At 51.0% G+C, this 67,190-nt stretch overlaps 2 protein-coding genes across 2 annotated transcripts; one reads left to right on the top strand and one right to left on the bottom strand.

Annotated features, from left to right (window-relative positions):
- The first annotated feature begins 13,660 nt into the window (after positions 1–13,660).
- On the top strand, positions 13,661–25,963 carry Igfbp4 (insulin like growth factor binding protein 4). The gene is made up of 4 exons (XM_076870855.2): positions 13,661–14,634; positions 21,509–21,666; positions 22,606–22,740; positions 24,738–25,963. Exons 1-4 carry the CDS (start codon positions 14,286–14,288, stop codon positions 24,870–24,872), a joined length of 777 nt encoding a protein of 258 aa, XP_076726970.1. The 5' UTR covers positions 13,661–14,285; the 3' UTR covers positions 24,873–25,963.
- A 13,013-nt stretch (positions 25,964–38,976) lies between these two features.
- On the bottom strand, positions 38,977–55,316 carry Tns4 (tensin 4). The gene is made up of 12 exons (XM_076870889.2): positions 54,878–55,316; positions 49,272–49,632; positions 47,879–48,303; positions 45,445–45,531; positions 45,029–45,154; positions 43,476–43,568; positions 43,279–43,356; positions 42,304–42,378; positions 41,274–41,442; positions 40,527–40,595; positions 40,030–40,056; positions 38,977–39,572 (listed from the first exon to the last, which is right to left on the bottom strand). Exons 1-12 carry the CDS (start codon positions 55,314–55,316, stop codon positions 39,431–39,433), a joined length of 2,091 nt encoding a protein of 696 aa, XP_076727004.2. The 3' UTR covers positions 38,977–39,430.
- Between the last annotated feature and the right edge of the window lie 11,874 nt (positions 55,317–67,190).

Genomic DNA, 67,190 nt, shown 5'->3' with positions numbered 1-67,190 from the left:
TGGGAGGGGAGGGGAGGGGTTGGGGAGATAGGAAGGATAGTAGAATGAAGCAGACATTATTATTACTGTGTTATATATGTGAATACATGACCAGTGTGATTCTGCAACCTGTATACTCAGAAAAATGAGGTATTATATCCCATCTGATTCAAATGTATGATATGTCAAGGTCATTGCACCGCCATGTATAACTAATTAAAAAAAAAAAAAAAAAAAGGATGACTGGAAAAGCTAAAGGAAAAGAGCTTAGGCATCGGTCTGGTTCCTGTCCTCTGGTTCCTGTTACCCAGCAGTCCCTAAGTGTTGTTTTTTTTTTTTTTCTAGTTTTTTAGTTGTAGATGGACATGATACTTTATTTATTTTTATGTGGTGCTGAGGATTGAACCCAGAGCTTCACACATGCAAGGGGAGCGCTCTACCACGGAGCCACAACCCCAGCCCCTAAGCAGGTTTTTTTTTTTTTTTTTTTTTTAGCTCCACTGTGCTGACTACATGTATTGAATAAAAAAAGGCAACCTCAGTGTACATGACCACTAGAATCTCAGAGCAGTTATGACTTGCCCAGCAGGGAAGTCTATCTGGTTGCTTCTGCCCAGTCAGAAGGCTGACCAGGTCCTGGGCTCCAAGGCCAGTGCATCACTCTTCTGTAATTTGCCTAGGATAAGCCTGACAGTCAGAAATTAGTCACTGCCTTCTCCCTCCTGGGGCACAGTCCCCAAGGTGGTAGGGGTGTGTGGGCATGTTTCCCCAAGAATGGCAGTCCAGCCTTTGCAGCACTGAGCCTGTAACCTGTAGCTCATTCAGGTTGCAATACCCTGCAAGACCCATCTGGAAGTGAGACAATAGGAATTTAAGAAGTTGCTCCCTTTGGATTTTCTGGGACCCAGTTTTAAATCTCCCCTTAAGTTTAGCATGATCCTGATTGTATGCATGTCTGTTCCAAAATCCCAGAAGTAGAACTGTGGAGTGAAAAGGACTTTGGAATTAAACACACCTGAATAAGAATAATACTGAGCCTCAGTTTTTCTCCCCATGTAATTTTCCTTTGTCAAAGATATAGAGGGCTGAATGAAATACGGAAGCACGTAGGATGACTATTCTGCCCTCTTGTTTCCTTTTCTTCTGGGCACAAGTTCTTTCTCTGTCAGACTACTGAAGGACAAAGTAGGTGGGGGGTCCTGTACAGGTGGGTCTGGGAATTCCCACCTGGAATTCCAGGTGTGTGGCTGACTCTAGTCCTGGGAGGAAAGAAGGGGTTGGGACTCAGTTCTAGGGCCTGTGGTGGCGGGGAGGGGGAAATTGTTGTCTTCATTATCTCCAATCTCCCCTCCCTACTCAGCAGGGGCTCAGCCTTTAGCCCCACCTGGCCTTCACCTGTGGGGAAGATTGAGTATATGATCTTGGGTATATGATCTTGGGCAAGTCACTCAGCCTTGCTGTGCCTCCATTTCTTCACTAAAATAGGGATAGCTGGGTGTGATGATGCATGCTTGTAATCCCAGCAATTTAGGAGGCTGAAGCAAGAGGATCACAAATTGGAGGCCAGCTTGGGCAATTTAACAAGACACTGTCTCAAAAAAAAAAGGGGGGGGGGGTGCTGGGGATGTAGCTCAGTGGTAGGAAGTCCCTGGGTTTAATCCCCAGAACCAAGGGATGGGGTGAGTTGGGACAATGAAAGTAACTCCTCATCTGAGGGTGAATCAACACAGGTAAAGTGCTCAGTGCATTGCCTGGCAAATAGCAAGTGCTAAAAACACTTTTGCAATTATTCCCTCTGCTGCTTTCCAGAACTTTCTTTCTCAGTCAGTCTCATAAGTCCCTTCCTCCAAAACCAGTCCAAAATTCTCCTCTCTAGGGAGTCTTCTCAGTCAATCTCTTTAGTTGAAGCTCATTCAAGTCTTCTGAAGTAAATTTGCCTATGTGCATGAGTTTCTTTCAAAATTATTCTTTGGTTGTTTTCTCTTGAATATGGTGTTTTTCTGGTCTCCCAGCTCAGTGGCAGGGGGAGAAGTACTGAGGTAACTGAGTTTCCACCATTAATCTGGGAGATCTAGATGAAGCCTTGTCCCCTTTCTCCTGTGGGCTGACTGAGCAGAAGGGGCTGGACTGAAAGTGTGGCTCTGGATTTGGGGTTTGGACATGGATAAGCTAGAGCTCTCTGGGAATTCCTGGAACTTGACCTATGCCTGCTGGAGGCTTGGTCAGTAAGACCTGGGCAAACAATAGCAAGCCCCTCACTGCTCCCTTATTCTGATTCTCTAGCCCTTAACGTTCTTCCTCTATACCCCACTAGAATGGAAGTGGCAAAGAGGGTGGGTCAGGAGACTGTGGTCCTTCCTTCTCACATCAAAGGCCAGGGAGGAACTTCTCTAGTCTCTCAACTTCTCACACCAAGATGAGGCAGAACTGGATTGTGATCTTGATGGCCCTCAGGCTACTTGAATGCACACCCCCATTACAGTTTACCTGGTCACTGTGGCACATGGAAGATCATCACTGAAGAACTCTGTCCAAGTCCTCCACCTAGACAGAACAACAAAAAAGGACATCTTTCTGGGCATGGTGATGCAAGCCTTAATCTCAGCAGCTGGGGAGATTGAGACAGGAGGACCACAAGTTCAAAGCCAGCCTCAGTAATGGCATGGTGCAAAACAACTCAGTAAGGCCCTGTCTCTAAATAAAATACAAATTAGGGCTGGGAATGTGGCTCAGTGATTCAGTGCCCTGGAGGTCAATCCCTGGTACAAAAAAAAAAAAAAAAAAAAAGGAGGCGGGGAGCATCTTGAGGTGTCTTCCCTCTGATGCTAATCTGACAGCCTTCCTTTCTGCTGATACTGCTGTAGCCATCATGGCCCATTTAGGTCTACAGGGCCCCCTTTGCAGATGATATGTGGTACCAGGCAGATTAGAAAGGGACGGAGTAAAGTGAGGAGCAAATCTTTCATCTGAAGAAAAATAGAAAGCTATCTCTTGTTTAGGATGAAAGAAAATCATGGTGTTCCCAAGGGCCTGCTTTTTTTTTTTTTTTTGCAGTATTGGGCAAGCCCTCATGTATGCTTGGCCAGAGTTCTACCTCTTAACTACATCTCCAGCTCTCTCTTCATCTTCTTGCTAATGAAAGAAGCTATGGGAACAGAAAGGTGGGGATTGTTCAGAGAACAGAGATGACTGTCAGTTGGTGCAAGCCGTTAGTAGTCTTCTCATTAGAGGAGGAAGCCCACAGACTCCTTTGAAATCAAGCTGTCTTTTTTTTTTTTTTTTTGTTCTGGGGATTGAACTCAGGGCCACTAAACCACCGAGCCATGTCTCCAGTTCTATTTTGTGTTTAAGAGACAAGGTCTTGTTGAATTGCTTAGCGCCTTACTTTTGCAAGGCTGGCTTTGAACTTGTGATCCTCCTACCTCAGCCTCCTGAGCCACTGGGTCAAGCTGTCTTAAATTCTGGCCATCTCTCTTTTGGGGGCCCTAGACCCTTCTCTTTTCCAAGGCCACATTTGCTCAGCAGGGGTAAATATTAATCCGGTCTGAAAAAGTGTCGGGGAGACACTCCCATTTGTTAGTGGGAATCAAGGTAGGAGTAGGAGCAGAGGACCCGCATTCCAGGTAGCTGCTCCCCCACCTCTGACTTTGGAGTCAGAATAAGTTGTCTGAATTGAGGAGGAGGATACCTGGCGCTGCAAAATTCCATCTTCCAGTCTACTTCCCCCAGAGGATTCTTGGGGGCTGCTGGGAGCAGAGTTAGTGGGTAGATGTGGCTCTGAGACCTGGTGCAGCTTGATAGCTACTATCTCCTTCTGAAAAATGAATGAATGACTCTGTGGGAAGCCATTCTTGCACGTGATTGGGCACCTCTCTGATTGGATGTGAGGCATTCTGGCTAAACTGTGTCGGAACTAATCCCCACCCTTTCTAGGTGCGAGAGCCCATCTGTGTGTGGGGGTGTGACTGACCATTGACCCTGAGACCAATCACTGACCCTGACCTTGGAATGCTATCCCCCTCGACCTTCATTGGATGGAATTTTCCCCTGAATTTCTTGTTCCCCAATAAAAGGCCACTCTCTGGCATGCCCTGCCTCTCTCTCTCCTGCTAGTCTGTGTAAACCTCGCTGCCCCACCAGGTGGCTCGAGGCAGGAGCCAGAGGGGAGAGCCTTCTCAGACCTGGTCAAAGAAAAAGGTAATTTGAGTTTGTGTGTGTTTATTTTGATCTCGTTAACTTCTATGCTTCAAACCTCTTGTATGAAGCCAGCGTGCTGTGCTGGTCGCATGGCTGATGACTCAAGTTCTGGGAATCTAGAGCCACTCTCCAGGCTTTTCCTTTTCATCACATCTATTCATTCTTCTCTTCCTTTCCAGGTCTTGGTGCTACTGTATGTTTCAGTCCTTCCATCTCTTGGCTTTTTCTTTGCTATTACTTTATACCCTGTTCTCTATGTTCTAAAGCATGACAGAATATTGGAACCAAGACACCCAAGAGGGTCATAATAGTGATGTCATCGATTTGTAATCTGCTTTCTGGCACATTTAGACTTTCACTTATGTAGATAGCTTCATTTGATGTAGCTAAACAGCCCTGCAGAGTGAAATAGGGATTGGCAACCCCATTTTACAGATAAAAAAGCTAAGGTCCATCATGTCAAGTGAAAAGCCCATAGTGCATTGCCAATAAGGGCAAAGCTGGGATTGGAACTCTTGGCTCTGATGCCAGATCAGGGCTGTCTGTCCCACAGCTTGTGCATCACCATCTGGGGTCAGAAGGCTTCTCCCTTGTGGGTTTTCTGGCATCCCACTGGTTTGGGGCCCAGTTTCTGCAGCTCTGGAGATCACCATGACTTACTAGGTGGGGTAAGGATTATATTGCTGGATTACTGGTTCCAAACATCAAGGCTTAGGAAATAGGGAGGGCTGAGGGAATAAATCTAGGTTTCAGGAGAGAAGATGAGGGCTGCGATTGGGCACTCTGGGCACTCTCTGTTTCTGGGTCCACCCATTCCTATTCTTCAGCCCTAAAGTTCCCTTCAGTCCTCTCTGGGCATCTTTAGGAGCACCCCTTTCTCTCTCAGATCAAGCACAATTCCTATTGCAGCAGAAAAGCCCCTGGCATAGGAAGCCTGGTGGGCTCTGGGGCTTTTCTCCAAGAATCCCCCTCTTCCCACAACTGGGGTTACATCTTGGGTCTGAGACTATATTCCCAGTACCCTGATTGAGGGTTTAAGAAATGTTAGGTTGGGGGTTGTAGCTCAGTGGTAGAGTGTGCCTAGCATGTGTGAGGGACTGGGTTTAATTCTCAGCACCACATAAAAAAATACATAAACAAAATAAAGGTATCATGTCCATCTACAACTAAAAATATTAAAAAACAACAACAATAGCAACAGCAACAAAAAACTGTCAGGTTGGTGCTAGAACTGAATCACAGGAAGAACACAATAGCCTCTGGGCACATGGAGCCTGACCAGCTGCAGCTGGAAGGGTAAGGGTTTCAGTGGTAGCAGGGCCACTTGGCAAGGGGAGAAAGTACTGTCTGGGTTTGGAAAACACTTTGAGGCCGTGGTGCTTTTGGAGGTAGGTGTGTGGCAGGGTGTCAGTTGAAAGCTGGGTGTGCCTGGAGCACAGGTTCTGTTGTTTCACAGCTGGGTATAAATCACATTGAATTGCATGTGGCCTTAGGCCAGTCTTTTTTTGGGGAAGTTAAGGGGTACCAGGAATTAACCCAGGAGCACTTAACCATTGAGCCACATCTCCAGCCTTTTTTAATATTTTGTTAGAGACAGGGTCTCTCTGAGTTGCTTTTAGGACCTCGCTAAGTTACTGAGGCTGGCTTTGAACTGGCCAATTCCTGCCTCAACCTTCTGAGCCTCTGGGATTACTGGCATGTACCTCTGCATCCATCCAGCTAGGCCAGTCTTTTTACTGCCCAGAAACTCATCTATAAATTGGGTTTATATGGTTACCATAGTAATCAACGATCACATGGCTAACATGTGTTGAGATTTACTCTGTGCCAGGCAGCGTTAAGTGCTTTACCCACATCATCTCGGCAAGTTTTCTCGTAGGCCTATGAGGCTGGGCTGGCATTATCTCTGTTACAACTGAGGGCATTTGAGGATAAGAGGAAAGATGCCATTTGCCAAAGTCACAGAGCTAGTTAATGGCAAATCCAGGGTTCAGTGCAGGCATTTTGGCTCCAGGCTCTTAGTCTCACTCACTTGGCTGGTCATGACTAATGACTTGCACTGACTGGGCGCCTACAATGTGACAGGTGCCATTTTAAGTGTTTTACACAGATTCATTCATCTTTTGTCTTATCGACCCTATACGATAGTCACTTAATAAGAAAGATGAGGCCACTGAGGCACAGGCTAACATCTTGAATCTATTCCAGGAATCTAGTTCAGACAGTCTGACTTGAAAGTGAGTGCTGTAAAAAATTATTTATTTATTTATTTATTTATTTTTTAGTTGTAGTTGAACACAATATCTTTATTTCATTCATTTATTTATTTATTTTTAATTTTTTAATTTAATTTTATTTTTTTGTGGTGCTGGGATTGAGCCTGGGGCTTTGTGCATGCTAGGCAAGTACTCTACCAACTGAAATACATCCCCAGCCCTCATTTATTTATTTTTATGTGATGCTGAGGATTGAACCCAGTAGCTCGCACGTATTGGGCAAGTGCTCTACTGCTGAGCCACAATCCCAACCCCTAAAAATAGTATTATTATTAATTATTTTATTTATTTTTTAATTTTTTGGTGTGTGTGCTGGGGATTGAATCTAGGGATGCTTTACCAGTGAGCTACATCCCAAGTCCTTTTTAGTTTTTATTTTAAGACAGGGTCTCACTAACTTGCTGACGCCTCACTAAGTTGCTGAGGTTGCGCTTAAACTTTCCATCCTTTTTTTTTTTTTTTTTTTAATATTTTTTAGTTTTCGGCGGATATAACATCTTTGTTTGTATGTGGTGCTGAGGATCGAACCCGGGCCACACGCATGCCAGGCGAGTGCGCTACCGCTTGAGCCACATCCCCAGCCCCAAACTTGCCATCCTTTGTCTCAGACTCCCAAGTCACTGGGATTACAGGCATGTACCACTGTGCCTAGCTAAAAAGTCATTTTTTTTTTTCCTTAAAAAAATTGAAGTAGGAGCTGGGGTTGTGGCTTAGTGGTAGCATGCTTGCCTAGCACATGTGAGGTACTGGGTTTGATCCTCAGCACCACGTAAAAATAAATAAATAAAAAATGAAGTCATCGTGTCCATCTATAAATAAAAAAAAATTTTTAAAAAGTTGAAGTATAATATACATATAGAAAAGTTAATGTTTAGCTCAATGAATGTTCACATAGTAAGTATACCATTTAACTAAGTAATAAATATTACTCATATTCCCTGAGACTGTCTCCATCCTTCTTCTTAGAGGTAAACTTTATCCTGATTTTAAGAACTGTTTTGAATTTTATATAGAGTCATATAATAGTAATTTTAAAAATATATTTATTTTTTAGGTGGACACAATATCTTTATTTTATTTTTATATGGTGCTGAGGATCAAACCCAGTGCCTCACTCATATTAGGCGAGCACTCTACCTCTGAGCCACAACCCCAGCCCTAGAATAGTAATCTTTTGATCAACATATGAGTCAAGGGGCTGAGGATGTGGCTCAAGCGGTGGCGCGCTCGCCTGGAATGCGTGTGGCCCGGGTTCGATCCTCAGCACCACATACAAACAAAGATGTTGTGTCCGCCGAAAACTAAAGAATAAAAAATATTGAAATTCTCACTCTCTCTTTTATAGACTTATTCAAATATAGATTTACTATTCTACAATTGATTCCATTTTTGGCTATTTTATAGAGCACTTCTGTGAATACTCTTGAACATATGTTTTGGAATGCGCGCACACATATTTCTATTTGGTGTATATCTAGAGGTGGAATTGTTGGTTGCTTCCAAGAGGTTGTACAAATTTGTTTTCTTTAGTAGCATTATGTAAGAATTTCCTTACTTCACATCCTGGTATTGTCAGTATTTTAATTTTTTACCAATCTGTCGGGTATGTAGTGGTATCCCTCATGGTTTTCTATGTCTATTTATTAAATAAAGCAGAACTGAAAGCAAGTAACCATAACACCTACTACATAGCTTCTCATAATAATCCCATGAGCTAGGTAGGTATTTTGCAGATGGGCAAATGGAGATACACAGTTACTCCTTCTTGCCTTCTTCTCCTCCCATCCCCTCACCTTTTGGGGGGCCCCTTTCTACTTTTCCTGGTGGTGTTAGGATGAATGTCTGGTCACACACCCTGGGAGGTCCCTCAGGCCATGATGTTCTCTTGGGTAGGGAAAAGAGGAGGAGGTTAGGGTGAAGTGGGCAAGAGTGGGAAGGATGAAGCATAAAGGCTGGTGAGGGGGCTCTGGGTGTGGAGTGATGGGGCCAGAAGAGTCTGGGAGTAATTAGAAGGCATGACTCTAGTGCTGGTGGGGACAGGGAGGCATGCAGTTGTATATATCCAGGTATTGGGGATCTCTCTGGATCCCAAGCCCTTTCTCTGGGATTTAATGATTCTGAAGACCCCTCTGTGGGATCTCTTTAAGCCTAGAGACTTTTCAAGGGTCTCTATGGGTTCAGAGGTCTCATTAAAGTTAGGTGGCACTTTGTTCCCCAGAGCTGGGAGAGCAGGAGGTCGGGCCAGAAAGCCCTCAGGGAATGTAGGGAAAAGACAGACAGTCTCCTTTGATTCTGATCTGTCAAATCAAGAGGTACATTGGTAAGAAGGCACACTTCTCTTTGACATGACAGGTCTCAGGAGAGGCAGGGCAAGAGTTTTTCCTACCCTAACATCTGGCTCTGTCTGCCCAGATTTTCTGTCTCCACTTTTGCAGGTGTCCTGCATAGATTCACCCAAGTTGTACTTTCTTCTTGCTTAAGTTCTGAGCCTGTGGCTCACTGGTGATGGCTCTGGCAACAGAGGCAGGATGGCCCAGAGGAGGTGCTAGGGTTGTTGACTCTGTGCTCTTTTTTTGAGGTGGGGTACCAGAGATTGAACTCAGGGACACTCAATCACTGAGCCACATCCCCAGCCCTTTTTTAAAATATTTTTATTTAGAGACAGGGTCTCACTGAGTTGCTGAGTGCCTCACTTTTGCTGAGGCTGGGTTTGAACTCATGATCTTCCTGCCTCAGCCTCCCGAGCCCCCTGGGACAACAGGCGTGCACCACTGTGCCCGGCTTAGCTGTGTGCTCTTGATGACCCTCATCGTCTCTCTGGGTGGTATCAGAGCTCTCATTAAGCCCAACATCATTCGTTTGGCTTAGTCTCTCGTGCAGGCCTCAGACAATGAGAAAGGGGTGCTATTGGTGCCAATAGGCCTGAAGAGACTGCATACTCTGGAGGGTTGGGAGCCCTGCCAGAGTGGGACCTTGAAACATGCAAAAGGACCTTAGAGGTTTCAGTTTCCTAGACTTTCAGAGCTGGAAGGGGCTTCACAATTCAGCAAATTCCCCGCCCTCTTTTGTACAGATGGTGGAACTGAAGCTGGGGAAAGGGAAGTGGTCACAAAGCTGGCAAGTAGCGGAGCCGGCTGGCCTGGAGATATGAAGCCAGATTCTGGCCAACGCAACTGCAGTGGACTCTGCTCTCCCCTCCCTTGCTATTCACTGCTGAAGCCACAAGTCCTGAGGGAAGCACCCGGGTTTCATGCTCTGGAGCCAGACCTCCCTCTGTGCCTTGGGGTCTCTGTGGAGATTCTGGCTCTCCTGGCAGGAAGTAGGGCAGGAAGGTGAGTGTACTGATAGACTATTGCTCAGGTCTACACCTGGGGTAACCATGGAGATGCCCTACCTGGGACCTGAATGTCAAATCACATAGAGGGGAGCTGAACCCCCTACTCAGTGTAGACATAACAGACAGTCCAGGTAGTCAGGAGGGGGCTAGGAAGCCAAAGTTACCAAGAGGACTGGGGCCTAGTCCCATACCAATGCCATCGGTGCCTGATCCCCATACCACATGCACTCTATGTCATAATCTTCTGTCCTCATTGGTGTTTCGAAGGCAGTGAGCCTAGGGGTTAATTGTGCAGTCTCTGGAGCAAGACTTCCTGGGTTCACATCCCTGTTCTTCCACCTTACTTGCTGTGTGACTTTGAATAAGTTATATACCTCTCTGTGCCTTAATTTCCCCATCTTAAAAAAAGGATGATGATAGCACCTATGTCATGACTTTGGGAAGCACACAAGGTCTGTGCGTGTTGATTGCTAACTATCATTACTGTGTTTATTTTGTACACTCCATCAGATAGGATGCTCCCTAAGGCAAGCCCATCAGATTAGGGGTTCCTGGAAGGCAGAACTGTATGTCCCCATAGTTAAGCTCTTTTTCTTCCTATTTTCTAAGAGCCCAATGTATGCTTCTCAGAGGTTTTTGAAGTTGTATCAACACTCTGAGCAACAAGTCAATGAGGGTGTGAGGTGTAGAAGAGGCCTGGAGCCTGTTGTGGGGGCTGGCGGGGGGGTTCCTTCATCTGTGAATTAGAAGTAGCTAGCATCTTCCTGGCCCTCAGGAGCCAGAGAGAGGCAAGGCTGCTGTCTATGTGTCTGTGAGTGGTGTGTTGTTGGTGGTGCTGCTTGATTTTCTGTATTAACCCTGAGCTGGGAAGGAGGGCTGGGTTTTGCCTTTCAGAAGGTCCTAGTCAGGGCTCCCAGTCCCTAAGGAGGCAGCAGTTGGGTAGAAGAAACCAATAACCGGCACCTGTACCTGTACCCAGCTCCTTGAGTTCCAGAGCCCTTGCCTCATTTTCTCTCTCAACCATCCTGTGAGAGTAAGCCTAAATATTTTCTTTTTCTATGTGGGTGTGGTACTAAGGATTGTACCCAAATCCTTGCACATGCTGGACCAGCACTCTACCCATGAGCTTCATCCCCAGCCCTAGCCCTCTTTATAAAAATATTTATTGTGAAACAGGTTATCACCAAGTTGCCCAGGAGGGCCTCAAACTTGTGAGCCTCCTGCTTCAGCCTTCCGAGTGGCTGGGAAGAAAACCCAGAGCCTCATACACACTAGAGCACTGAGCTAAACACATCCCCTCACCAGCCCTCATTTTTCTTTTAACAAAGGATGAAAATAACCCTTTATGTGGACAATACCTGTGATCCTAGTGACTCTGGAGGCTAAAGCAGGAGGTTTGCAAGTTCAAGGCCAGCCTGGGTAACTTAGCAAGAACCCTGTCTCAAAATAAAATAAAAAGGGCTAGGGATTTAACTCAATTGGAGGGCATTTGCCAAGCATGGGTTTGATCCCCAGTACTGGGGAAAAAAGAAAATAACCCCTCAAGATATTAAGAGGGAAATCGAAGATCACACAGCTAAGTGGCTATGCTGCAACTGAACCCAGGTTCCCTGATGCCAAGTCCCTTTATATACTGCCCCTCTCAGATACCACAGGCTTAGATGGGGACACTAAACCTGATCTTCTGAGAGTTTCCTTTGTTGGGCGTGTGGGGAGATAAAAGCCCTGTCACCAGGGATTTCCAGCCACTAGGGAAGTTAGTTTCCAATAGGAAGGGATGGAGGTAGAAAACATTTGGGGTCTACTATGTGCTGGGTGCTTTGAACTGTTCTTTCTCTTTCTCTTGCTGCAAAGTTCCATTTTCTAGACAAGGCCTGAAGCTCAGGAGCTTAAGTAACTCTCTAGCGTGTTCCTAGTGACAAAGCTGGGATTAGAACCCAGTGCAGTCTGGCCATGCTGACACCCATAATTTTTCCTCTAGCATGAAAGTTGTGGCCCCAGGGTCACCTCCTCAACAAAGGCTTTCCATGCTCTGAGTGTAAAATTGACCACTTACACCTGTGGGTGCCCACATTTCCCTATGTAAACATCTCTCCAGACATGTGTGCACTTCTTAGACTTATTTTATTTACACACCTGTCTTCTGTCACTAGGCAGTGAGCTCCTTTAGGCACAGAGTAGTCTTGTGCCAAGATACAGCACAAAGTCACACATAACAGGTACTCAGTAATTGTGGGTTGCATGAATGGTGGGAAGTGCTTGGAAGGCCTCCTCCTGTTATTCTCCTGCCTCTTTGGAACGACCCCATCCCAGTGATGGTGGGGTGGGGTGAGGAAGATGCTGAAGGATGGACTGGGGGCCGGGGAGGTGTTGCATCTGAGGTGTGGGCATCAGTCTCACCTGGATACCTGTCCAGGTTTTTCACCCTTGTGGGCACTCATGCTCTATCCTTGGCATGCCTCTTGGCTCCGTCCAGCCTCTTCTCATCTTGCCTCTGGCCTCAGGACCTTTACCCTTCCTGGATTCATCTAGGGGACAAGTCTAGCATTGGGATCAGAATAATCTTTCTTGGTCCATTTTATTTTCACAAGAGTTTTAAGGGGTGAGAAGGGTGGAGATGACTTACCTCATTTTTACAGAAAGGGACAGTCAAACTCCAAATCCATCCATTAAATTGTGGCAGAAGTGGGTCCAGTGATAATGGAGGGGGATGGGGCAGAGGGGAAGTTTTCTGAATCAGGTACAGTTTGGTTTCCCCCAGGAACTTGAGGAACCTGGCTCTATATGCCCTTCTCCAAGGCAGACAAGGTAGAAGGGACCCCACATTCTCTATGTGATGGGACAGAGAAAATCCTAGACTCTTGTTCCTGGCTGTGACTCCCCAGCCCTTCTGCAGTCTCCATGGCTGCCAGTAGGTGCCGTCAGTTTGCAACTTTTTGATTTGTCCTACAGGTCCATTCCCAGGCCCTCTCTTCTCCAATCACCCCAGTTGTCTGCAATTGCAGAAAGTAGGTGGCCCAACCCCTGTGAGGTGGAAAGACCCCTGCTCTGGGAGAAGCAGCAGAAAGGGGGTTCTTTGTACTTCAGCTTGGCAGTCTTGCAGGTTTCTAGGCCAAGCTAAAAATAATTGACAGTGGGCCACTAATGATGCCTGGACAGGCCCCCTTCCCCTAAAGACAACTCCAGGCTAGCAGGAGCCTTTGTGAGGGAGGAAGGGTGAGTATTAGGGCACCAGAGAAGGAAGCTAGGAAATGGGTGAGTTTCTCCTTCAAATGCTATTCCAGATCTCCTCCCAATCCTAGCATTGGGGCAAGGGTGGGAGATACTGGCACCAATAAGATTTCAAGGAAGGGTGAGCCAGCCCTGAAGAGTGGCACTAAGTGAATTATAAAAGGGCACCTCTTCCTCAAAACCTTGACTGCCATCTGCTGGGAAACCGTCATAACAGCTATACAAATAAACAATGACTACAAGGAATGGTGCCCCCTGGAGTTGTTCAATACACAGCTTGTACTTTGCAAGTGGTGATCTCCCAGGCCAGTTTCTCTCCAGAGCCCATGTGGGCAGTAGAGGCAAACATCCAGGAAGGAGGAAGAGGCTTGGCACCTCTCTCCATGATTTGGGTTGATTCCATCATGGCGAGGCAGGGTGGACCAGGGCCCAAGTGAACCCTGGGGAGACTGAAGGGGGAAGGTTCCCAGGGGGCAAGTGGGAAGAGAGCCTATTAGTGTCTTAGGGTCACCAGGCCTTTCCATGACCCTTGTTGCCCATATGCCTTGCGCCTTGCCCCACCTCACCAGTCCAGTGGTGGAGACTGGAAGTACTGGGGAAGAGTGGAAAGGACTCTGGTCTGGGAGACTGAATAAGCCGACTAGGAGGCCAGGTTCTGTTAAGGTTAGGGAGGTATCCTCCGAAATCGGGGAGGGAGCCAAACAGCAGCACCTTCGTTTCCTCTCCTCCTGCCTCCCCTCCCCAGCTCCAGTTCAGAGGCGCACTGGGCGCTTACCACCTCTTCCAAACTGCGCCGCTTCCTTCTACGGTGCAAAGGACTTTCAGATGTTGCAGCGGCGGCGACTCAGGACAGCGCCCCCTCCCCCTGACGGCCGCCTCTCCCTGCCCCCCTCGCCCGCCCCGGCTCCCCCACCTCGGGGAAGGCGCTGGGGGTGTGGCTAGGGGCCGGTATAAAGTCCGGGGAGCTGGTCCCGGGCAGCCGCTCAGCCCCCTGCCCCCAGCCGCCCGCCTTCTGCCTGGGCCGGGCCGAGGATGCGGCGCAGCGCCTCGGCTGCCAGGCTCGCTCCGCTCCGGCGCGCTTGCTAACTTCCCTCGGCTCTGTCATTGCCCGCCAGCCGGGCCGCCCCGTTTCCCCGCGCTCTCCGCGCTCTCCGGGTGGGGTCCTCCAGGCGCGCCGGGCGCTGCCGCCGGGTACCCACGCTTCCCGCCCGCGTGCCCGCGCTCCCCGCCTGCGCCCAGCGCCCGCTCCAGGTCCTCGCGCGGTCATGCTGCCCCTCTGCCTCGTGGCCGCCCTGCTGCTGGCCGCAGGGCCCGGGCCGAGCCTGGGCGACGAAGCCATCCACTGCCCGCCCTGCTCCGAGGAGAAGCTGGCGCGCTGCCGCCCCCCCGTGGGCTGTGAGGAGCTGGTGCGGGAGCCCGGCTGCGGCTGTTGCGCCACTTGCGCCCTGGGCTTAGGGATGCCTTGTGGGGTGTATACTCCCCGCTGCGGCTCGGGCCTGCGCTGCTACCCACCCCGTGGGGTAGAGAAGCCCCTGCACACGCTGATGCACGGGCAAGGCGTGTGCATGGAGCTGGCGGAGATCGAGGCCATCCAGGAAAGCCTTCAGCCCTCTGGTAAGATCCCTACCCTCCCACACCCTTTCCAGTGCACTCTTTCTCAGTAACTTATTTCCAATTCATGGCTGGCTTGGAAGGCCCTTGAAAAATCCCCTGTGAATTGAGGCGCAAGCAGGTACGTGGCAGGGCCCGACTGGCATGGGACAGGATTAGCCAAGGAAATTGCTCCTGAATTCCTAGCTGCAATTGCCACCATCAAGGGGAACTTTGTCTCATCCCTCCATCTCAAACATCCCAGGGGTGCCTATTTGTTTTTTTCTTTAATTTAATTTAATGTGTGTGTGTGTGTGTGTGTGTGTGTGTGTGGTGGGGGGCTGGGGATTGAACCCAGGGCTTTGTGCATGCATTTTATCACTGAGTTACATCCCCAGTCCACAGGGAGTGCCTATTTGGGAAGAAGGGTCTCAACGATAGGCCTGGCTGCTGATGCAAGAGTGGAAAATCAAGTGACCTCGTCCAGTCAAGTCAGCCGTCTAGGTTCAGAAAACTGGGGGATGGAATGGGGTGTCTATGGGGGTTGGGGGCAGCTTTCTGTTCCTGATCCAGAGGCCATCCCTCACTCTTGGCACAGGTAACGTCACTCCTCCCTCAGTCTGAGGAACCAGGACATGGACTTCTGTCATTCTATAGTGGGGTGGGTTGTACAAATCATAGGGACTTTGATGGTGAGGGGCATCAGACTTGCCCTTTCCCAAAACCCTGAGCTCCTTTCTCTTGTTTATTGAGTGGAAAGACAGGGGTCTTTCTGCCAGACCCTGGCAACTCTCCCTGCCCTGGTATGCAGGATCTCTTCTCTTTTCTCCTGGCAGGTGCCATCTGAGGTGGCAGAAGAGAAGTTTTGGCTCCCAGCCCAGAATTGCAGAAACCTTAGGGGAATGGGATAGGGAATAGAGGAAAGGGGGAATGAGAGAGAAAGAGAAGACAGAAGACTCTGAGAAGACCCACTGCCCCAACCTCATTCTTACACTTTCTTTTTGTCCATTTCTCCATTGGCCATTTCCAGTTTCTCCTTAGAATCCTTCTCAGTCTTTTTCCTTCCTTCTCTTGTTCTTTTGTTGTTTCCTGCCGTGCCTCTCGGCTTCTAGTTTCGCCATTACAATCTTTTTTATTTTTTTCTCTTTACACATTTCTTATTGGTGCGTTATAGTTGTACATAATGGTGGGATTTGTTGTTACATATTGGTACATGCACACAATATAATAACAGAATTGTCCAATACTGCTCCCCAGGAACTCCTCCCCCGACCCCTCACCATAGCATTCATTTTTTTTAAATATATTTTTATTTGTAGATGGACACAATACCTTTATTTTATTTCTATGTGGTGCTGAGGATTGAACCCAGTGCCTCCCACATGCCAGGCGAGCGCTCTACCACTGAGCTACAGCCCCAGCCCCTCATCATAACATTCTTAAGTTCTCTCTTCACAATGTCTTCTGGGCATTATCAGTTTCTTTCCCTTTCTCCACATTGTTCGGTTTTCCTGCTTCTCTGACTTTTGCCTCTCTGTCTCTGTGTCCCTTACCATGTCTGCCTCTGGTCTTTCTGATCTCTGCCTTTTTGCCTCTCTGCCTCTGGTTCTCCTTCCCTCTCTGATTGTTTTGCTCTCCCTGTGCCTCTTTGCGCCTGTCCCTTTTCCTGGTGCTTGAGGCTTCCATTGTTGCAGTCCGGATGCTGAGACTCTGGCCCCAAGCTTCCTGCCCTGGGTCCCAGACCGCTTCACTTCCTCAATCCTCTGTAGCTTGTTAGCTGGAGGAGAGCAGGATGCAGGGAAAACAGGAAGGAGGTGGACCCCAGGGGTCTGGGCCTCCAGTCTTTCTGCCCTTCCTGCCCCTGGGCAGGGAGAGATGGGTCAGCAGAAAACCTTCTAGGGGAAATGCCAGCCTGACACCCAGCACTCCTGGGGTGGGAAGTCCTGGGGGAGTAAATCACTGATTTGGAGGCAGAGAAGCCAGTGGCAGTGAGAGTAGGAGTGAGGGCTGAGCCCCTGGGTTCCCTGAGTACAGCAGGGCCACTTCCCTTTGAATTTCCATCCTCCACCAGCCAGTGGGTATCTGGCAGCAGATAAGGATGGCTGGTGGCTCCTTTTCTCTCATCAACTTGAACATAAAGCAGAAGAATCCTCTGAGGGTTTTCTTCTCTGACTGGGTAGGAGAATCCTAGTGGAGGAAAATCTGATTCTTCAAGGGATCGGGGAGGGCATGGCATGGACAGTTTGTGATTGACATGTGAACATAATGCAAACCAGCCTCGAGAGATGTCTAGGAATGGAATGGCTTTAGATCCCCTTTGGAAAACAGAGCCCAGGTCTCTGATGTATTCCCGCTATTTCCTGGCCTTGTCCTCTACCATGTTGTACATGCAAATACATAGAGAAGGAAACAGAATCAGAAGGACCCTGGGGAAACTAGGTACATAACAACAAGCTCTGCCCATGCCCTCTCATCCCATCATCATAGAAGTACTCCTTCTTGTGCCTTGGCCTTGGCCACATTGCACCATGGGAAGCGTACCCCCTGATTGTGCAGCATCTCTACAGGGGTTCTGGTGAGATAAAATGAGCAGGGCTTAGACCCTAAACCCACTATCCTCTTTACGCTATTAACAGACCACTGTTCCTCCTAGGTTCCCAGACTTGAGCCTTCTGGACTGGAATAGCTTGGTAGAGATGTCAGGTCATTTCTGTGCTTTCCTCTTGGGGCTGAGCTTCGGCAGGTGGTCAGGGAGGAGGGTCAGTTGGCAGGCTCCTGTCCCTGGCCTGTGATGGTTTGGGTGCCTCCTGTTAACCCCAGGGGCAGACCTCTCCTTCCATCTCCAGCCAGCCCTGCCCCGCTTTCTCAGATAGCCAGATTGTGGATTAACACCGCTGAGGTCACCAGAGGTGGGGGTGGGCATGTGCTTCAGAAGCCCACAAGTCAGCGTCCTGGTACTGATCCCTCCACTCATAGAAGCTGGGGGAGTGTTTGGTGGGGAGATCAGGCCTAGGACAGGGAGTTCCTAAACTGGGCTCTGGGTCCCTCCGGGACAGGGTTAGAGAACAGACAGACTGGGTTAATTTTTAGTCAATGCAGCAAATATTGTCCTCCCTACTTCAGTGCTGGGAATCCAGTCATGTCATGGAAACAGGGCCTTCCCAGAAATTCTGTGCCTTGGGGGAGGGGAAAGGAGGAGCATGGCTGCTTGGCATTTTTTCTTTAGTATTGGCAAAGCCCAAATTATTGGTGCCTTGGCCATCAGAAATCTTTCCATTTAAAGACATAGGGGCAGCAGAGACACGCTTTACTCCTTCCCTCCACCCATGTGACTTCAGTGTCCCCATCTGCAAAGTGGGAATGGTAGTGGGTAATAGCATTGGGGGCCTGGCAAGGAGTAAGAGCTCAGTAAATTGGAGTAGTGATGAAGATGGAGATGAAGAGCAGCTGGTGCTGGGACTGTGGGGGCCTCTAGGGCGGAGGAACCAAGGCAAAGGGACATTCAGAGGAGCTGAGAGGGGTTGGTTGCCTTTGAGGCCCTTTTCCTGCTGTATAGGGATACACCAGGCTACATACCTTACTGAGGCTTGTGGCTTGGTACAATGGTGAGGGGACACTCTTGAGCCAGACCTTAAAGAAAGGGCCTAGCACCCCACAATGCGGTCTTGCCTTCTCCAGCCAGAGTCCAGGAAAAGAAGGAATAGAATTTTTGCAGAGCAGGTGGGTGACCCTCAAGGGCAAGGCCGAAACTTCTGTGTCTGGGTGGTGGGGTCCATCCGGTTCACAGCTTGGGGATGGGACTGGAATTGGGGAGAAATCATGAGGGTGAATTCAAGCAGCAGGAACTTTGCAGCCATTGATAACAAAGCTGTGCCCCCTCTTCTGCCCCTGGACTGTGGAGCGCAGACCAAGGCTTCCCTGGCACCGCAAGGCAGTTGGTTTAGCTCTAGCTGCCTCCAAGCTGGGGCTGGAGGAGAAGACCTCCCTGACCTTGGAAGTTCCACCTCCCAAACAAGCTTTTGGGAGGGGTCTGACTCCAGCTTCTGTTCAGAGAAGAACCTGGGGGCCTTGGGACTTCTGCAGAGGGCACTATCAGGGTGAACACTGGAAGGTTAATGTTTTCGGAGACCCAGTGCTATAACCCTTATCCCCTAAACCTGTGCCTAGGGGTGGATTCCTGGGGTGGTTCCTCAGTCTGCCAGTTAAGCAAGGCTGGGCAAGGAAAAGTTACAGATTAAGTGGAAAGTCAACAAATTTATGTTACAGAGAGACTGGGAAGTCATCATGCCCTGCCTTGGGTCTACGTCTCTGACCCAGGGCAGGGTCAGAGTGCCTGAGTGCATGTGCTTGTGCGTGCGTGGATGAGTGTGTCTGGACACGTGATTGTTTGTATGTTTGTGATTCTTGAGGTCCAGCCTGTCTGAGTGTGGGGGCAGATATGGACTTATTCTGTGCACCTGTGTCCCCAGGTCGGTCAGTAAGGCGCTACTCTCCCAATCTGGTGGGTTCTGCTCTAAACTTAGATGTGATCTAGGGATCAGTGGCTGGGCCAAGGGGTGACCAACAGTGGGTAGGCCAGCAGCCTTCTGCCTCAGCCTTGCCGAGAAAATCCTCTCTGTATTACATGGGGTCATTTCAACACAAGAGCATAAGCTGTGTTTTGGGGCTTATCTTCTACCCCATGCAGCCCTCAGTTTCAGAGGGCTACCCAGTTGTCCTCTTTAGAGGTGACCATTCCAAATATCCATGGATGATTCCTTGAGGTGTAATCCTTTGTGAGCTTCCACTCTTAGACGCTCCATGCTGGAAAGCACAGAGGATCAAGCCTCTGCTCCCTCTCCCTCCGGCTTCCTAAGGCTCCCTCGCACCAAGGCTAGACCTCTCCAGGGTGAGGAGCTCTCTGTTTTCTGAGACAGCCCCTTTCTTCAGAAAATGTACTCCTTGAACTCCCTGAGGCTAGGAACATTCTGTCCACGTACTAAGAGGGACAAGAGTCCCCGTGCAAAGTCATGCTTTCCTTCATGGTTGTGAAAAGAAGGCACACTCCACACTCAGGAAGAATGAAGGCCTTCTGGGTTGGAAAGGTGTCCCTAGAGTCAGTGTCCCGGGCTGTGGCTAAGTACCAGTGATCCACTCCAGCCTTTCACAGGTGGAATGATGAGGTTTCTGCTGGCACCTCAGCTCGGCCTCTGTCTCTCTGAGATGGGGTGCTAATTCTTTTATGTCTTCTATTCCCTCTTTCTCTCCACTCCCCAGCTCTATCCTGTACTCCTGAAACTTTGTGACAGGTCTTGCTGCAGTGTCTTCTCTTTGGCTGGCTCTCAGGAGCTGGATGTGGAACTGGAGCCCCCTTTCGCATCTTTCTGGGGATGTCACTCGGGCAGAAGGGTGGCTTGTATGTATCCGCTCCATTCCCTCCTTCCTTTCAACTCCTCTTTCTAAGCCAGCTCTCCACTCAATCTTCCATCCTTGGTAACTCAATTTTATGAATAACCTTCACAAAGACTTTCTGGTGGTCTAAAGTCTTCCTCCTCACGTTTCCCTTTATCTATGTGCTTCCCTCCTCTAACCCCAAACTAGAAGAAAAAGAGAAGCACCCCCCACGCCACTCCACCAGTGTTGGCTAGGCAGAAAAATACCATTTGACCCTGAGGCAGCTCTGGGACTGCTGCCATGCATGGAGGAACCTGCTAACTCCTCAGGAAAAAAATCCTGACGCAAACCAGATGTAACCTCCTGTCCGGCTGCCAACATCTGGAATGCTGGCAGGGGCTCTGCACTCAGGCCTTGAGCGAGCTGCCAAGCCCGAGCATTTCAGAGGTGGCTCTGATGTGCGGAAAGGCCTTCCAGTCCCAGCCTCCTTCTCCAGCTCTGCCCTGCATTCCAGTTTTGGCCGCCTGGAGCACATTATCATGGGGGGACTTCTGGATAGGGTTTCTCTGGAGCTCAGATGACGCCTTCAGGAGATCCAATGGAGGGATCTCCTGATCCAGATGTCCACTGCCTTGGCTCTGAGTGACATGACACCTAGGGTCTAGGGATGGGACAGTGAGAGATGGAGGGCTGGAGGAACATGTGCAGCTGTCCTCTTGTCCCTGGGGCCACACAGGTTGTCACTCATACACACCCCCCCACCCGCACACTCACTTTCGCATGCAGGCACTGGGGAGAGCCTTTGGGGTCACATTTCTCCTCACTCATGGAAAGTCTGATTATGGCCCTCAGGATCCCTCATAGGCCCTGCCAGACATTTGGAAAGAGCAAGAATGGAGACAGGAAGAGCCAGCTGACTGAGAGGGGGATGTTGGGAGGAGCTGAATGAGGGAGACAAGATCCGGTAGGGGGCCCCCTGCTTGCCTCAGACCTCCCTGCAGGGCCCAGGGGACCCTCCTGCCATCTGGGCAGCTGCAGCTGGTGACTCATCTGTGGACTGGACTGGGTGGGGTGAGGGACAAGTCAAGGACTTCAAGAGGAATATTCTCCGAGGAGGTCCAGGGGAGTGGGGTGGGCTGGGGGGCTGCTTTCATTTCTTCCTGTCTCCCAGGCTCCCTGCTTTTCTCCAGCACCAGGCTGATGAACTCTGTGGAGGGGAGAAAGCAGGTGGGAGGTGGGGCTGGTGTGAAGCCCTGTTCTCTTTTTTGGGGGGGGATGTACTGGAGATTGAACTCGGGGGCACTCAACCACTGAGCCACATCCCCAGCCCTATTTTGTATTTTATTTAGAGACAGGGTCTCCCTGAGTTGCTAAGTGTCTCACTGGGTTGCTGAGGCTAGCTTTGAACTTGTGATCCTCTTGTCCCGGCATTCTGAGCTGCTGGGTTTGCAGGTGTGCGCCACTACACCTGGCAAGCCCTGCTCTGTTCTGGTGCTGACTTCTGCCCTTCTTGCCTTGACTGCAGACAAAGATGAAGGTGACCATCCTAACAACAGCTTCAGCCCTTGCAGTGCTCATGACCGCAGGTGCCTGCAGAAGCACTTCGCCAAAATGCGGGACCGGAGTACCAGTGGGGGCAAGATGAAAGTCATCGGGACACCTCGGGAGGAAGTCCGGCCTGTGGTGAGGACCTCTGCCCCACAGATATGCATGTGCATGGACACCACCACCATCACCACCAGATCTGGACTCTGTTCACCCAGAAGGCATTGATATCTACTGTGTGCAAGATGCACTTCAAGTGTGCATCCGGACCCAGGGAGAATCCTTATTCCTTTCTTTGCATTTCCTTCCTACTCCTCAGTTATAAACATTGGTGTAGCTGAAGCTGAAGTGATAGTTCAATACTGGTATACTTCCTTGTTCTGATTGGTAAGAAGCAGGGTTCCAACCCCCCTGGTGCTTCTTGGACCTTCTTTGGGATTCCCCACCCCAGACTTCAGTAACTAAAGGGGAATGCTGGCCAAAGCAGGGGTCCTTGGGACCCTGCTCCAGGGTCTGGCTAATGTCCTTTATGATACATGGTACTGATGAACCTGAACTGGGTCTTACAAGTTATTTATTTATTTAGTTTTTGGGTGCGGGGTATTGAACTCAGGGACACTCAACCACTGAGCCCTATTTTGTATTTTATTTAGAGATAGGGTCTCACTGAGTTGCTTAGCACCTCGCTTTTGCTGAGGCTGGCTTTGAGCTCTGGATCCTCCTGCCTCAGCCTCCCGAACCGCTGGGATTAGCCCCCGTACCAGGCCACAAGTTTTTAATTCTGTGATTTTTGTCTGTCCTTCCTGCGTAGACATCCCCCTGTTCTGACCTCCATAGGTCTCCACAGCTCCTTTCCACACCAGGTCCCTCCCTCAATTCACACTCCTCCTTTATAGAAACTCTTTGGCTCGAGAACCTCTCCTCAGTGTCCCTCTCTTCCCCCCCACTAATGTCCCCTGAGCCTGAGACCTTGCCTCCACCTCTTCAGGTCCCTCCTAGCTTCCAGGCATTCCAGGCCTTCGCCCCTGTTTAGTTCTGAGTTCCAGAGCTCTCACTCCTCTCTCCTCTCCTCCCCAGCCCCAGGGCTCCTGCCAGAGCGAGCTGCACAGGGCCCTGGAGCGCCTGGCTGCCTCACAGAGTCGCACCCACGAGGACCTCTTCATCATCCCCATCCCCAACTGCGACCGCAATGGCAACTTCCACCCCAAGCAGGTGGGTCTTGGTTTCCTGGCTCAGCCCTGCCTGAGTTCCAGGGGCATCCTTGGACTCTCTGCAGGATGGTCCTGGGTGGAAATCTTTGGAAGGGGGTCCTCCTTAACCCAAACCCAATCCCTCAGCCTTCCTGAAGCCCTATCCCAACCCTGGAGCCTCAGTTCGCTCTTCCCAACCCAGATGAAGAGACCGAGACCCAGAGAGGTGTAAAGGGTCCTGGTTGGCCCAAAATCATTGCATTGAGTTCACAGCACAGATTCTCCCCACTTCCAGGGATGCTTCTGTCATCTCTGGATTATCTGTCTATGGGGTAGATGTCCTGCCAACCTCTGCTCCAGCCCTCACCCTGCTCTAGTCCTAGGAAGAGGTCTCCCTTGTCACTAATGTCTGATGTTTCACCTGGGCCCAGAAGGGTCCAAATCATAAGGAGTCAGGGAGGACTCCCAGCCCACCCAGCTGAGCGGCAGAACCAGCTGGTGCAGCAAGGATGGAGGTGGAGCCAGGGTTAGCAGCCCCCGACAGGCATTTTGGTTGGAAGCAGAGGAGGGAGGGGCAAGAGAGAAGTTGTAAAGGCAGCAGCCTCCATATTCCCTCCTACCCTTGCAGTGTGGGGTCTCTGATGGCTCTCTGGAGGCTAGGATGTCCCTCAGGGTTGCCCTTCTCCAGCCCATCTCTGGCCCATCAACAGGGTAGCACATCTGGACAGAGCGCTGGGGGGTCTTGTGCTGGGGGTGGCCAGGCAGCCCTGACCTGGGTCTCCTCCAGCATTTGTGGACATAGACACACATGCCTTTGTGTGTGCTGTGGGCACACATGCCCTCCCACGTACTGTGGACACATCTACAACCTGGGTTGCCATGTGACCAGCAGAGGACTTGCTAGGAGGGCAAAGGCTGCTTCTGGGTCTGTAAATCCCAGCATGGCATGAGAAGGGCCTTACGTAGTACTACGTAGTGAGTGGTGGACTAGAGGGAGCTCCCCAGAACCAGTGCCTGGCCCATCTCCAGCCTTCACCCCAACACAAATTCTACCCTTGCCCTTGTTCTGTAAGTTCCTCCACAATTAAAAGGCAAAAACCTAATAAAACTAATAAACTACATCCCTGCCCACCCCCCTTTTTAAATTTTTAAGACAGGGTCTTGCTAAGTTACTTAAGGCCTTGCTATATTATTGAGGCTGGCCTTGAACTTGCAATCTTCCTGCCTCAGCCTTCCAATACCCTGAGACTCTAGGTGTGCACAACCATGCCTGGACAAGATTTTTTTGTTGTTGTTATTTTTAGCAGTTTTAGGGTTGCAAAAAATTGAGTAGAAAGTAGAGTTCCCATATCTTGCCTCCTCCTCACCCCAGTCTTGCCTGTTATTAACATCTTACATTAGTGTGGTCCATTTGATGCAGTTGGTGAGCCAATGTTGATGTATTATTATTAACTGAAGTTCAGAGTTTACATCAGCCTTCACTTTTTGTGTTGTACAATTTTATGTCTTTTTCCTTCCTCCAATTTTTATTGCAGTGAAAGTTGTGACTCTTGACCCTTTATCCCAGGTCAATTCTGAGTCAACCTTCATTTGAACTCTAATTCTGACTCTGGACTATACTTTTATCTCCACCAGTGTCTTTTTTTTTTTTTTTTTTTGGTAGTACTAGGGATTGAACCCAGGGGTGCTTAACCACTGAGCCACATCCCCAGTCCTTTTTGTTTTTTATTTTGAGACAGGGTCTCACTAAATTGCTTAGAGCCTTGATAAGTTGCTGAGGCTGGCCTTGGACTTGTGATCCTCCTGCTGAGCCACCAGGATTACAGGCATGTGCCACTGTGCCTGGCTGGACCCTTCCTTCTTGACCAAGTTCTCCCAGTGAGCTCATAGAACCTGTACTTAGAAAGAGCCTTCACCTTCCGATGCCATCTTGGAGTGGCAACTGTCCGACTTGGGCTGGACTGGAATAGGGGCAGGCTGCCTGGAATCTTCTGACCCCTCATGCCCTTGTCTTGGCAGTGTCACCCAGCTCTGGATGGGCAGCGCGGCAAGTGCTGGTGTGTGGACCGGAAGACAGGCGTGAAGCTTCCAGGAGGCCTGGAGCCCAAAGGGGAGCTGGACTGCCACCAACTGGCTGACAGCTTCCGAGAGTGACACCTGCTAGCAGGCAGGGGGCTCGGTGCCCCCTACTACCCCCATGCTTGGGGGCTGCAGAGTTGACCTGGAGTGGAGTCTGGGTCTGGGTCCAAGCTTTGCCTTTGACCCAGAAGTTTCCCTTGGCGTGTGTGCGTGTGTGCGTGTGTATGTTTATGGGCACGAGTGTGCCCTTGGGGTAAGCCAGAGCCTGGAGTGTCCTCTTTGAGCTTAGATAGCCCAAGAGGTCTGAGAGTGGCAATGGGGAGCCCTGTTGTGTTTCCAGATCAGTCCTGGATTCATTCATGCATTCAGTCATCTAAAAACATTTATTGACCACATATTATGTGCCAGCTGTAGTTTCCAGCCCTGGGTGCCCTTGTTCTGATTCCTCTAATTGTGGCATATGAGCCATTCCTGTAAAGTGAGTGTAGGCCTGTGGGAGAAGAGAAACCTCTTTCCTAGAGTCAGAGAGAAAGAGAGACCTGCATATTGTCTCTTCCCTTATCTAGTTACAGGGTGGGAGCCAGTTCAAGGACCATGAGACCTAGATCCACACCCAAGGCTTAGGCTTGTGGGGCTCCCCTGCTCTTCTTCCCCACCCGCCACTCCCCATTGTGGGGAAAAGGACCTGGGAGACAAACCTGCTTTTGGGCCTGGGTGTTGTGCCATCTGCTTGATTGCTTGGCAGCTGAGACCCTGTTTTGAGGGAGGGAGAGGGGACAGAGGAAGGCATGCAGGACAGAGGGTTCAGGTCAGGCTATGCCTTTGAGCTGTCAGGTGGGAAAAAAGATTGCAAGGTTGGGTTGAGCGTGCTTGATGGATGATGCACGTATTGGGGGGATGAAGGGCTTGCCTGGGGTCTTGTTTTCCTATCCTGTTTGTGGTCACAGCTATGAAATCACTAGGGTGACCCCGTCTTTCCAGTGGCTCTGCCTTCCTCCCAACATCTCTTTCCCCTACACCTCCCACAAGTCCCTCTGAGCATTTTCTAGCTTGGCTGGAGACTTAGGGACCCGCTGGTCAGCTGGGGTGTCTGTCTTTCTCCTCTCTCCTGCCCCACCCCCACTTTTTTTTTTTTTTTAACAAAACCAAAAAAATGTCCAGATAATTGTGTTTGGTTGATTTATTTACTATCAGAGACGTGGATGGACCAGGGGTGGAGAGAGGTGGGCACTGTGGGGGTCCCCATTCCTTCCTGCATGGCAGAACACTTGAGAGGACAGTCCTCCCTGAAGAGGCCTGTCTGGGCTCTCGGATTCCTGGTGGGCGCACTGGCTTCTGAAGGGAGGGTGTGGCCAAGGACAGCCCTCTTGGGACAGAGCTGCTTTCTGGATTAGCTGGTATGTGGAGCTGGTGCATTTCCTAGGGCATGGGGCAGATTGGGTTGGCATCTGGTGTTGATTTATTAATTTACTTGGGGGCAGGGGGCACTCCCTGCCTTGGGAAAGGGGCAAGAACTCTGCAGCACATTCCAGAGCTCTTTACTGGGGGGTTGTTTTGAGTTTGATTCTGAGGAGCTGTGGGCTCTCAGTGCTAGCCCCTGCTTCAGAACTTGTGGCCACGTGGATTCCTGGCCATCTTGCAGTACCCCTCCTGCTCCCACACCTCTTTTTGTGTAGGGTTAGGCTGATCTCTCACATGGGGGCCCCTTCCCAGGAGGCCACAGGCAGCCTGGAGACCCTGTGCCCTGCGTGCTGCCTGCTGGGGAAAAGAGTGTGTCCTGTCCCTCTCCTCCCCCATTCCGGGGTGCTCCCAGGCTTGTGACTACACTGGCCCCTGACTTCCTTAGCACCTGTGCTACCAGCATCCTGAGCCCAGGGCTGCTGTCTCCAGCTTTCTAGCAAGTCTAGCTTTGCCTCAGCGGCGCAGCCTGCAGCCGCCTGCAGCCATCTGGTCTCCCAGGCGCCAGGCTGCTGCCAGCAGAAGGAGATAAAGAACAAAGTGGTGTTGAGAGTAGCTCCCGGGCCCGCTGGCCACCCTTCCCAGAGCCCCCTCCTTCTGAGGCCTGGGCCAAGGCATGTTGGGTTAGGAGGTGGTACAGCCCCAAGATTAAGTTTTAGGTCCTGAGTAGAAGGATCTCTTTCCCTGAAATGTATCTTTCCAACCCCCTTCCCCGTGCTTGAACCCTTGGCAGGTTGTGGGAGTTTTTTTTTTTTTTCCCCTTGCATGGGTCTCCAAGAAAAGCAGGCTCCAGCATAGCATACACTGGGCCCGGGTTTCAGTCCCCAGTACCACAGACACACACACAGACAGAGCTGATTTTTAAGCAGAGTCTGTGTGGAGACAGCACTGTGTGTGGCCTGGGTGTGTCTGTGTGACAGATAAATGGGACATGGGATTTGTGTGGGGGGTGCGTGTGTGAAGGTAGCCTGGTGAGGCCTGGGAGTAGGGGCTTTTACCCAGGGGTGTAGATGAGACTCACTTGTGTGGTGTTTGTGTGGGCAGTGTGAATCTGAGCGAGTGTGTGAGGTGAGAAGAGAGAACGAGACATTTTCAGAGACTGTCCCTTCCTTCTAGACTATGAGGGAGTGGACCCTCACTCATTAGGTGTCCCCATTGAAGGTTTTAAGGGAGTTGTCTGACACTGGAGAACAGAGCATGTATACTGTTGAGGGGGTTCCACACTCCACCACTCCCCTCTGAGAGCTGGTCCCATGACCCTGGGGCTAGGTGCTAGGGTCAAAAGAAAATAAAGCTGGGTGCGATGGTGCTTATGATCTCAGCAACATGGGAGGCTGAGGCAGAAGGATTGAAAGTTTGAGGCCAGCCTGAGCAATTTGGTGAGACCTGTCTCAAAAAATAAAAAGGTGGTAGAGTGGGCTCACCCCCAGTACCACAAAGAAAAAAAAAAGGAAAAAAAAGAAAACAATAAAAGCAGATCTATATTTGCATGTAGGGCCTTCCACCCTGCCTTCTGCTTTTGGATAACCTTGAATGGTCCCTTGAGTTCCACAGGGAGTGTCCACACCTCTGGCAGCACTGGAGGGAGGTGGTAAGGACCAAGTTCTTACGTCCTGGTGGGGGCCACCCCACTACACCCAGAAGAACCTGAGAACTGAGGTCCTGCGTGCTCGGCTCTGCCTCCCCAGGAAATGACCCTTTCTCCTGCCTTGGAGCAGGGGGATGGGCATGCTGTGCCGTCCAGGGTCCCCTAGCCCACTGGTGCCGATCTACAGCAAGCATTTGGTTTCCATTTCCCAGCTCATTAGGGGAGATCAAGCCCTGATGGGCTGGGGGCTGGGTTTTCCCGCTGGCAAGAAGACAGGTGGGGGAAGGGAGGAAACGCGGAGCCTTGAACTGACTCCTGGATTGGGGCAGCAGAATCCCCGGAGGGATGGCCAGGCCTCCAGCCTGTTCCCCATCAATGTTCTGAGGTTCAGCGGCTGCCACCCCTTCAGCTCCTTGCAGGAAAAGCCCATTGTCCCAACCCCTTGGCTCTCAGAGCCAGATTTTGCCACCAAGCTGCTCCAGGAATGTCATGAGGCATGTAGGATTTGGGGTGCCTGCTCAGCCCCCCTCCTTTCTGGAGGGTATATGGCTATGTGGTTAATGACCCTGAAACATTTCCAGCCAGAGGAACTCCCCCTGCATTCCAGGCCCCTGTGGCAGTGTCACCTCTGACCCAGAAGTGGTTGGATGGAGCTGGGAGGCTGCAGCAGCTGCCTTCTGGATCCTCACGGAAGAGGGGGGAAAGGGGGCAGTCTGTGGTTGTGAGGGAAGGACGACAGGAAGGAAGGGATTCAAGAGGGAGAAGGAGGTAAGCAGAGGAGGGTCAGTGGAGCCGGAGGCTTTGTCCTACCCCTGGGGGTGGACAGATATCACCCTGGCCAACCAAGGGTCTCATTAGATCCTCACTATTGGAGTGACCTGTCCCCTCTGTGTCTGAGGCCCCAGGGGTTGGGGAGGGCTGAGGTCAGAAAGAAGAGGGGGCGGGGTGTGTGCTGCAGATAATTAGAAACATGCTCTACTGAGTGAGCTGGCGCCACCAAGACCACCTCTCCCCTCCCCTCCCCTCCTCTGTCCTTTCCTCAGGTCCCCCACCCCCTTCCTCTGGACCTGGACAATTCCAGCCAGACTGGGGGAGGGGCTGGTGGAGCCTGGGAGGAGAAACTCCGTGGGACTGGCTCCCCAGGCCCTTACACGGTCTCTAAAGTGCAAACAACATATTTTTGCTATGCAATGGTATTTAATTACACATAAAAACAGAGCCATTAAACTGAAATTAAACCCTTGTTGGAATCACTTAATTCAGGGCATGACAAATTGCTTTCAGTGGGGGCGGCAGTACAGTCCCCTGGGGAGGGGCGGAGGGAAGATGGAGATTAGCAGCTTCCATGGATGGCTGGGTCCCATCATTCTCTTGGCCCCCTTGCCAACTCTGCATTCTGAAATTAGGGCCAGAATCCTTTTCCTAAAGACCACCCAGGCCAGGGGGAAGCCTCTAGGTTTGTTCGGGGTGACAGGAACGAAAGGACGGGGGGAGTCACTGAATCACAGTTCAACCCAGTTTTAGACAGCCCCGGTCCATTTTATTGCTAGGGATGTTGAGGCCCAGACACCAAGGTCATCCAGAGCCAGGATGAGAACTCTGGCACCAAACCCTGTCCACTGAGGCTGCTAGTTGAGGCTTGTATCCTCTGACTCTGGCCTGAGAAGAAGTTGGGTCTGGGGCTGTCCTTTGTGCTGACTGTGGGAATCAGAGCAGATCCAGATGGCTTCCCGGAGGGCAGCTTGGTGTCCACGCTCTGGAATCAGACACCAGGTTACTTACTACCTGGGTGAGCTGGACAGTTGAGACCTCTGGCTCCCCGAGCCTCAGTTTCCCTATCTGTCCAGTGGGGCTGATGCTTCCCATTGTTCAGAGCTGCTGTGAAGGAGTGGGCATAAGGCATGCACCAGGCATGGGGCAGGTTCAGTGAGTTCTAGTGGACTTCCTTCTCTGGACTCTTCCCCATGGGCCGTGAGCGCCAGCTGGGACCTGATGGCTTCGGGTCCTTTGCTTGCTCCTTATTTGCAGCCCTTCCTCCTCCCCACCGCCCCTACTTTCCTTTGTGGTTTGAAGGTTTAAGTAGGGACGAGGTCCGGGATCTGTGGTCAGTACCCAGGGAAGAAAAAAGGAGGCCCTCCCCACCCCCACAGGATTTCCCTCTGTCTCCCAGGGGCTATGGGAGACTCATCCGGGAGGCGAGAGGAGACAAATGGGATTGGGGGTTCATTCTGGGGAGGAAGCGCTAGGGGGTGCCACAGTGAGCTCGGGTTGCTTGTCCTCTGGCCTCCTTCGCCATGTTCCTCTGTGACCTGAGAACCTGTTCTCTTGATTGGAACCAGATGTGTCACTGTGGCTGGAGGCCTGTCTGAATAGTCCACATACTCAGTGTCCCCCCTACCAGGAGGGGCAGGGGGACACACCAAAGGGAAATGGAGGTGTGGGAGGCCCCTCTTTGCTGGGTCTAGCGGCAGCGGGGAATGCCTTCTTCCTTTTCCTTCCTCTCCAGGTTCACGATGTGGAAATCTATTAGTCGGTGGAGGCTGGTGATGGGGAGGTGTCAGCTCAGGACAAGCCTGTCACTGAGGCTTAGGTGGCAGTCTTGTGCCTTAGGACGACATCCTCTGCTCCCACTTCCCCAAGCCTGAAGCTCGGCTGAGGGACCCATTGCCAAGTGGGGACTGACCATGCCCCTGGTTTCTTGGAGTGGCCTGAAAGCTATTCCCCTCACCTCTTGCCTCTGTGGTCTGCACTGGGGGCTGCAGTGGGAGAGTGGGGGCCAGGCTAGGCCCAGGCTGGGGCCCAGGGTACCCCGTCATTTCAGGCCTGGTGATTCCCCTGCGGCAGATGGCTCCCCTGCTAGCCTGGCAGCCACTCAAATTCTTTACAACTATATTTCGATCTGTTTGCCTGAGAGCTTGAGGCACAGAGGGCTCCATGTGAGAGCCAGGCCGGGCCGGGGGCAGGCCAAGACAGCTGCTGCGCAAAGCCAGGTTGCTGAGAGAGCCGGAATAACAAGGAAACATGAAGCTCCAAAGAAAGCTTCCCCAGCCCGCAGGGGTTGGGGCGGGGGCCCAGGGCCCAGGCTCAGGGTCTCTGTCTCCTTTCCTGCTCTTGGTCTGTGAGCAGAGCCAGATCTTCCAAGCTGGAGCAGCCAGGAGGGGAGAGCAGCCTTGTCCCCACCCAGGGGAAATTAGAGCTGACTGCTCAGGAAATCAATGCAATTTTCCAGCATCATGGAAGGATAGTTGGACAATAGAGGGTTTTTTTTTTCCCCCAAAAAAAAAACATAAAAAAAGAAAAAAAAAAAAAAAAAAAAAGGTCCAATTGCCTTTGGCTGAGCTGTTTCCCAACTTCATTTCTCAGCTGTAGTTCAAGGCTTCTCATTCAAAGTGACATTTGACTGCTCAGTGACCCTGGCCCTGTCGGCGGCGGCGGCCATGCTAGGGGTCAGGCCAGGCCAGCACAGAACCTTTCCTCCCAGAGTCTGTGGCCACCCTTACTTCCAAAAGCCCCTGGAGTCTGTTCTGGAGACCAGCAGGGCTGTGGGACCCTCTCTGGGCAGCCCAGCCCCTCACTCCCCAAAGACAGAGTGGATTTAGGGACTGCAGATTCCTAAATCCCAGGCACCAGGCCTTCTAGGGTTTATGTTCTAATGGAAATTGGTGCCTTAAAAGTGTAAAGAAAGGGGCTGGGGATGTGGCTCAGGCGGTGGCGCGCTCGCCTGGCATGCGTGCGGCCCGGGTTCGATCCTCAGCACCACATACAAACAGAGATGTTGTGTCTGCTGAAAACTACAAAATAAATATTAAAAAAAAAATTCTCTCTCTCTCTCTTAAAAAAAAAAAAAAAAAAAAGTGTAGAGAAAGTTTTTATTTTTTCTGCTGGGGAGAAGGGAGGTTGCCCCTGGAAGGCAAGTGGCCCTTGTCAACCCTGCATGGAGATGTTCTTGGGGCCCTAAGAGGGAAGAAGGCCCTGTGGGCTGTGGAAGGACCAGCTTCCAGTCCTACTCTGCAGGTAGTGGCCTTGTCGGGGACGGTGGCACTGGCAGAGGTAGACAGCACAATCTGGGCTAGAGGGTGGACCGTCCGGGGGCATGGGGGGAGCAGAAGCTGCCAGGAGGCAGATTTGGAGGTTCTGTGGTGGCAAAGGAGCTAGGGTAGAGGACAGTGTCACTCTGGGGAGGAGAGAGCAGGGCTTATGTGTGGGGGTGGGGGAACGGGGTGGGGGGGGGCTCTAACCTTACTGGCCAAGAAAGGCTGGGAGCAGCTTCAAGGTCTCCCCCTCCCTGTTACCAAGGTGCGTGGGTGACGTGCTTGTCTGAAGGCATACATGAGCTGATGGCAGAAGAGGTTAGAACTCAACATCTCCCAGGGAGGCTAGAGGGAACCTTTGAGCCCCTCCAGGAAGAGACCCTCAGGTTCCAGAAAGGCGAAGCTCAGTCATGGCTGTTGTTAGGGAAGAAGGAGGGAAGGAGGTATAATTTTTGTGCAGAAGAACCACGACTCCATGTAAAGATATAGATGTGTCAGAGCATCAAGGGGCTGTGGGGGGCCACAAACCTAGGCACCAAGGAGAGGGTGTCTGTACCTGCCAGGCTCAGAAGGCAGTGGAGAGGAATTTCCTCAAGACCCTGACTAAACTCCTCAGAGGGCTCCCTTTGAATGCCCTGCATTTGCCTCTAAGTCTTTCTGTCCATAGCTCTTCTCTAGCCCCTGTGTTATGACTCCCACCAGCCTCAGGGCCTTTGCACATGTTGTTTCCACCACCAGAATCACTCTTTCCCCTGCCTTTCACAAGGTGGCTCCTCAGCTTTCAGCCTTTAGCCTAATGTCACTTCCTATGAGAGGTCATCCCTGGCCATCCCAGGTAGAGTATGTCCCTCCACCATACTTTTCTATCATACTTATTTTTTTTTTCTACATTATGTTTTCACAATTGGTATTTTTCTCCCTGTTTTCTAAAATATCTGATTGCCTCATTTATTTACATCTGAATCTCTGGAGCCTGGCACACAGTAGGTGCTCAGTGAATGTTGATTAGATAAATTAATAAAAAAGACAACAGTTGAGTTAAGGTGGTAGTAGGTGGCTGGAGGCCAAGGCCCCCTGCTCAGTGCTGTTTCCCCCCTCCCCTCCTGTCCTGGTCCCACTGGTCCTAAGGACGGCTCTGGTGGCAGAAGCCTCACTGAGACAGGAAATATCAGTGAGACAGGAGAGCCAGCAAAGTGGGCTGTGGAAGGGCCACTTTGGATAGCCTCTGGGAGAGGAGGTTGCCGGGGAGCTGTCCCAACTTCCAGGCAGAGTGGGGTGGTGGTTTTTTCAGTATCCTGAGCAGCCTGGGGCTAGGGATAGAGGTGGGGCCAGGAGGGGCTGCTAATGGAAGAGGAGGGATTTGGCAGAGGCACCGGAAGCAGACAACCCTGGTGTGCCTGGAGGCAGGGTACTGGATCTGAGGATCCCTGATTTAATACGCTGTCATCTCCTTCCGCATCAACGTAGGTTTGGGTCCAGATAGCCTGGGCGCGAATCCCTCTTTGTCACTTATTATGTTTGGACCTTGGGAAGTTTACCTAAATCTCTGAATCCACAGTCCCATATCCATCAACTGAGGATAAATAATGGTACTTACATAGTGTTGTTTTCAAGATTTAATGAGATAAATCTGGTCAGGTGGAGCATGCCTGTCATCTCGGGGACTCAGGAAACTGAGGCAGGAGGATCACGAGTTTGAGGACAGCCTCAGCAACTTAACAAGACCTTGTCTCAAAATAAAAAAAATAGGAAGGGCTGGGATGTAGCTCAGTTTGTAAAGCAACCCTGGGTTCAAGTCCCAGTGGTGGGAAAAAAAAAAATTAAATGAGATAACATGTGGCAAAGCTTCTAACAGATACTTCCCAAAGGTCTCTTGTGTGCGAGGCACTGTGCTGGGTCCTGGGATTCAGCAGGGAACAAGATGAGCCACTTTTCTCTGAGTCCCATTCCTGTGATATGGCGCTTGGCATACACTGAGTGCTCAATGACAGAGCAACAGAACTGTCATTCTTCTCATAAGGAACGTTTAGTTGTGCAGCGTCCCACAGGCTATAAAGTAGGCTCACGTCTGATGTATTTTTTAGGCTTCCCACATCTTAATTTTGTGAGGTGGGTATTAGGGCTGAGGAAACCAAGGCTTGGTGCCCGGAGAAGTGACTTCTCCCAAACCACGCAGCTAGTCAATGGCTGAAAGGATCTGCCACCCAGATCTGCCTGACCACCCAGGCTTCTAATTCTTGATGCTAAAGAGGGAAACATGTGTGTGTGTGTGTGTGTGTGTGTGTGTGTGTGTGTGTAGGTGGGAGTGGGGTGAACTAAGGATATGTCCCATTTTAGTGTTCACTGCGTGTCAAATCTGCCATTCAGGGTGCATCCTGGGGTGCTCGGAGGCCCCACCTCCTGCCCAACCCCTGGCTGACCTGTTCTGCACTGTTCTCTTTGGGGTTCAGCACAAATGTGTCCAGTGTGGAATAAGCCTGGGTCAGTCTCCCTCCTCTTCCTCTCTTGGCTTCCCTTCCTTCCCCTGAAGAGTGTCCTTGTCCCGACCTGCTCCCAGCCAAGAGACACTGCCCCCACCCGCATCCTGGCTGCAGCCAGCTGCGGAGAAGTGAATGACTGAGGGCCAAGGTCCCCTGCTCAGTGACGTTTCCCCCCTCCCCTCCTGTCCTGGTTCCTCTGGTCCTAAGGACAGCTCTGGTGGAAGGAGAAGCTGGCTGACTGGCTCCAAGGAGCACAGGGTCTGCCTTCCTGGGGCCAGGAGCTCCAGCCTGATAGGGACTGGGGGGATGGAAGGGGTGAGGGACAGTGGAGGGCAGGACCCTGGCTGGAGAGGGTTATGGATTGAATTGTTTCCTGCAAATTTGCCTGTTGATGTCTCCCCCCTCCCCAATGTGACTGTATGTAGAGATAGGAATTTTCGGAGGTAATTAGGGTTAAATGAGGTCATATGGTTAGAGTCCTAATCAGGATTGGTGGCTTTATAAGAGGAAGAGAGAGTTTCTCCTGGAGCGCACCTGTGAGTCCACAGTGAGAGGTCTGTAAGCTAGGAAGAGGGCTCTTTCAGGGCCTGACAATGTAGGCTCCCACATCTCCAACTGCAGCCTCAGAGCTGTGAGAAAATTTCTATTGCTGAAGACACACAATGGATAAGAAGTACTACAACAAAATATGGTAGCCTGAGATGAGGGAAATGGGGTCCCTGGTCCTCTTCTTTCCCATATGGTCCTCAGCCTGCCTCTTTCCTTTTCTTCCTCTTTCATCTACTCCCTTATGTCCCATATTCTTTGGCCACGTTAAACATGGCACACCTTGGGTACCATATTCTTTAGCCACACTAAACATGGCACACCTTTTTATATCTGTGTGCTTCGCATACAAATTTGCCCATCTGCTTGTCTGAGAGTGCTGGGGCAGTAGGACGGGAGTGGACTTGGAATGCTGTTTCTCTGCCATTTGCAAGTTCACTCTTTGAGCCTCATTTTTCTAATCTGCAGAATGGGATTAAATATATAATATGACTCACATTGCATTTAGCACATAGATCCTGCAATAAAAGTTGGTTTCTCCCCTTCTTTGCATGGCAAAGTCCAATTCACCCTGGAAGACTCTCCTTTCCTCTGAGGGGATCAAGTTGATCTTGCCTGTTTCTACTCTCACCACCAAGCCTGCATGGCACTTGCAAACTTTGTTCATTTAAAATTTTTTTTTTTTTTTTAAATTGAGCCGGGTGTGGTGGCACATGCCGGTAATCCCAGTGGCTCGGAGGCAGAGGCAGGAGGATCACGAGTTCAAAGCTAGCCTCAGCCACTTAGTGAGGCTCTAAGCAACTCAGTGAGACCCTGTCTCTAAATAAAATACAAATTAAGGGTGGGGATGTGGCTCAGTGGTCGAGTGCCCCTGAGTTCAATCCCTGGTATCCGCCCCCCCCCCGCAAAAAAAAAAAAAAAAAAAAAAAAGATTTTTTAAAATTGATACTGAGGATTAAATCTAGGAGCAATTTACCATTGAGTTACATCCATTAGTCCTTTTTATCATTATTTTTGAGACAGGGTCCTGCTAAGTTGCTTAGGGCCTCGCTAAGTTGCTGAGATTGCTGGCTTCCAACTTGCCAAGAGTTACTACCCCCACCTGCGTCCTGGCTGCAGCCTCTCCTGTTGCCAGGATTACAGGTATGTGCCACTGTACCCAGGTAGTAAATATATATATATATATATATATATATATATATATATATATATATTTTTTTTTTTTTTTTTTTTTTTTTTTTTTTTCTTTTTGGCACCAAGGATTGAACCCAGGGATGCTTAACCACTGAGCCACAATCTCCAGCCCTTTTAATTTTTTCTTCTGAGACAGAGTATTGCTAAGTTGCTGAGGCTGGCTTTGAACTTGTGATCCTCCTGCCTCAGCCTCCCAAGCTGCTGGGATTATAGCATGCGCCACCACGTCTGGCTTGCAAACTTTTTTAAAAATAATGCTGTCATGTTTATCTGTTTCACTAGTTCATGTGGCCGAAGCTTGCTGCCAGAAAACATTTGCTGCCAGAATTGAGGCCCTCTGAGTTGAGGGCCCTTAGCCACCACCCCTTGCCCTGGCTCTCAATCCTCAGATTATTGGGTGGTACCAGGGTGATGGCTCAGAAGCCAAAGATGAAACTTCAGAGTGAGCAGCGTTGGCCTACAATGAGACACGAGTGTGGGGAGGTGGCTCACCAGAGGTCAGAGGATGTGGGTGAGGAGCTTTAGCCTTCCAGAGAGCTGGCTTCCCAGCTGGAGACAGGAGGCAGGGTGGAGGGGTGTGGGAATCTGGGTTTTGCAGCGGGGTCTGCAGCGTCTGCAGCGTCTGCAGCGCAGGGGCTGCCTCCTCCCTTCTCATTATCCCCAGCAGCTGGGCTTTGCTGGGGGTCCAGCCGCCTGGACAAAGAGGCAAGGGAAGGAAGTTGGAAAAGAGCAAGAGGGAGGGAAGGGTTTTCTGGAAAGAGTGAGGATGGACTTGGGGTTGGAGTGGTTGGGTAGAAGGCTGATGAGAAGGGCTAGGAAGGAGAGAGGAAGTGAGAGAGGGACAGTGAGGGAGGGAGGTGGGGTCAGGGTGTATAGAGATGAAGAAACGGATGGGAAGGATGGAAAGACTGAGGGAGAGGGACACGGGAGGGGGCTGTAAGGCCTGGATCCTCCTGGAGAGAAGACCGGGATGCCACTGTGTGGGTGCAAAGGCCCTCTGCCCTCTGACTCCTGGCTCCCCTCTGCCTCCAGCCCTCCCCCTCTTGCTGGGCTGACTGTTGTGCCTATCAGCAAAAGACCGAGTCAGGTTCTCTGCTAAATCTTCTTGGAGAAAAGATGAATGATGATGGCAAATGCTGCAGAGATGGTCACCTTCCATGAGCTTTGTTCCTGACTACGCCGAAAGGCCCAGATGCAGGGTGGCTGAGAGGAGCTCCAGGCTGGAGAGGCAGTTGGGAGGGGGAGCAGGGGCTGGCCAATGGTGGATCAAGGCTGTTGGGAAGGTCTCTTCACAGGCCCTTTGGAAGAGCCCCTGCCACTGAGGTCACAATCATTCAGGCTCTGCAGGACAGCAGATAGCCCGGCAGCCCTCCCCCTGCACTTGGTGACCTCATGGCATGCCCTACTATCTCAGGACCCGGGACTGGAGTGGGGAGCGAGGGCTTCCAGTTAGCAGAAGCTAGGGTAGAATACCCGAGGAGGCTCAGGGTGGGATGAAGGGGCCATTGTCCAGTTCTTCAGGACTGAGCTGGTGGCTTGGGGGTCATTTGGGTTCAGATATTCTTCTAGATTCCTGTTGAGCTGCTTGTGCTTCCCTGGACTCTCCTCACAATGCAGGAGGCTAAGTGAGACTTTGGAACTCGTCAGGGTGCCATAAACTCACCTTAGGCCCTGGACATAGGGGAACTCCAATCCTTCTGTTTTTCTGCACAGAGGCACGAAGAAGGAAAGGGGTGTGCTGGGCATGTGGGGGACAGAGTGGTTTAAGTGATGGTTTGTGACGTGGGAATCAGTGGAAGCCTATATTTTCGGGGCCAGGGGAGGGAGGCACACCTGATTTTCTCTGAGATATAGTCACTACCTGATAAGCTGAGTCCCCTTCTCTGAGGGGACAGCCCTGAGTTGCCTCTGGACCAACTGCTATGCAAAGACAGACACTTTATTTTCATGCTGGGAGCCATACGGGCATCCATGAGCTTACAGGGGACTACGCCAGCAACCCTCTTCCCCCTGCCATAGGACTGAGCACTGTGACCTTGAGGACCTTGGCAGATTCCAAGGGTGGCCGCAGCAACTGACCACAGCCTGGGTGAGCTGGGCTCAGCCTGTCCCGCCGCCCAGGGCTGCTCCTGTCTGGTCTGGTTTCCTGGGTTGAAATCATAACCTGTCAGGCCCAATCTTGGCCAAAGATAATGATGCTCTGGCAGAGCTGGTTCGAGAGGTGGTAGGTGCTTGCTCTGCCTAGAGCCAGAGCGAGCTTCTTCCCTGAGCCTCCCCTTCCAGCCGTGGTGTGGTTTCCTTAGGAACCTGGGTCTGTTAGAGAAAAGGCTCCAGCTTCTGGGTTGGTTTAGTTCTGGGCAAGGATGAGCAGGAAAGGGCCCAGCTTCTTCTAGCTTCGAGGAAGCCGTCTCTTTGCATTCTTGACTCTCTGCTGCCCCCTTGTGGCTGTGAGGCCAGTTGATGCCACACAGCTGTGGAGTGTGTGTGTGTGTGTGTGTGTGTGTGTGTGTGTGTGTGTGTGTGTAGGGAGGACTCAGCAAGACTGGAGCTGAGGCAGAACCACAGAGAGCTGCTCTTACATTTGCTCTAGAAAGGGGTCTCTCTACCCACATCTGCCAGATGTAGGTTGTATAAGCAACACTAGGGAAGCTGAGCTTTGGGCCATTTGATTACCAAGTGGGGTTAATGCTCATTTGCAATGGGAAGAGGAGATTAGACAGAATGAACAACTGCGTCTCCTCTGATCATAAGGGAAAGCCCCGCTCCTCTACACCAGAGCTGCCACAACCACCACAGCCTGGTCAGCTTGCTGACTCCTGGGCAGGCAGATCCAACAGGCCATCAGGAAAGGGAGGGAAAGAAGACAGTCTGTCCTCAATCCTCATAAACCATCACCAGCCTCAGACTGGGATCCCCATGGGTCACGACTCAGAACCTGCTGTTTGCCATGAGACAGGGGCCACAGATCTCTAGCTCCGACTATTATTCTAATTCTCTTCTAGCTGATAGTGTCAGAGGTTCTTGGAGGTGATTTTCAGTAGTGGTCCTCAGACGTGGGTGTGCCTCAGAGTCATGGAGAGCATGCTGAAGATGCCCACTAATGTCCCAGAAGAGCAGCTGGTCTTGTGTACCAGACTCCTTTTTCAGTTGAGGAAACAGTCTCGGGGGGGTTACTGCTGAAGGTCAGAGCAGGCTCAGGGTTCCAGCTGGATAACTGTTCTCCAGTCCAATAGACTCTTCTATTAGCGTAGCCACCTCCCACTGTTCAGGGGCGGAGATGGCTCTTGGACAAGCCCCTTAGGATGTCTGGGAAGGTACACAGGCAGCTCCCTCCTCCTACATCCTTTCTGTGTCCTGCAGCAGAGCAGTCACCAGGTCGATGACCTGTGAGGCTGGCTGGACCGTGTCGTACTCTGCAAAGAGGTGGCACACGTTCTCCTGTGGTTCCGTCTGGCTCTTGGCCACAAATCCAAAGATCCTGATGGGAGAGTGCAGTCTGAGTTGGTGGTGGGATGCAGGGAGCATCAGGCTGATGGCACTGGGGTGGGATAGTAGGGCTACACCTCATTCCTCCCCACACCTCCCCCAGGCAATTTGCTCCAGCACCTCAATATAATGGAGCTCTCTTAGGGAAATGCCTTCTCTCTGGGTTCAAGCTCTGGGTTTCCTCCGTTTTAAGGACAGAACCTCTGCATTTCCTTGTTAAGAGTAGAAGCTCCCTGAAGGCAAACATGTATCTTGACCATCAGGTTGGGGCATCCCTGTAGGCCAAGGTTCCCTGACGACAGGGCCTGTCCCCTCCTTGACACCATGAGCCTTTAGGGTCAAGAGGAGGCCTCCCTCCTTTCAGAGATCCTTTGCTCTGTTGGGTCTGTCTGGGGCCCTGCCACAGGGACATCTCTTAGAGTGGCTGAGGCGGCTCAGGAAAGTCTTACCGGGAGGGCTTGCAGTACTTCTGCCACCTGTAGGAAAGGAACATGAGACACTGAGGAAGGAGGTTTTGCTTTATTCTGCAGGACCCTGGATGAGCGGTGACAGGGCCTGGCCAGTCAAGTCCCCACCCAACCATGCCCCACCTGCCCTCATTCTGTCACCCCTGACCTCTTGGAGTTCATGGCTCCTTCTGCCATCCCAGTCCCAGAGTCATTAAGAAACTTGGTGGGCAGCCATGCCCTGGATGGCCTTTTTTTTTTTTTTTTGGTACTGAGGATTGAACCCACGGGGCACTCTACCACTGAGCTACATCCCCGCCCTTTTTGTTTTTATTTTGAGACAGGTTCTCATTAAGTTGCTTAGGGCCTTGCTAAATTGCTTAGGCGGGCCTTGAACTTGCAATCCTCCTGTCTCAGCCTCCCGAGCTGCTGGGCTTACAGGCATGCACCACTGTGCCCGGCTGGCTGGCCTTCTTATTTTGACCCAGTTTTGAACTTACTTCCGTTGCTCAGGGTCCATGCTGCAGAAACGGAGGGTGATGAGTGGGTAATGGCGCCGGAAAAACACCCTGGTGGAGGCCAGGAGAGAAAGGAAGCCGGTGAGGGCCTATGCTGGGCCCATGTTCTGCCTCCAGCATCTCTGGGTCCCCCAAAGCTCAGATGTCCCATCCTCCAAGAAGTCTCCCAGTGAGATCCTTCTGACTGCTGTGGCCTCCCCATTGTGCTTGTGCCTCTCTACTCCCACCCAGGGCTTCTGCCTGTGTCCTCACATGATGGTCCTCTGCCATCTCCCCACCATGTCATTAACTTTTTAAGGATGGAGTTACATCCTGGTTCTCTCTTGTATCTCCCAGATAAGTGCCCAGCCCAGAATCGGGCTCCTGATTGACATGAGTCCCTGAGCCCCAGGAAGCAGTGATCTCATTCCAATCTGTGTCCCAGCAGTCAGCCAGCATCTGGCCTATGAACGATGTCCCCTCATTGGGCCCACACTTAATCAACACCCAGTGAAGAATAGTTAATTTCATCTCAAATCAGTCACCAAGAGGGAGGCTTGGCGGGGGGTCATTGGAGATAGGCCTGGAGAAGCCAGGGAACTTGCCTGGAGTCACCCAGCATGTCACCAGTCCCATCTGGTCCAGGACCCTGAACTCTGCTTTTCTCACTGATGCTCAGCATCAGTCTCACCATCCCTCCAGACCTACGCTGCCCCTCCCTGCAGCCCCAGGACGAGGGAAGGCCCTTACTTCCTCTGGACGTCAGTCAGGGTGATGCCCTGCTCGGTGACTTTGAAGTGGACCACAGTGGGTGTGGGGAGGACCTCTCTCTCCAAGATAGTTGAGATGGCCTTCTGCACGGCTAAGGCTCCCGTCAGGGTCTCCACGCTCACGGAGCTCAGGTACAAAGTGTGGCAGCCTGTGGGATGCAGATATTGCCCGAGTCTGCAGCCAGGGTCCTTGGAGTGGGTGGGGGTGTCACCAGGCCCAGATCTTCCCTCTGCCCAGAGCCAGGGGAGGGGGATTTCTTCTTCAGAATTCTCATGAGGTTCCCCTTAGAAGGGGCCACCCGATAGGCAGGGAGAGGGTGACACAGAGTTGAGGCCAACCTCAGAGTACTTTTGGACATCTCTTGCTTTGCGTTGCTCTGGCCCTTGGCCCTTTGGGGTGCGTGAGGGAAGGGAGGGGATGTTGCCTTGTGTCTAGGGTCACTCAGGAGAACTGCCTTCTGTCTGGACCTATCCCGGCCCCCAAGCCCCAACCCACCTCCTCCTTTGGGGAGAGCAAGGAGAGAAATTAAGAATGTGGAGGGGAGACATTGTGTCTGGGGGCACAGAGGAGGAGCTGCCAGGGAGACAGGGCTGATCTTTGTCTGGCCCTTGGGTGGGGGGTGGTGGTGGTGGGTGGTGGGTGGGGGTGGGAGTGGGGGCAGGGTTCTTTCCTGTATTGACACCCTCAGGATACCCTTCGGAGGATCCCGATCTAGACACCTCCTCCAGGGCAGGTATGTTAGACCCAGAGAGACCCTGGTACGGTCATGTGTGTCCGTGTTTGCACAGGATGGGGAGTAAGCCCTGCCAGCACCCCACCCCCTTCCCTGGGGTCCAGTGCCTGCAGCCCCTCATCTTCTGGTTTAAAGGGGGGCCGGGGGCTGTGACACCTTGTTAAACTGCAGAAACAACAAAGCCATGATGGGAAACATGTGTGGGCCTGTGCGTAGGGCTGGGCGGGGGCCCTCCGGGGGCACAGCCAGGCCTGGCGCCGCCCCCACACCACTCACCCGAAGATTTCTTCAGGCAGGAGGCCGGGCTGTCTGTAGAGGAGTCCGAGGCCACCCCATCTGCGCCTCCCAGTTCTGAGCCAAGGTAAAGGAACAGGCCCCCAAGGGGACGGGGATGGAATGAGTGGACCCCCTTCAGAGGAACAGGCCCCCATGAATCCCTTTGAACATCTCCTACCTCTACCCCCCACCCCACCCCCACCCCCAGGAAGTGACTGCCAGAGAAACCAGGTGTGATTAGGGTAATTAGGCAAACAGGGCCACTTTGGGCTCCCAAACAGCATTACTTGGAAGTCTTTTGATCCCTTCTCCCCCTGCTCCCTGCCCCCACAGCGCCCCCCTCCTCCCCCTCCCTCTCCACCCCTCCACTCCCCCCTCCCATGGGCTCCGGACCTCACTTCTTTCAGAACCCATCCCAAAGCCAGGCTCTTCTTTGTAGAAAGTAGAGGTGCTTTGACACCTAACTTCCCCTGCCCGTCCTGAGGTGACCGGCTCTGTCTGGGCTGTGCACTCTGGATAGGGCTTGCTGATAGTCCTTGGGTGTGACTTCGTGGGCCTTTGGGCCGGTGTGAAATGGGACATAGCAGTAATGTCTACTTCATAAGGTCATGGTGGGCACTGAGTGGGTGAGTGCTCAACCAATCCCAGCGGGAGGCTGGGGAACCACCTCTGTTTTTAATTCATCTGTTGGGTGTCAGGCGTTGTGCTAAGGGCCTGGTGGGCGCTCTCCCCTTCAACCTACCTCCCAATGTTTTAGGGAGGTATGAAGACGATTGTTCCCATTTTCTAGAAGAGGAAACTGAGGCTCAGAGGTAAACATTCTCAAATTCACACAGCTCAGGAAGTAGAGCTGGTGCTTTTGTTCATGACTCTAAAGGAATCCACAAACAGGACAGAAGGTGACTATCGAGAGCCTTTCTAGTGGGAACGAGCAGGTTTGGCACCCGACATTGCCTCCTTGAGGCTCAGACCTACCTTTCTGTGGGATGGCGAGTTTGCAGGGCAGGGCCAGGGCCATGATGGAATGCTGGCACACGAAGGCAGAGAGGCTCCCTGCAGGAAGACAGGTGGCCCTGCATGAGGCAGGCTCTCCTGGCCCACCGCCCGCCCGCCGCAGTAGCTCAGAAGAGTGGGACCCCCACCCCAGGGGCCTGGAGGTTGGGGCAACTCACCAAAGTAGGGCTCCTCATCTGCTCCTTTGAGATGAACCCCTTTGGCAGAAGACTCGATGAGGAAGTGACGGATCAGATCATTGCTGTCGTCACCTGGACGAAGGAAGAAGAAGGCGTTCCAGAGCCCTGTGGTAGCCAAACCCAGTCCAACCCCTTCCCCGACCCACCTCCTCCAGGTCCATCCAGAGGTGATCTTGCTGTCCCCTGCCTTGGACAGAACAGCAGTGGAGATCCTACGATCAAGGACTCCCCCAAAGTGGTGCCAACACATGTGCTCAAAGGCTTCTGTGTCCAGTCATTCCCCTTCAGGAAAACTCTCTCTTGGTTAAGATTTATCAGGGATGGTCCCAATTACTGTTTAGACTAAATATCCGCTCTTCTGTCTGGTTTCTGTCTCTTTCTCCACACCCCAGCCCTGCTGCTATTATTTTCTACCAGATCATCCCTGCCAGAGCCAGGCTGGCCCTGGGAGGGTACAGAGTGCCCTTTGGACTCTTCTCCTCCAGCCCATAGACTCCCTCCTCAATTTGGGTTCCTTCCTTCTTGTCAGGCTTCCTTGATAACCAATCCTCGTCCCAGTTTTCTTATTCCGACAGTGAGATACGGCATAAAGAGCGCAAGGTTGGGCCAGGTACTGGTGGAGCACGCCTGTAATCCCAGCTGCTCAGGAGGCTAAGGCAGGAGGATCGCAAGTTCAAGGCCAGCCTCGGCAACTTAGTGTCAATGTGACTCAAATTAAAAATAAAAAAGGGCTGGGGACGGTAGAGTGGCAGAGGGCTTGCCTAGCATGCACACGGTCCTGGGTTCAATCCCCTATCCAAAAAAAAAAATAGAATATAAGGTTGGAGTTTTCATTCTCCCTCTGTCACTTAATTGCTCTGGGGTCATTACCTCTGAGCCTCAGTTATCTCATCTGTTAAATGAGAGGTACAACCTGAAGCTTGGGGGAGGGACTGTGACCCAGGCACCTTGTACAATAATTATCTGTTTTCCTCTCTTTCCCTAACGTGGTGGCCTCTGCGTGAGACTCCTCTGTATCCCTGTTGCTCACACATTGCAGAGACCTCATAGATGTGTGCTGAGTTATCGGACGAGCATGTGAAATCATGAGAAAGTACTTGATAAGCTATCACACGTGTGATAAGCCATTAACACATGAGATAGGCTATCACACGCATGTAATGAGCTATGGCACAAATGTGATAAGCCATTCACACATATTATTACATTAGGTTGATGAGACCGGGGTGGCCACCCACAAGCGAGCGCAACCTAGGGAAGGGCTGAGGCCTTCCTCTTCCTCTTCCTATTACAAAGGGAGAGTAGGGAATTTGGGGGTGCTCAGGAGGACAGAGGCCACTCAAGCTGGCAGTGAAAGATTTTTTTTTTTTTTCTTCCTGTGGTGGCTCAGGTCTGGACGCAGCTGCTCCTACCCAGACTTGCTATGGGACTGGCCCAAGGTCACTCTGAAATCTAGCATCAGGCTGGGATGGAACCCACCACCCCTCATGGCCTCAGAGAGGCCTTGAGTGAGCACAGAGACAGGTGCGTACCTGGTCGGTTGTGGGCAGACGTCGGAGCCTCTTGCACCTTCAAGGCGAGGCCGAAGGAACCTCGGTAGGAGGAACTGTCCCTGATGACAAAAGCCCCTGGCTCCTCCTTCTTCAGCAGCTCGATTGCTGGAAGAATGCTGGGGTCAGAGGCAGATACCACTCCACAGGAACACTCTCTGGCCCCCGCCCCCTAGGGTCTTCCTAGAGCAGTCGTTACAGTCCTCTGTATTGTCTAATGTCTGCCATTTTTACTGTAGCTCCTATTTCCTCTTGAGGTCAGTAGGACTCTCTCCTTCCCTGGGCCTATTCTTTGCTATTCCCTTTTTTCCAATGACTCAGGCCCCCACCTGCCTAATGTGGACCCAGACCTGATTCCTAGGGTCACTTGTTCCCTGAAACACACGGCTTCCTTTTACCTTGCTCGCGGGTGATGCTTGGTTTAAACCAGTATTTAGATGTGTCCATCACGAACTTCATGGTGGGCTGCATGTCCCTGGAAGGACCTGGAAACACAGAGGAGGGAATTCTGTAGGTGAGATGGAGGGTTGCTGAGGGATGATCATCAGAGAAGGCTGGAGACCCTCTCCTGCTCCTCTGCCCAGAGGTCCCATTTGACCTACTCTCCCTGCCCCCATCCCCAGTGCATCTCCAAGAATCAAAACCAAACAGAAGGGTTCCAGGGCTTGGGTCATCTGGGAAGGAGAAGTCCCCTGTATCCTTGGTAATGAATCAAAAACAAATAGATAACAAACCTGATGTTGCCTGGTGGGGACTGAAATAGGGATAGATAAAGAATTCTCAGACGCATGTTTGGTTTCACATTGTCCTTAGCAATTCTGAGTTCCTTAGAGGTATATTTGGCTTGGGAAAGAAAATTAAAGGAAAGATGAAGAGCAAGAAATCAGCAGATCTGTGCTCAGAGGTTGGGAACCTGAGTACCTGAATAGTGGTTCAGCTCTTGAAGCCCAGAGGAGACAGAGTGGACTCTACAACCTCTGATGATCTTTTTTTGTTTGTTGGTTAGTTAGTTTTTTTGTTACTGAGGATTAGTTAGTTTTTTGTTACAGGGGTGCTTAACCACTGAGCCACATTCCCAGCCCTTTTTATTTTTTATCTATTTATTTTGGTACCGGTGATTGAACTCTGGGGCATGGGACCACTGAGCCACATCCCCAGTCCTATTTTGTATTTTATTTAGAGACAGGGTCTCACTGAGTTGCTTAGTGCCTCGCTAAGTTGCTGAGGCTGGCTGTGAACTCTTGATCCTCCTACCTCAGCCTCCTGAGTTGCTGGGATTATATGGTGCACCATCATGCCCAGCTTCTGACCGTCTTTAATCTTCTAAGAACATAGGAAATTAGAATGAATTTTGTTTTGAGAATGTTTTTCAGAATTTGATAAGATCCTGGAGTACCATTAGTGATATCCGGGGCATCACCATTGCAGGATGGAAATATCACCTGTCTATGCAAAAGTGCTCTTTGAAATGACAAAATGACCATGTTCCTGGCTTCCTAAGGCAGACAGCAATGGTTCTTGGTTTTGGCATTTTTTAAAAAAATATTTTTTAGTTGTCAATGGGCCTTTATTTTATTTATTTATATGTGGTGCTAAGAATCGAACCCAGTGTCTCACACATGCTAGGTAAGCACTCTACCACTCAGCCACAACCCCAACCCTTAATTTCAGCATCTTAAGAAGATGTGTGGTGGTCAGTTGAGAGTAACTCATTATACAAAATGCACTACAGTCACTACATGATTTGCCCAAGAAAGTGTTCAGACGGATTCAAAGTCAGGGTTAACGTACCATTTTCTCCCACTTGCATTGCGTGAGAGTGAGCAGTAGACTAGTGAGCACCTCACCCCTCCGCTCCACCTTTGGAATTCCTGGGACAGAGATAACCGAGGAGAGGGGAGCTGGGACAGCGTCCCTGGGGCTCTGCTCATGGGAGGTGTGCACCCGTGGGGTGCTGCGGCTCAGCCTTTGTGTTGATTGCTGTGGGTTCTTGTTGATTGTGCTCTTCTTGGACGCCTGCAGTCACAGACTCCGGGAAGGAGGGTGTTTGCTGTTTTGTGGTTTTCGGCTGTCTGGATCGGTATGCGTTGTCTCCATTCCCTGTGCGCCCCCTCTGTGTTCTCGTCATCCATGAACGTCAGAGTGAGCTCCGACGCGCCCTCTGGCTCTCCCTGGGTTAGTCATCAGGCTTGCTCCTTCCACATCCCCAGGGTTGCCTGGCTCTGTTCTCTCTCCTCCACCCCCACTGCCCCACCCTGGATCTTGCCATGGCAGTCCATCTTTCACACAGCCTCCAGCGTGAGCCACCAGACCGGCCTCCCCACTGTCTGGGACTCTCTGATGGTCCCCTGTTGCCTAAAGCGTAAAATCCACTTTTTAACTTGACATTCAAGGTTTTTCACAATCTGCCTCCAGATTACTCCCAATGACCTGCACCCAACATTCTAAGCATCTTCTAAATGTGTTCTGCGCGTGGTGACTGTGGAGTCCCTGTTCTCTCTGCAGGGAATGCCCTTTCTCTCCTTCCCTGGACACACACCTCTGATCTGCTTTCCCGATCCAGCTCAGAGTCACTTCCTCTGTTCTCCAGACTGTAAGCATCACTCCTTCCTCTGTTGCCCCATAAGCTCGAGCATCTTTACTTGTGCTTATCTGATCTGTAGTGATTCTTGCTTTTGGTCTCCTTTCTAGACTGTGTCTTCATAACCTGGCCCAGGGCCAGGCACATAGTAGGTGCTCAATAAATGTGTTGACTGGCTATTTTAGAAATCCACTGATGCATTGTCTCTTACCTTTAACCAAACCTTGCAGCACTCGAGGTTTATAACTTACCCTCTGGGGACGTGGTGAAGGAGGCATCTGGCAGGGTCTGGCTGTGGCTCTTGGTGGCTTGACGGGGATGGCTGGAAGAAGCAGTTCCAGGCTGGACAAACCCTTGTTGTCCTGGTGTCCACTGGGATGGGGGAGACTGTGTTTGTGGGCAGCCATTGATCAGCAAAATGGGTATGTCCACCATGGAATTGGTGACAGATGGGGGGCAGCTGCTGGCATGCTCCTTGGCCAGTGGAGGAGAGTGGTTGGCTCTGGGCTGGCCCATGCTCAGAGCAGGGTTGCTGGGGGCCTGGACATCACTGGGTTTCATAAAGAGGGACACTGGACCAAGGCTGTGGAGGCTGGAGGAAGAGCTGGCTGGACTTTCCAAGGATCTAGAAGATGATTGAGGGCTGGAGATGCTAGACTGGAGGAGGGACTGGTTGCTGCAGGGGAGAGACCGGGAACAAAGTGTTAGGGAGTCAGGGTGGACACTGAGGGCCAGAGCCAAGTTCTGAAATCTAGTGATCTGGGAGCCATGGTTTTGGCCAAACAGATCATATCCTGCTACCCCAAACCCAGATCAAAGAGCAAAGAGCGTGACCACGTTATCCCTTCCACACAGATCCTATGCTGAAGGTCAAAGAAGTCTAGCCATAGGGTCTTTGGTCATTTTAAGTAGCCCATAGGCTGACCTCCTGCAGGCTGGCTTGAATTCCCTCTGCCTTTTCAGACAGGCAGGTCTGCCTGAATGGTCACACTGGTCTGTTCCCTGTGCATCACTCCCAGGAGCCTTGCAGTCAGGGTGAATATGGATTGGGCACATCCACGCTGATCCAGGGGCAACATCCCAGTTGGAGGAGGCCAGCTCAGCATCCAGCTGGTGGGCATGGCTGCAGAAACCCTGCAGGATGGGGTGTGTTTGCAGTTGTACTGCAAGGCCTGGGGAAAAGTGAGCTGGGACCGTTGCAAATAATGTCCAGGTGTGGGGGCCTCCTTCCACTAGGTCTTGCCAGCAACAAAGGGTATGTCAGCACAATGGCTTTTCATTCCTGAACGTTTATCTCAGGCCTCCAATGTCTACATACATCCCTGTGGTTTGGAGTTTTAAAAAGCCCTTGCTGGAGATGGGTTGTGCCCGGGCTGGAGAGGAGACAGGTGAGCCTTATCAATGCAGCGGCTCCATTCTCAAAAGGCAGATAGATGGGAACACAGTTTTTGAATTAGATTCTAAATGCTTGAGGAAAACATGAAATCCCAATGGCTGTGATGGCAGAAAAGACAATATTCATCCTTTTAGTCTTAGTGCATGCTCAGATTTTGCTCAGATAGAGCAGGGTGCCCGCGGTGATTTTAGGATCTGTGTGGAAGTGTGTGCGTGCTGGGGAGCAAGGTTGGAAACCAGGGAACCTACCTCCCGAACACATAGCTGACATCAGATGCTGGACTGGCTGACAGCACAGAGACCCTGCTGCCCCGCTGTGAAGCCAGCCTCAGTGGGGAGCCCAGGCCAGGAGGGCCTGAAGCTCTGGTCCCCACGCAAGGGATGGAGACGCTGGGAGAGGCGGAGGGGTGAGGGGAGGCACCCCGGCCTTGGTTCCCAGAGAAGATGAGACTCTCGCTGCTGCTTCGAGTCTCTCGGGGGATATCTCTGGAAAGGAGGGGGCCACCACTGCGTGGAGAGCCCAAAGGCGGCGTGACAGATGGGCTGGAGCAGCGCTGAGAGCCATGTTGACACCGCGATCGGGTGGAGGTCACTTCGATGTACTTTATATCTTTAGGGAGAAAAAGCAGAACATTGGTGAAACCCAGGAGCCTGGGCGCTCAGGATAGAAACTTTGGAAGGAGCCTGAAGACCCTCGGGTCCCTCCTCTTTTACACAGATGAGGAAACAGGCCCTGAATCAGAATTAACACGCAACTCCACCTTCAGAGCTCGGTTCCAAAGTCACCCTTTCTGCGATGTTGTTCCTTGGGTGAGGAGAGGCAGTGGCCTTGGAATCAGATAGACCTAGGTCTGAGGTCTGACTCTGCCACTTGAGATCGAAGAGCTCAGTCAAGTGACTTTACCACTTATAGCCTCAAGATCCCGTAGAAGGAGGCTGCCTTGCCCAGCCTCTCGGTGACACAGGAAGGATGAAATGGATCTGGCACTTAGTAGGTATTTAAAATCTGAGGGATCATCTCCATCTTTCTGATGGAGAGGCTTCCAATGCCTCCCTCAATCAGGATGTGTAAAGGCTGCTTCTCTGTACCCACAAATGAAGGCCAGAGTTCTCAAGCCCAGTCACACCCTAGAATCATGCAGGAGCTTATAAAAGTCCCACTGCCCCATGCTAACTAGATCGGGATCTGAAGGGTCCCCCAGACCTCGGGTTGGTTTATGATTTTGCTTTCTTAGTTTCCCAGGTGATTCTGATGCTGGAGCCTTAGCCCCACATCCCTTGGGAGCTGGCCATTGGCAGAACCTCAGGCTCTACCCTAGGCCTATGGAATCAGAATTTGCACTTCTATGAGACCCTCTGGGCACCTGAGTGCAGAGTAGAGTTTGAGAACTCCTTAAGAGCAGGGCTGGCTGTGTCACAGGCCTCCCACTGCGGCTGTCCCCACACTCATAGCTGGTTCCCGTGAGCACAGGGGTGGGTGGGGGTGGGGGGAGCTGCTGATTTACTCCTGGGCCCCAATGTGGGCATCCAGGACTCTTGGGTTTCTGACACCCTGTTCCTCCTCCAGAGATGGAGTGAGGTGCCCTGTGGTTTTCCTGTGGGGAGGATGGACACTCTTCCTTCCAACCTGGGGCAGGAGAGCTGTCCTGGTGCTGTACCAGCAAAGGTGGTGGAAGGTAGGGGTCGCCAGCTGCCCCCTTCTGGAAGGCTATGAGTCAGAGTCAGGGAGAATCCACACCCTTGGCTCCTGTCTGCCGGCCTCCCACCTCCCCTGGGCCTGGCACAGTCACATCCCTCCCACCCCAAGCCTGTGGAGTCCCAGCCTGCCCCAGCCTGCTCCTGGGTAGGGCCTCCTGGCCTTGCTCACCGTGGAGCCTCTATCTGAGCCTGTTGGAGCAGGGTGCAGGAGGGGGTATTGCGTCAGGTGAGCGGGACTGGAGGGCTGACCTGGGCTTGCTGTCCCAACCTGTGCAGTAACGGCTTTGCAGTCACATGAACTTGGGTGTGAGTCTTGGCTTTGTCACTTGGCAGCCAAGAGGCACTGGGTTAGGTTTCGTAACTTCACTGAGCCTCAGTTTCCTTTTCTGCAGATTGCTGATCTAAACCCAACCTCCGGGGAGTTTACATGCAGAACGGAGCTGGAGCTTGGCCCAGGGCGGCCCTTGAGGCCGGGAACAGCAGATGTCCTTCTCCTTAGGAAGATGAGGGCACAAGGGGAGCATTTGGGGCACTATATTATAGGCTCTGAAAGAGATCTAGACTGGGGTGGATTCTTCTGGAAGACTGGCAAGTGCAACTTCTATTTTTATAGGATTTTATAGTGTTTATATCCATAACTACCTTTGGACCTCATAACCATCCTCAGGCAGGACAGGCATTGTTGTTAGAGAAGGTAACTGAGGCTTGGAGATAAGTGGAAATGTAGCTAGCATTTATTGTACAATTTTTTTTTTTTTAAAATAAAGACTGGTAATTGAGTGCTATGTACCAGCGCTGCTGCAAATAAGTTAACTGTATTGTCTCATTTAAGTCTCACAACAACTCAATAAAAGTAGGCAATATTACAGATGAGAAATCAAGGCTCAGGGAGGTTAAGCGAGCTGTCCAATGCCACACAGCTAGTGAGTAGAGGAACCCAACTCCTGCTCCTGAGTTCTTTTTAGGCCTATGCCAGGAAGAGGAGTGGGCTCCTTGAGACCATTCCAAGGGACCACTTGGTTTTGGGGAGGGCTTCTGGGCCTGATAAATTTCCTGGTCCCCTGCTTCCTGGATCACACAAAGACCCCTGGGGGGTGGGGGGCTGAGCAGGCAGTGCAGGGTGGGAAGGGAAGGAGAAGCTCTGGCACCCGCTGCTGTGCTGAGGTGGATGTGGCTGGAGAGGCAGGGGCCCCCACCCCAACACTGGGGCGCAGTCGCTGTTTACAGGCCTGTGGGGCAAGTCTGAGCAGTGCAGGGTGGATGCGGGCGCCAGCAGCAGGCCGGCAGGCCGAGGGAGGGCACGTGGGTGGGGGGTGGAGAGACGGTTATTAAATACCCTTCCCTCGGGACTGGCAAGCTGCCTGGCCTGGCAGAAATTGCTGGAAAATGAAATGTGGGGGCCTGTTCCCAAGATGGGGTGGGAGGTCATGGGAGAGGAGAAAGAAGGGACTTGGTGTCGGTTCTAGGAGCCATGCGCCCTGTGGGATGGGGACCCTGCAGGACAGACCTAAGAGAAGGTGGGCAGAGAGGCAGGGGACTCAGGGGGAGGTTGGCCAAGTGCTGGGGAGGCTGAGCCTCAGAAGCGGGGCCCTCAGGCTGCCTCCAAACAGATATTTTGTGATGCCTCAGCTGGCAGAAAATTAGCCTCAAGAAATAGAAAACAATGGGAACAAGAACTTTGTTTTTGTTTAGGGGGATGCTGGGAATTGAACCCAGGGGCATGAGCCACATTCTCAGTCCACTTTATTTTATTATTTTTTGTAAATTTTGAGACAGGGTCTTGTGAAGTTGCTGAGGCTCACCTTGAACTTGTGATCCTCCTGCCTCAGCCTCCCAAGTCGCTGGGGTTACAGATATATGTGCCATGCCTGGCAGGACTGTGGACTTTGGAGCCCAGCAATGTGGGGTTTGAGGTCTGACCTAACCTCCTGGCCAGGGGCCATTGCTTCCCTCCTTGAGTCTCAATTTCCTTGTCGGTAAAATGAGGTTACCACTATTTCCTTTATGGGAGCATGCATTACACAGTGTAAGTTTTTTTAAAAAAAAACTTCCCCCTCTCTCTCTCTCTCTCTCTCTCTCTCTCCCCCTCTCCAGGGGACATGTCAGTATAGGATCACCAATGGTCTGAACTTTGCCAAGGTGGGACAGGGAGGAACAGTGAACACCTCCAATGAACATAATATTAGGATCCTCACCTTCAGCACCCCCAAAAGAGAGAGGATGAGATTACACAGCAGTGTGCGTGCAGGGGAGCCCTCCATATTGAATGTGTAACTCACCACAATTCCCAGAATTAGTTCCACTGCCCTGGGCCTGTGAGAGCTTTGTCACCAGTGCTGGTGGTCTGCAGGTGGGCCTGGGGAGACCTGAGATGCATGGAAAGGTAGCAGACCCCGCGATGGACGGGTGCCTGTCGTTCTTAGTGATGGTAGAGAACTTCATAATGGGAAGGTAGCCTGGCTGGGCTGTCTTAGGAGGTAGTGAGCGCTCAGGCATGAGGAGTGTCTAAGCAGGGGTTAGAGGAGAGGATATTTTCCCTCTCTCTATTAGAAGAAGCTAGAGCAGACCTAGGCAGCTTTGGGGGGACCCTCTGACCACTGCCAGCTCCCTGATCCCCAGAGTTAGGTGGATTATGTTCATAACACCGGGCATCCAAGGACATGGACCTCTGCCCATCAGCCCCCTCCAGTGGAGGAAGGGCCTAGATGCTATCAACCCCCACCCCATGCATGTGAGACTGGTCTTGCCCTGGCTGGCCTTGGACGTGTGGAACCCCTGCCTTGGGGCATGAACATTAAAACCCTGGGCTTGCTCCTGCCAGTCGTGATTAGGCCCAAGATGCTTCCCTGCAGTGACGTGCCTACAACTGGGCTTAGGCCGCAGGAAGGCTCCTGAGGGAGGAGGCAGCTCCTTTAACAGGCCTGGCAGGCAATGCGCGGTGGGAGGAGGGGAGCAGGCTGGAAGCCAGGGGCGGCCTAGGGCAGAGGTGCCGGGCTGACCTCCACCCCAGAGCCCAATCCTACCCTGGGGCTGGGCCTCCATGCAATCCCAGCGTTTAATAAAACAGCCACCATTTGAAATGACTCATGGCGTGCCAGGGTTTGTGACAGCCAGCCAACAAATGCTGCTTCTTTTAATCCCTGCAACACTCTGTTTTTCAGATGGAGTTATTATCTCCATTTTATAGACGAGGACTCAAAGGCACAAAGAAGTGAAGTAAACAGCTTGGATAAGGTCTGCCCAACTCCTTGATTAGGCTCCTTTCTCAACCCCCTCAACCTGTTTTTTTTCCCTTCTGTAAAATGGGCATAAAGTGCTCATGCCATGGGCACGAGCTGGGAGGATGGAGGATTCTATATAGAGAACTCAGCACAGAGTCTGGTCATTAATACGTACTTAATAAGTGGAAGTTAAGATAGACTCTCTCTGTAATTCCAACTGTGCCCTTGCTCCCGCAGATGGTTTAAACTCCCAGGAAGCCTCAGTCTTCCTGTCTGACCAATGGGGCTGCTGCACTTTGACCCTTATCCTCAGAGCACACATGAAGCTCTTTGTGTGGGAAACTGAATCCAGATGTAGGGCTTTCCAGATTCCCTTGGACTCAGTGGTGAACGGGTGTTGGCTTGTACCAGCTTGTTAAGTGCTGATTGTTAAATTTGCAATATTTCATCCAGCTAGCTGGCTGCTAAACTCCGCCATTATGAAAGATCACATTATGTAAACTTGTGATGAAATAATTTAGAGTCCTATCATAATTTCAGGAGGGCCCCAGTCAGGACCTAAAGAGAGACACTGTAGAATGTACGGTTCAGGGACTCCACACTTATCAAGCTCTTAACTCCTAGGCACGGCATCGCACAAACTACTTAGATGTGTTAGCTTACTGACAATCTCAAAAAAAAAAAAAAAAAATTCATACAAAACATGTTTCCATCACTTTCCAAACTCAGGAACCAAAGAGAACTGGGTAGTGAGGGAAACTTGTATTTATCCCTTTTGCGTAGCAGAGAAGAACAGAGAGGTTGATCACTTATTTAGAGCTGCACTGCACCTCCCCACAGGAGAATGTCTCCTGTTCCTTTGATTCTATAGGACAGTCCTTCCGCAGGAGCTCAGGGACCCCAGCCCTCCTGCTGACACTGTGTCCCAGTCCTTACCCAGGGCTTCAGTTTCCTCTTTCTTGCTCCTCAAGGTGGTGCTTTGGGCAGGCTCAGCCTGGGGGCCACCAGCCCCTGAAGGAAGCAGCTGAAAGGTGGGGTCCAGTTCCAGGATCATCTGGTTGAGGCTTTCCAGTGAGAAGTCAATGTAGGAGTCAAGGTCCTGTGGGGTCCCCATGGCCTGCTCGCCCGGGCTCTGCTGGAAGCTGTGGGCTTTGGCCTCTGCCTGTGGGGTCTTCTGGAGCCTGCTGGGGGGCCCCTTGCAGGGCACGGGGGCCATCAGGGCCTGAGCTCCCCAGCCTTCCGTGGTGTAATAAGGACACTGGGGTGGCAGGCTGGAGCCGGGCGCTGGGTGCAGGGCCCTCCTGGGCTCTTCACAGGGAGCCAAGCCGACTGCATGGCCTCCCGTCAGCAGGGGGCTGGACATCACCTGGGACATGGCGGGGCTGGCGCGCCGGGCGGTCTACCTCTGGCTCCCAACCAGCTCACTTACATCCCAGAGCTATCACTTGCCAAAAGGAGATCAACGGACCTGAAACAGGTGAGGGTGGGAACTGAGTTACTTCTGTAGGGAAAACTCCTGCCTCCATTGCCCCAAACAAGGGCATATTCATTCATTCATTCATTCATAAAAGCTTGGGTGCCCGGATTTGCACCCTGACTCTACCACTCACTAGCTGGGTAAGTTTGGGTAAGTTAATTAGCTTTTCTGTGCCTCAGTTTCCTCATTTATAAAATAAGCTAATATTTATGATGTGTTTGGGCCAGTGTAGCCCGTCCCAAGCATTCTGCAAGTGATTGTGAGATAACTTCAGGAGACGCTTAGAGAATGTCTACTATATCTGAGGCATATTTATTCAATAAATTAGCTAATGTTTATTGAGGAACCGTTATGTACACGGGCTCTGATACTTACACATAAAGCCCTTTAAAGTCCTCATAACAACCTTATAAGGTAGGTAGTATTAACATCCCACTTTACAATGAAAGAACTGATATACAGAGAGATAAGTGACTTGCCCTAAAGCCACGCTGCCCTCAAGTGTCAGAGCAGGACCAGACCCCAGGATGCCTGCTATTTGGGCCCTGCACTTGGGCCAGTGGGTGAAATAGAGCGGTGACCAGGTCAGCTGCTGGGAGCTGCTGGGGTGGAGAAGAAGCAGGTTCTCTGGGTGCTGGTGGGGAGGTCAGGAGGAATTCCTAGAGGAGGGGATGTGGAGAGGAAGATAAGGAGGAAAAATAAGAACTGGCTGGGCAAGGCCTGCGGGAGTGAGGAGGCGGGGCAGCGTTCAAAGCAGCAGGGAAAGGTGTGCAAAGGTGAGCAGACAGACAGGGGCCATGAGACGTCCCCGAGCATCCGGGAAACAGAGAGCACCTGGATGGACGGAGGGAGAGCTGCTAGCCAGACCCTGCAGGGCTTTGCAGGCTTGGCTCAGGAGAGCCAACTCAACCCCGAGGGCAGCCAGCGGGGAGCCACAGCAGTGTTTTGAGCTGGGGAGTGACATCATCAGACAGTATTCGCTCCCTGAAGGCTCATGCAGGAAAAATATATCCCAATGTTTTCATTTCCCTTACTGTGGAAGCTTCTTCCTGTGGTTTTCCACAGGTGGGGATGGGAAGGAGGTAGCAGGCTGCTAAGAAAACTGGAGCTAAGACAGGCTGGCCACACTCCCACCACCTACCCTGAGACTTGATGCCTGTCCCCCCCCCCCTCAACTCTCCCCTTTTCCATGATGCCTCCTCCACATTCTGCTTCAGAGTCCGACTAGTGCGGGAAAAGGCAGTTGAGGCCACCCTGGGACAAATGATAGGAAAGCAGACTCTGGAATTTGGGGGTTCACACTCGAGTCCAAGATTAAAAAAAAATCCTACTGGTGTGACTCTGACTCTCAGTTTCCTCATCTGTGAGATGGGGGATGAGAACTCTGCTTCCTCCCAGAGAGGGCTGTGGAGCAAAGAGGTGCTGCTTGTGAAAGCATCAGGACAATTCTGTTCAGCAACTGGACTCATGAAGAATGACACCCTCATCATGGTGGGTCCCGTTCACTGAGAACTTGCCAAGTGCCAGGCAGTGATCAACATCATTTGCATAGGAGTGGCATGTAGGAACTGAACCCTCTCACAGTCTATTATCAGCCCATTTAGCAGATGAGTATACTGAGACCCAGAAAGGTTAAGAAAACCGCAAAGGCCACACATCCAGAAAGGCGGTGGAGTTGGGCTACCCACCCAGGCCTTGGGAACTTGACATCTTAACTCCTTGCGCCATATGGAGTTCAAGTGCAGAGAATCACCTGAGGTCCACACAGCGGCCTAATTTGCCCAAGGTTGTACAGTCAGTTAATGACAGAAACCAGGCCTTTCTCTCCCCTCTTCCTCCTCCCGGGGCTCCTGTAGGCTTGTTGCCAAACTTCTCCTTGGCCGAGACCTGGAGGGGGTGGCGCCTCCCGGTGCGGGAAGCGTGTCTATAAATGGCAGTGGAAAGGAGTCGGCCTCTGCGCTCCTTCCCCGGGGGCAGCCGAGGACACAGAGCCGGAGCTGCAGCTTTTTCCACATGGACTCCAAGTGTCCTGGGTTTGTTGGGACAGGACCCAGGCGCACCCTGCCGAGTTCTCCAGCCAGGCCCAGAGAGAAAGAAGGCTGGGGCCGTTGACTTTGCAGAGTGCACCGGGGGACTGGATCTCCCCAGGACCAGGGCCCAGGAGGCCAGTCTACTGATTTGGACACAGCTTTTGTGCCAGCTTGGGCCAAAGTCCTTTCCTTTCCGGGAGGGTCTCATTGGTCTCCTCTGCATAATGGAGACGTGATAATAACAGACACGTAAAACTTGTTTCATTTTCTCAGTAGTTCTGTGAGGAGGGTACAGGCTGAGGGTGTTGCTCAAGGTCATGCAACCAAGGGTGGAACTGGGGTTTGCATCTGGGCATGCTTGGCCCCCTGGTCCCACATGCTCACCCTGGGCTGGTGTGCCACAGCTAATGCTGAAGCCCCCTTCTACCTGCCCCTTCTGGGATTCTGGAACTGAGTGGGTCAGACTGGGATGAGCAAAGGGCAACTCGTCTCTCAGCTCTTCTTCAAGCTCTTCTCCAAATCACCTCTAGACGCCCCCAGACAGTGGCCAGGGCTCACTCTGGTGTTCCTAGATGCTGCTCCCTTTCACCAACACACTTGACCGGCTCACTCTTTCCTGGTCCTTCCTGCTCTAAGCGGGAGGGGAGAGTCCCTGGGCTCCGACTGTGTGTGCGTGAGTGTGTGAGTGTTTGTGTGTGGTGTATAGCGGTGGGGAAGGCTCTGCCCTATTTATGGGTCTCTCTCAACTTCTCCCTCTTCAGATGCTGGCTCTAGTCTCTTTTCTTTGTTCTGACAGAGGCCAGAGCCAGGGGAGTCCTGGGACCCCGACAGACCTCCTCTTGCCCTGGTTTACTCTCTTTTCCTACAAGTGCAGGACAGTGAGAGGAGAGGGTGATGTCTGAATCTTCCCCAGGGCACATCACCCCAATAGCCCAATCCTCTCTCCACCAATCCTCAAAGTGCGCCTCCTGATCGCCCCTTTCCTTCCACCCAGACCCAGTGAGACAGGACCTGGAAGGGCAGGCAGGGACTCCTGGGACCAGACCCCCATTCCTGCCTGACTCAGAAGGGCACGGTGCTCTGGCTGGGAGTCAGGTTCTGTGTCTAGTCCCTTCCTAAACGTCTGTGAACTCAGGCCAGCCTATTCCCCTCCGTGGACCTGGGTCCTCTCAAAACCCACTTAGTTCCCCTAAAGTTCTGACCTTGGGGTCTGTGATCCTGAGACCACCTCTAATCCACAGTCTCCTCTGCAGTTCTCTCCACCTTCCCTCTGAGCCCCAGGAGAGCTAGAGAAGCTGAGGGTAATAGGTGAAATAAGTCAGGGCCAAGGGGCTGTGTCCCTCAGCTTCCTCAGCTCCTTAGAGAATGCATGCACCTACCTGGTGTCCGTGGTTGGGCAGGCTGCCGTGTTCACTACTGGCTCCAGGGACCAAGACGCTCAGAGTCCAGGTGAGGAGTAAGGGGAGGCTCCACCTCACCTCCAGACCTGCCTTAAGAGCAGCCCGCCCTTCCTGGCCCTCCCCTACACGTGGCTTGACAGCACCAGGCCCCGCCCCTGCTGTGTACCAGTGAGCTCAGGTGGGGCCCGTGCAGGCCAGGGGAGGGGAAGCCCTGGTTGGCGGCCAGCCCTGGTGCGGGTTGGGTGTCGGGGGAGCTCCCAGCCTCCCTTCTTGGCGCTCTGGGTGCACCACGTGGTGAGGGAGCCCTTGCTTGGACAGGGTGTTGCCAGGACCAAGGTGTGCGGTGGGCCTCCTTCTCATCCAGTGTGCGGGCCTCGGGGAGAGACCGTGGGTTGGCAGAGCCGGCAGAGAGGGACGAGTGGGCAGGAGACCCTTCTCCAGCCCCATCCTGTGTTTCCGGGGGTCCCACCGCAGCAGGCCCAGGGGAGGGGCCTGCTGGTAGCAAGCTGGGCACAGATCCTGTCTTTTCTTTTTTCTTTCTTTTACAGTGGTATCTCCTGGCCTGGAAATCAGGCTTCTAACTCGAGGGCAGGAAGCTTGGATGCCTGAAGGGCTTTGGAAGGGGCTTGTAGTCCACTTATTCATTCATCCTGTGCCTGATCTGGTGTGGGCCTGGGGGATGAGGGCAGGAAGTTGCTCCTTCCCTTTTCATAGCTTCCAACTTCCTTCCTGGGCTGGGGGGAGGGGGTGTCCCAGGATGTTATGAGACAATGTCCAGCCGTGGGGGTCGGGGGCAGTGGTGGCAGAGCCCATCTGGGCAAGTTGGTCTGAAGTGAGGGAACAGGCAGTGTCTCCATCCCAGAGACTCATAGTGACCCCAGCAGGTTATTCTTAGGGGTGCCTTGCTCAGCGCCCCCATCGTACTCTGTGCACTGTTTTCTGGCCTTACTGTTCTGGGTGCCCTGTGGTTTTGCTTAGGCATAATGAGCCTGCACTGGGGGAGACCAGTGAAGGAAGCTATACAAGGTGCTCTCTATTGATGGTGGCATTTAAAGGTGCCCTTGATGTCCATGCAGCACAGCTGGCCCAGGGCTGGATGAGCAATTTTGTCTTTGAATGAAGACAAGTCCCTTGGGGCAGATGTAGCTGCAAACTGAGGGACCTTAGCCTCCAGGCTGTAGCTAAGGACAGTGGTGGGTGGGAGAGGCAACTTCTGAATCTCTTGGGAGGAAGGGGCAGGTGACAGGAAGATGAAGTGTCAAGCCAAGATTGCATCAGCGCCCAGCTACCTCTCCTGAGGCCGAGAACAACCCCTGTAGTAGTTTAGGGCCAGTAGTTAGAGGTGCCTCCTTGTCACAGGCTCCCATGCCTGAGGATTTCAGGTTGACTTTTTTGATACCGGGATTTAACCCAGGGGCACTTTACCACTGAGTCACATCCTCAGTCCGTTTTTATTGTTATTTTTTATTTTTTTGAGACAGAGTCTCTCTAAATTGCTTTGGGTCTCGCTAAATTGCTGAGGTTGGCCTCAAACTTGCAATCCTCCTGCCTCAGCCTTCCTAGTCACTGGGATTTTGGTATGTGTCACCACACCCGACGGCACGTTGACTTTTGGTTCACATCCAGCTTCCTACAGCTTAACTGGTCCCAGATAACTGATTCTGGTTTCAGCAGCTCGACAGACCCTGCCTGGTCCCTCTCTGGCCTTTGACATGATCTGCCTCTCCAAGGGGCAGAATGGAATTTCTTTCTCTATCAATTGGTAGGATTATGTGATTTTTCTTCTTCAACCTGTTGATGTGAAGGGTTATGTTAATTGGTTTTCAAATGTTGAACCAGCCTTTCACATCTCAGATAAATGCTCCTTGGTTATGATATCTAATTCTTTTTTTATTGATTGATGGATTTGATTTGCTAACATTTGGTTGAGTTTTGCTTGATGTTCATGAAAAATATTGTTTCGTGGTCATCCTTTCTTGAAATAGCTTTGGTTTGGGTGTTAGGATAACACTCGCCTTAGAAAATGAGTTAGGAAAGATCCCCTTTCCCTCTATCTTCTGAAAAGAGACTGTAAAGATTTGGTACAATTTCATCCTTCAACGTTTGGTGCCTTCACTAGGTGCAACCATCTAGTCCTGGCATTTTCTATTTGGGGAGGTAATTACCATTCCTCCCTTATTCATGAGGGTTCCCCCCTCATGGATTCAACCAACTGAGGATTGAAAATAATAGCTGCTGGTCAGCACAGTAGTGGACCTTGGGGTTTATAGCAGTGTCCACCTTGGTGGGCATTGAGAGGTTGTTACCAAAGTGGCTTCCTTAGTTCTGGGGTCAGTTATGAAGATGGTTCTTGAAGTCAACAGACCCTAAGAAGCTCCTGATCCTCACAGTGCTAGAGGGGACCCTGTTTGGGAGTCACTCCTACAGGTGTGACTGGCTCGATCTCCTCCAAAGATTTGATAAGCACAGAATAACTGCATGAAATTCGCTCTGCTCAAATTGGCTGGTATGACTTCTGTTGTTTGTAGGTGACAGATACAATGGGTTGGCAACAGCCAGTCAAGGCCATGTAAGTTGGTCTAAGCAGCGTAGATTTTCTATTGGGTACAGCAGAGATGTAGGAGAAGCCTTCAGGCAGGGAAAGAACAGAGAGGGAATGACCTGAATGTATCTGAGCCTTAGGAAGTTCCTTTTGCTACTAACCTGGACACTTAGCCTCCTCGACATTCTAGGCTTTCTTTGCAGCATATAAATCTAGAAATAATAGCAGGAAGGATTTCCTAACAGCGGCAATAGGGACAGTTGCAATAACCAAAACCCAGGCTCTGTATCGAGATCCAGAGAGAGCAGAGCAGGTGAGAGTCCAGACCTGGCACTCCGGGTGTCTGAATTCACTCCTAGTCTACACTACCAGTTTGCTGGAGTCCCTCTGTGCACAAAGAAAACCCCTTCTTTCTCCCGTTGAGTGGGAGGGGTAAGGAAGAGCGGAGAGAGGTTCTTATTCCAGGAGAGGAGAAAATGGCCTTCATCTCTTTTGGACCTTTGACTTCTTACCTATAAAACTCACGTGCCTGAAATCCTAGCTGACCTTTCCCCCTGCAGGGCAGGAAAAGTCCAGTCCAGGAACATCTTTATTATGAAGGCCCACACCCAGGAAAGGGTGAGCCCACATAGTCTCCACCCAGAAGTGGAGGGGGCCTTTTGGCTCTGCCAATATCCTTGAACTTCAATTATATTGTTTACATATCCCATCAGTTAAAAAAAAGGTTGAACCGTCACTCTGAGATCTATTTATTTATGAATTATACACGTAGAACCTTATAAATTATACATGTGCGCTACATCCATGAATATAGATTAGTGCTTACATTATAAAAATATATGTACATTAAAATATATTATGACCACTATACGTATATTCATAAACGACATCTATTATGTGCATTATAAAACTGTAAGTAGGAATGAAAGAACATATAATAAATATAAATGAACAATATTTAAAAGAAATTTTCATGGTGTTTCATTTAATAAAAATCCCTTTTGCTCTCACAGTAGGAGCAATGTGATTGAATAGGCTTGTTTATTTTTGAAAATTCTGGTTTTTACACTTTGTGGGACAGTGATTTGAATGTCTCATTCTAAATCTGGTTTATTTCAATATTCAGTTTTAATGGCTGTCACAGCTGAAAGGGAGGCCTCACAAAGACACCTAGATCCAGATGGACGAGGTGCATTGTGGGCTCAGCTCATTAAATCATGACATTAATTTTCAATTTTCAATTCCATCCTCCAATTATGCAAAGGTTTTGTTCAAAATTGGCTTGCAAATTTCCATCTTCTCTCATGTCAATCAGTTGTTCTTGCAAAGAAATTGGAATATGTTGCATTTTAATACTTTCAGCAAATGGATTTCAAACCCACTCAAACTCTTCATTTAGATTTTTAAGCAAATTAAAATTTTCTTTTTTTGGTTCGTTGTTTGAAGGGCAGATATGAACGATCTTGGGAATACACAAGATTTTCAGCAAAAAAAAAAAAAAAAAAAATATATATATATATATATAAAACAATGGGAATACTTTCAAACTTTATTTCCAAATGCCTTATCATATCATATTCCTTCCCCCAGAGCTTCTTCCTCCATAACTATTTAAACTTCACCTCTATTCTGCTGAAAAGAGATTTCATCTTTGTAAATCTCTACTGTAGCACCCAACAGACTGAACTTACTTTTCCTTTATGATATCATAAATTAAACTGAGTCTTTGGATTGGGAAATGCTATTTTCTTGCTGTTTCAATGCTGAAATCTTTTGGGGTTGTTTGTCCACCTCCTCCCACCACTTTTTTTTTTTTTTTTTAAAGAGGACTAACTTAGTTTGAATCAGACATTATAAACTGTGATTTCAGCAGACTGGGCCCTTGTAGATGTCAATACATAACAATATGTTGAAAATCAAGCATCAGAGCGAGGGTATGGCTGTGAAGTTCTCTGCCTGGTGGAGCATACTCATCCCTTCCAGAAACCAACAAATGCAGGGGACATGACTGGCTGACAATCAAGGAGTGAGCTAAGCATGGTAATCCTAGCACGGGAGGCTGAAGCAGGAGGATCTCAGGTTTGAGGCTAGCCTTAGCACCTTGGTGAGACTCTAAGCAAATTAATGAGACCCGCTCTCAAAAAAAAAAAAAAAAAAAAAAGGGACTGGGGTATGATTCAGTTGTTACATGCCCTGGGCTCAATCCCTGGTACAAAAAAAAAAAAAAAAAAAAAAAAAAAAGGAGTGAGGAGGCTTGGGGTCAGGCTGTATATTAAATATTAGAAGATCCGAGTTTCTTTCTTTCTTTTGGCTAGAAATTCATATGTATTAAATTCTAATATTTTCTTTGCACAATCTGTGCAACTGTACTTGGAGATCAAATCTCTGTGGACTGAGAGGTCAACTGGGGTTGGGGTGGAGGTTGCTTAAAGGTCTCATTGCCAGCAGGGGGACAGAGCCAAACTCAAGTCCTTACCTTCCAGAGCTCCTCCCGCACCTTGACAGGGTGGGTGTGCAGGTGGTACAGAGGGAGCAGCGCAGACCCATCCTCAGAGTCTCCCAGTCTACCCACACTGCACGTGGTTCCGTGGTCCCAGGAACATCTGTTCCCTTGGGGCCCAGGGCTGGAACCGGGCATCTCCTCCGCTCTGTGCTCTCTGGGGAGCAGCACTGTGTGGGTACCCAGAGCAGGGGAAGACGGGCTTCTGATGAGAATACCCTTTTCCTTTCTCACCCTCTTCCTCCCTCAGAACAGAGTTAGGCCTCTTAGACACAGTCTGCATCGCATGACCCTCTTTAGACCAAAGAATTTGTACTTGGCTTTGGGACCTAATTGGCCGACTCTTACACCTAAGAGAAAGAATAAACTACTTAGCTCCACAAACCCCCCAGCTGGACGCGCAGCCCCGACACCCTTCATCTGTGTGCGCCAGCCTCTCACTCTCCCCAGGGACGGAAGGTATAAGGACACTTTTGGGACACTTAGTGCCTGTGGCTTCCCATGTCTCAAGCTGCTGAGCCAGGGACTGAGTAGGAGAAAGGGGTCCCTGGCCAGCTGAGAGAGTTCACCGGGTGGAGGTGAGCTCACTGGGTGAACAGCCCTCCTGCTGAGCCTGAGAGACGGAGTACCATGCTGTATGTGTTCCTCAAATTCAAATTCCTTGTTCCTTTTGAGCACACAGAGGGACATTTCCCAGCCTCCCCTGCAGTTAGATGTGGTTCACGGATTGAGTACTGGCCAGTGGAGTGTGGCCAAAGGGATGTAAGCCATACTACGACTGGTCTGGTTCTAGAAAAATCTGCCTTGGCTGGCTATCTTCCCCGTCTCCTGGGAGGATGTGGAAGGCTCAGAGGAGGATGTCAAGGCCTCCCCTTGGTGGGGTGGAGTGGGCCTGGGTCTCTGCAGGCCTCTGAGCCACGGAGCCACACCGGCTGCACCCTCAGGAGAAAGACGTCTTTGTGTGTGAAGTCACCGAGATGCTGCAGTGAGCTCAGCAGTCGTGGCGGCCTGGTGACAGTGCCTGACCTCAGATGCGAAGTCCAGTGCCTTGAGTTCTTTAGGATTTTTTTTGAGATAATGTAGGAGTTAAAGGTTTAGGCTCCAGGGTTGGATTCCCAATTTCCCCCATAGATTCTGGGAAAATGGATTCAAGTTTCTGAGTCTCAATTCCTCACCTGTGCGCGTGTGGAGATCACGGGGTGTGTGGGCAGCACACCAAGCATTCTGCGAGTGGCCACTGAGATTAGATTCATTGGTCCTGAGGGGTCGTGAGGGAGTCCTCCAAGGCAGGGCCTAACTTTGGTTCATCTCTCTGCATTCCTGCTGGGACAGTCACCATCTCTGGCGACAGCTGGCCTCTGCTCCAGATTGTGCCTGGTCTAGAGGCTGCGGAGGCTCAGAGCTCTCAGCTGTAGTTTAAAGCCAGTTGGGACAGGCCAGAGAAGGATACCAGCAAAATCCTCTCTGAGAGACTCAGAGGAATTCTGCCTGGGATGCAGTTCGTTGAAGGAGAAATGGCAGCATGTGAAGCACAGAGGCAGAGGGCGTTAAGTCCTGAGGAAGAAAAGAGAGCTGGACATGCCTGGCTGGAGCAGGTGTCTCCTGACATTGTCAAGGTCTGGGGTAAAGTTATAAATACCCAGGCAGTGGCAGGCATATCCCAAGACTTCCATCCCCTGGTTACTCAGTCAACACAAATTCAAAGACTGCTGTGGAGGGATTTTGCAGAAGTAGTTAAGTCCCAAGTCAAATGACCTCAGAATATGCAGATGTCCTAGGTGGGCCTGACCTAATCAGGGGAGCTTGTAAGCATTTTTCTTTCATGTGGTAACAGAAGAGGGTGTTAGAAAGAACAGAAGCATAAAAAGGATTTAATTTAAACGTGACCCTTGGTGGATAGCCGGCAAGGATATGGAGACCTCAGTCCTACAGCCTTGTAGAACCAAATTCTGCTGAATGTCCCTAGAAGTGGATCCTTCTTCATAGTCTATAAATAAGAGCCACGCCTAGCTGACACTTAGATTTTGGCTTTTTTCCCAAGCAGGGAACTCAGTTGAGCACACATAGGTATCTGACCTTTGGAACTACGAGTTAATAAATTTTGATTGATTGATTGACTGATGGATGGATGGATTGTACTTGGGATTGAACCCAGGGACTTGAGCTAGGCAAGGGCTCTACCAATGAGCTACTTCTCCAGCTCTTTTCATTTTTTATTTTGAGAGAGGATCTTGTTAAGTTGCTGAGGATGGCCTTGAACTCAAGATCCTCTTGCCTCAGCCTCCAGAGTCACTGGGACTACAGGCATGCACCATCATGCCCAGCTCTGACCCTTCTTTTTCTCTCATTCCCTGTTCCATCCTGTACCAGTGCCGAGAAGTCAAATTCCACACACTCTCCTGCAAACAGCTGTCCCCTGGGCCCAGGATGTGGTTTGCCTTTGAGGAAATGAACCTACAGGAGCCAGGCTTGTCTGAGGAGGAATGCCCCCTTCCTGTGTGTGCCAGCTGAGATCTAGAAAAGACACCATGGCTTTGGTGGGTACATCCTCCTGGACCCAGACACCTCATTCCGTGGGGGTGGCCAGAGCTGGACCCCTCTCTAGCTGGGGACCTAGGGCAGGGACCTTTCACTTTTTTCCTTTATTGTGGTAAAATACACATGGCATAAAACTGATTGTTCGTGACATCTAGAGCATTTACAATATTGTGCAGCCACCACTCTACCTAGTTTCAGAACATTTTTTATCACCCCAAAAGGAAACTCTATAACCATAAAGATATCATTTCCCTTCACCCTGTCCCAGGCCCTGGCAACTCCTAATCCATGTCCCATCTTTATGGCTTTACCTATTCTGGATATTTTATATAAATGGAGTCAGATAATATGTGGCCTTTGTGTCTTTTTTCATTTAGCATAATTTCAGGTTGTTCCATGTTGTGGCGTATATCAGTTATTCCTTTTTTTTTTTTTTTTTGGTACTAGGGATTGAGCCCAGGTGTGCACAAATACAAATACTAAGCCACATCCCCCATTCCTTTTTTTTAAAAAAATTTTCAATTGTAGATGGATACAATACCTTTATTTTGTTTGTTTATTTATATGTGATGCTGAGGATCGAACCCAGTGCCCCACACATACCTGGCAAGCACTCTACCACTGAGCCACAACCTCAGCACCTCAGTTCCTTTTTATTTTATTATTGTTTTTTAAAACTTTATTGTATCTTTTATTTATTTATTTTTTTTTGAATACCTTTATTTTTATGTGGTGCTGAGGATGGAGCCCAGTGCCTCCCAT

This window comes from Callospermophilus lateralis, chromosome 11 (assembly GCF_048772815.1).
Source record: "Callospermophilus lateralis isolate mCalLat2 chromosome 11, mCalLat2.hap1, whole genome shotgun sequence".
Taxonomy (NCBI): domain Eukaryota; kingdom Metazoa; phylum Chordata; class Mammalia; order Rodentia; family Sciuridae; genus Callospermophilus; species Callospermophilus lateralis.
Note: the sequence above shows the minus strand (reverse complement) of the source record. Positions and strands in the feature narration are given on the sequence as shown.

What these genes read in the sequence shown, in the direction of transcription:
- Igfbp4 (XM_076870855.2), top strand. Translation starts at nt 14,286, where the DNA reads ATGCTGCCCCTCTGCCTCGTGGCCGCCCTGCTGCTGGCCGCAGGGCCC. An exon ending in GGGAGGAAGTCCGGCCTGTG is followed by an intron (nt 21,667 to 22,605) that starts GTGAGGACCTCT and finishes TCTCCTCCCCAG; the next exon opens with CCCCAGGGCTCCTGCCAGAG. An exon ending in GCAACTTCCACCCCAAGCAG is followed by an intron (nt 22,741 to 24,737) that starts GTGGGTCTTGGT and finishes TTGTCTTGGCAG; the next exon opens with TGTCACCCAGCTCTGGATGG.
- Tns4 (XM_076870889.2), bottom strand. Translation starts at nt 55,316, where the DNA reads ATGTCCCAGGTGATGTCCAGCCCCCTGCTGACGGGAGGCCATGCAGTC. An exon ending in AAGCATCACCCGCGAGCAAG is followed by an intron (nt 45,155 to 45,444) that starts GTAAAAGGAAGC and finishes GCATTCTTCCAG; the next exon opens with CAATCGAGCTGCTGAAGAAG. An exon ending in ACTCGCCATCCCACAGAAAG is followed by an intron (nt 42,379 to 43,278) that starts GTAGGTCTGAGC and finishes ACCTTGGCTCAG; the next exon opens with AACTGGGAGGCGCAGATGGG.